The sequence below is a fragment of the Gracilinanus agilis genome, chromosome 2, assembly GCF_016433145.1.
Source record: "Gracilinanus agilis isolate LMUSP501 chromosome 2, AgileGrace, whole genome shotgun sequence".
Classification (NCBI taxonomy): Eukaryota; Metazoa; Chordata; class Mammalia; order Didelphimorphia; family Didelphidae; genus Gracilinanus; species Gracilinanus agilis.
In genome coordinates this window covers 212,062,891-212,134,979 of record NC_058131.1, presented here as the reverse complement: position 1 = coordinate 212,134,979, position 72,089 = coordinate 212,062,891, and the positions used below count along the sequence as shown (strand labels likewise).

General features: G+C 40.2%; 1 protein-coding gene and 1 pseudogene across 1 annotated transcript in view; one reads left to right on the top strand and one right to left on the bottom strand.

Annotated features, from left to right (window-relative positions):
* KLF11 (Kruppel like factor 11) overlaps window positions 1-4,511 on the bottom strand; it is a 14,800-nt gene extending 10,289 nt beyond the window's left edge. Inside the window, exons 1-2 of the mRNA XM_044660946.1 lie at window positions 4,470-4,511; window positions 400-666 (exon numbers count right to left, since the gene is read on the bottom strand). Of these exons, the coding sequence (XP_044516881.1) occupies window positions 400-666; window positions 4,470-4,511 (309 nt within the window). The remainder of the gene's footprint in view (window positions 1-399; window positions 667-4,469) is intronic.
* Window positions 4,512-35,567: 31,056 nt separating this feature from the next.
* Window positions 35,568-46,098, top strand: LOC123233480 (annotated as a pseudogene).
* The last annotated feature ends 25,991 nt before the right edge of the window (window positions 46,099-72,089 follow it).

The window sequence follows — 72,089 nt, the reverse complement described above, 5'->3', positions numbered from 1 at the left end:
AGTGGAATATTAGTTCAATGTGCCCTGTAATATTTTTTCACAGAAACCCACTGTTTCTATATGAGACAAATATTTCAATAGAAAAACCAAATTAATGGTAGCCATCACCCACTAATGTCCTATTCTAACATCTCACTGTGGTGTGGGAGAGTTCCTGGGCTCTCAAAGGCTTTGCCCCGTCATCCTATATATGTCAGTCTTTTGAAGACCAGCCTAACTAAGGTGAGAAGGAATCATCACCAAGGTACTTATATTAGTTGAAAGTACCTATCATGGGTACTGGAAGTAGTGAACTTCAACAGTAAGACCAGAGGCTGAATTATATATATATATATATATATGCAGTCATTTTAAGCACACCCCTCAACCCTGCCCCAACCTAAACCCTCCCTTTCTTACCAGGGTGGAAAGAGAATGGAAGTCCTTTGGTATCTCGGTGACGGCAGCCTCACCATGCAGGGAGGTAAAATCCCCTGAATCAGAGACTGGGGTAAGTGGTCTTAACTTTAAGAGGTCACTTTTTTGGGATCTTTGACCCCAAGAGCTCATGCAAACAAGGGCTTCAACAGCTTCCATGTCTGTCTGCTCCAAGACACTACACGTAGACCTTTCACTGTCATGTCGCTTCCTTTCCAGGATAGATTCACATATGTCCATGATGTCAGCCTGAAAGTAAACAAATCACAATCAGTTTGGGTTTTCTAAAATCTGAATAATTTTGTGAGACCTTATGGTGGAGTAGGAAAACACTGTTGTAGGTTGAAATTTGAGTTTTGCTACCTACTACTCAGTTCCCTCACTTGAAAAATGGAAGGGGCTGTAACTATCTGATCATTTTGGCCCATTACTAGTTGTAAATCTGTTATCACATGATCATGTTATTTATACACATGAATATACCCCTCAAGACATCAACATCAGAACCCTTTGTCTATTACTAATCCCATTTTCTATTAAGTTTCTTTTTTAAAGAAAAAAAAAAAATAAACATTTCCCAAGTGGAATTTCACTTTCTCTTTTAAAACCATGGCTGGAAAAAAAATGGACTTTATAGAAAGGTTATCTTCATATGAAGTGCACTGATTCCTAGAAGAGATTTTTGTTTTAATAGCATATATATCTTTCAGAGTAAATGATTAAAATTTCAACCAAAATAAAATAAAAATAGAAACCAAAGCATCAACTGGAACAACCATCCCCTATGCAGAACATTAACCTAAGTCCTGACTAATGGTGAATTCTGACAAGTCCCTTCTCTTCAGCAATGGGCAGGCAACAACCTCTTTCAAGAGAATTTAAAGAGTCCTGACCGGGAGAGTTTGCAGAACCACTTTGGAGCATTAGAAAAAAAACTGCTTTTAGCAGCATGTCTGGGGAAAAAAATCTGCACCCTAACTAGAGTTACAATATTACCATGGAGGTTTTCCCTGGTTATTGAATTATAAAGTTAAAGGCAGAGGCATGTCTTAAGATTTCCCAGATCCCTAATGAACCGGAACACACAGCACTGGATTTAATTGTTGTTCGGCCATGTCTGACTCTTCCTGAACCTGTGTTTTCTTTCCATTTCCTTCTTTAGCTGCCTTTACACATGAGGAAACAGAGGTAAAACAGGGTAAAATGACTTGCCCAGTGTCACATAGCTACTAAGGGTCTTTGGCCAGATTTTCAGTCTCTCTGACTCCAGGCCCAACACTCTAATCACTGCACCTCAGAGGTGCTCTCAGTCCAAATCCATATATTTCAGAACCACTATTCCCTTTGTGGCAGTGGAGTCAGAAAGATTCATCTTCCTGAGTTCAAATCCTGTGATCCTGGGCAAGTCATTTAATTGTTTTACCTGTTTCCTCATCTGTAAAATTAGCTGGAGAAGGAAAGGAAATGCTCATCTGTCAGTCTGTTTCTAAGGCAATTCTTTTGAAGTTTCATTGTATTGTATCCTACTCACTGTATTTGTCAGATTAGGAATAATGTGAGGGGCCATAGTTTGCCCATCACTGCCTTGGGGGATCTACTAAACAAAAAAACTAATAGGATGAAATGCCAGGTTTCTGGAACCCCACCATGTTATATAAATACCTTTCTGAATCTGGGTTTTCTTAGTATCTCTGGCCATAGTGAGTAATCCAGCTGTGTGAAGCCTGGAAGAGGTAAAGCTGGAAAGGTAGGCGGGAAACAGACTTTGGGGTTTTGAAAGCAGACTAAGGCATTTGGACATCATTGGAAGGCAACTTGGTATCCTCTATTCTATACAAAAGTATTTATCAAGCACCTGATATATCCAAGACACTGAATTAGGTTCTGGGGACTTACAAATAAAAATCAGTCCTTGACCATAGCTTAAAGTCAGAAAACATAAATTTAAGATCTCAGTCCAAAGGCATTGAGTAGACTTATATGACCTGAGATCTTTTCCCAACTCATTCTATAGCTCAAGATGGCAAAACTAAGAGAGGCAAGGGATAGAAGCTATAGAGGCAGATTTTGAACAAGAAATAACTTTTCAGCAATAAGAATTATTCAAAAGAGGAATGGATTTCTTGGGAAAGCATTGTATGGACTTGAATCAAAACCTAAATGAATGACCACTTCTCAAGGATAGATGCTGTAGACAGATGTAGAACAAAGGATAAGGGGTTCTTAATATGAGGGTCCTTGGAATTTGGAGCAGACTTCAGAAGGTAAGAAACTTAGTTGGAAAAAATAATTACATCCTAGTTTTCACTAACTTCTAACCAAAATTTAGCATTTCCCTTAATTCTTAAGTAAAACAAAACATTATTGTTCTGAGAAGGGGGCCTCGGGCTTCATTATATGGCTAAAGAGGTTCATGGCAAAAAAATAAATAAAATTAAAAAGCAAAGAACCTTTATGGTAAGATAACCATCCTGTGCTGCTTGTGCTAGATAGCTGCTGAAATAGAGGCAGTCTAATATAGTGAAAAGAAAGATGTATTCAGTTAAGACCTGGTTTCATTTCCCAGTTCTACTTATCTGTTTTCTTTAACAAGTCCTCTCTGGGCCTCTTTCCCCATCTGCAAAATACGGGGGTTGGACTAGATGACCTCTAAGATCCCTTCTAGTTCTAAATCTATGATCTCAAATTCCTTCCACCGCTAAGATTGTGTGATTCTAGGAACTGCAGTCTCAGGTTTTCCAAAAAAAATTATATGACCTTAGGCAAATGGTTGGGTCTCTCTGGGACAGTTTTCCCATTTGCAGAATTGAGGGAGGAGAAAGGGAGGTCGTTGAAGATCCTGTGGCCCAATTCTAAGGTCTACACCTTCCATCTTAACTTCTTTGTGTCATGGGCCCTTCCGTGAAATCCACTGACCCCGTTCTCAGAATGTTTTGAAAATGCATAAAATAAAAACACCTCCTGGATTACAAAGGAAGTCGATTCTACTGAAATACAGCTATCATAATATTAAAAAACAAAGAAAAGTTTAGAGACCCAGGGTAAGAAACCCTTACCTAGACTTATTTTTGGCGGGGATTTGGGTGGTGGGTGGGGAGGTGTGAGTTTTTAGCCCCTCCACACCGAAAAGAGAAATGGGGGGGGGGGGGAGTGTTTTTTTCCAAGCTCATTTTTCCCACAAGGAGAGCAGGGTGTAGGTCCTCCCTCTCCCCCTTCAGGTCTCAGCCAAGTCCCACAGTTCTTCCCAACCTTAAAACCTAACCCCCACCCCCACTTCCCCTCAAGGCCCCCAATGGAGAGGTAAGGATCAGGCTGGGAGGAGGGGCCCCTTGAGCCCCACCTCCTCTGCCCCGCCCCAGCCACCACCCACACCCTACAAGGGTACGGTGACGTCATAGGTGGGTTTAATAGGGGCCGATAGGCAGACCCCTCGACTGGAGGGAGGGGCGGGGGCTCTGGGAAAAAAAAGGAAGGGAGACTGAGTCAGATATCCAGGACCGCCCACTCGCCCCGCCAGTTTGGGCCGGAATCCTGAAGCGTGCGTTTCTCCTTCCCCCCCCCCCCCACCGCAAGACCCTGAAACCCGGTAGGGCGCGACCCCGAATGAGTTATCCACAAACATAAACCTCCTAGTTCCTCCTGAGACTAGAGGCCTCTCCGGGCAAGCCCTCGGAGGCTGCTGCGGGGCGGCCACCACGCCACACTGCCCCGCCCCGGGCACCTAACGGGACTAGGGTGGCAGCAGATCTCACCCACCTTGCACTCTCCTTCCTCGCCCCGCAAGCCAGAGTCTGCTGCCCACCCACCCACCACTCCCAGACGGAAAGTGGGTGTGAGCATCAAGAGCGAATGAAAGCGACTGCACGCGCACAACCCCCTCCTTAGGCAAAGCACCGGCCCTCCCGCCCTCCAGCTTCTGCACGCCCGAGGATGCCCCCGCCCCCCAGGGCATGAGCATCCCCCTCCGTACTCCTCCCCAAATAAAAGCAAGGAAAAAGGGGCCCAGGATCCCCACCACCCAGATAGTCGGCCAGCCCAGCTTGCAAACTCACAGCGGATGCATCTCCCAGGGCGGTCGTGCCGGGAGTGTGCATGATGAAGGAGGTCGGGAGCAGCAAAGCAGGCGCGAGCTGGGAATCTCTTGCCCAGGCGGCTGCGGCACATGTGTAAAGCAGGTAGCGGGAGTGGAGGCGGCTCTTCCGGACCTTGCACGGACTTCGGGGCAAGCAGCTGCCGTAGATCCCCAGGTAGGAATCGCGCGCCTCCGTCTGCCCGCCCGCCAGCCAGCCTGCCAGCCAGCGTGCGCTGCTCCGCCCAGGCCACGGCCCTCGACGTGCCGGGAGGGGAGGAGAAGGGGTAAGGCAGGGGAGGGGAAGGAGGAGGGCGCGAAGAGCCCCGGGAGGGAGGGCGGGGCTCAGAGACGAACCAAAATACGGCGCGCCCAGCCGCGGAGGCTATGGGAACGGCTCGGCCAATCACGGGCGACCTCGTAGCCACCGAACCAATGAGGATGGCGGGGCGACGCGTGATCAGAGCCTGGCCGAGGCGTGATCTGGAGGGCGGGGTGCGGGCACGTGTTTGTATCGAGGAGAGAGGGAAAGAGGAAGAGAAGGAGAGAGGGCGGGGCTGGGAGAGAGAGACCTGGAGGAGATATGGAGGCGGGAGAACTGAACCGAGTAGAGTAGGCGGGGCTTGGAGGGGGAAGCCTAGTGGAGTCGGGGGAGGGCGGGAGAACTGAATCGCGGGGTGGAAAGTAGGGGAAAGGTCTCGGCGGCGCCGGCCGCGGCAGCCGCAGCCTCTGCGGCGGGCGGGGACGTCCCAGCGGTGTGCGGCCGAGAGAAAGAAGGCGGGGCAGCTCCTTATTTAAAGGGACCGCCACGGCCTTCACCCTCTCCTTACTGGCGGTTCATAAACGCTGTCATTAGGTTCAATTTCGGCGGCATAGACTGCCAACTTGGCGTATTTTTGGATACACAGGATAAAAATAGATCGGTAACCTACATTCTTTGTCCTAAAGTGAAATGAATCCTGCAGATCGATGCCTCACAAAACTTTTTCGCAGATCTGTTAGTTATCAGTTGCATTCGTGGTGCAATCATCTCATAAAATATTTATTAAGCGCCCACTACGTACCCCAGGTATAGTGCTGAGCGCTGGGGACGCAAATAGGCAAGAGACAGCTCCTGCCCTCAAGGAGGTCGCCATCTAATGAGGGAAGACAACCAGCAAACAAATCTACAAAGTTATACACGAGATAAAAAGAAATTCATTAAAAGGAAAAGCCGCTAAAATTATAGCGAGCTTGGAAAAGGCAACAAATATGTACAAACAAGATACATACAGGATGGAAAGGAAATAATTAAAAGAGGGAAAGCACTAGAATTAAGAGGGGTTGGTGCAGAGGGGAAAGCCCCAGATTCGGAGGCATCTTGACTGCTCCTGGTGACCAATAATCTCGGGCCAGTCGTCTCTCCTCTCGGAGTTGCGGCTTCTCCCTTCCCTGCCTCTTTGGACTTTTATCATCCCATCTTACGGGGGAGGAAACTGATGTTCAGATAAGGGGAAGGATTTACTTTAAATGTCTAATCTGTGGCAGTTGAACTCAAGACTTGGATTTCCAATCCTAGGTTCCTTGCCTGCTCACTCTAAAACTTCCTCCTCTACCGGAAATTGGATTTAAATGCTGAGATCCAGATTGTGAGCGCCTAATGTGTTGTCTACTCTATCAAAGCAGCAGTTTCGTCTATTCTCCCTAACAATTCTTTAGCTATAGGTGCTAACAATTATAAATTATTCCTTGGGTACTCGTGGGAGTTATCGGCGGTGAGACTTCACCATCACCCAATGCTGAAGCCCCTTCATAATAAAATTTAGTCTTTCTTGCTCTCTCTCCAAGTCAAGTAGTTTCTCCTTGATTGAATTATCAGGAATAAGCGGGTTGACCCTATTGTTACAGTTAAAGAGCTCTGTATCTACCTCTATTCCGTTTCCATACCGGTTAGATCTCCCAGTAGAAGGTAAGCACCCTGAAGTCAGGGATTACTTTGGTTTTGTCTTTGTATCCAGAGCGGCGGTCACGGCTATCAGCTAGCTCTTATGAAGTGGGCAATTACTAAATGCTTCTTGAATTGAAAGGAAAAGTGATTGGATTGAGGTCATTAGGTAAATTGACGAGAACCATAACTCCTTCTACCATCCAAGCTTACATGTGGTTGACTCCCTCACTCGCCATCCTCGCGGGTTCTGAAGCTAAACTCAATTAACTCAGCAGCCTAGAGGGAAAGGGTGTGACTGTAATAAACCACTCCCGGGTCTCCCTTAACTTTCCAAACCAAAGGGCCTCTTCGGACCATCCCTCCTCCATAAGTATTTTCTCCCCCTTTTCTAATGTAAATTCTATAAAGAAAAGGACTGCCTTGATTTTTTGATTTTGTATCCCCTACTGCTTAGCGCTGTGATTTTCATTCTCCCTCCCTCTCTCCCTACTATCAATTTTTTTTTTCTCTATAGACATTTACAGTTATTCTTCAAACAATATTTCTGTTGCTGTACATAATGTCCTTTTGGTTCTACTCATTTCACTCCCCATATTCCATATAGGTCTTTCCATGCTTTCTAAAATTTACCTACTCAACATTTCTACCTCAAAGTAGTATTTCTATCACAGTCATATGTCACAACTTCGACCATTCCCCAATCGATGACATCTCAATTTCCAGATCTTTGCCACCACAAAGAGAGCTGCTATAAATATTTTAGAACCTATAGGTTCTTTCCTCCTATCTCCTCCCCCTCCCCACCCAACCACCACCTGGTGAAAGAATAGTATTTCTGGGTCTTGTAGTTCTTTGAGCATAGTTCCAGATTGTTCTCCAAAATGGTTAGATCAGTTCACAGTTCCACGAAGAGTATATTAGTACCCCCATTTTTCTACATTTCCCTCCAGCATTTGTCATTTTGCTCTTTTTATCATTTTAGCCAGTCTGATAAGTATGAGATAATATCTCAGGATTGTTTTGATTTGCATTTCTCTAATCAGTAATGGTTTAGAGAGTATTTTCATTTGGTTCTATCTAGCTTTGATTTCTTCATCCAAAAACTGTTCAATCCTTTGATCATTTGTCAACTGGGGAATGGCTTATATTCTTTATAACTGACAGAGTTCTTTTTTTGAGATTTAAGACTTCTATCTAAGAAACTGTCTATAATTCCACCCCTCCCATTTTCTGCTATCCTTCTCAACTTGGCTACATTAGTTTTATTTGTACATAATCTTTTTAATTTAGTGTAATCAACATTATCTATTTTTCATCTCACAATCTATTTTTTATCTCTGGTTTATTCATAGCTTTTTCTCCTATCCATAAATCTGATGTGTTCCCTGTTCTTCGGATTTTCTTGTGATACCTCCCTTTATATCCAAGTCCTGTATCCATTTTGACCTTATCTTGGCAAATGGTGTAAATTATTTTTCTATGCCTAATGTTTGCCAGACTGCTTTCCATTTTTCCCAACAATTTTAGCAAAAAGTGAATTCTTTATCCCAAAAGTTTGGAACTTTACATTTTTTCCAAAGCAAGGTAACTATAATCTTTTTCAACTGTCTGTATACATATTTCTGTTTTGTTCCACTGGTCTACCTTTCTATTTCTTAGCCAATATCAGATAATACAACCTTGATTTAAGGAAGGAGCTCCACACAGTTTTTCTCCTCATTTCCTCTGCTTTTGAATTTCTTTGATTATGCCCCAAGCCAAGTACCTTCCTCCCACTCACTTTTCAGCTTTCTTTTGTGAGCTACTTTCCTCTCCCTTAGTTTGTAAACTCCTTGAGGACCAGTCTTTTTTGTTGTGGTTGTTTTTGCATTCCCAGGATTTTGCACTTCCCCGCTTATTATAGGCACATTATAAATGTTTTATTAACTGAGTGAGTTTCTCTCTGCTTTAGGTTCATATTAGTAGGGAGACCTTACCATCAACCAAAACTGAGACCCCTTCACAACTAGCCCCTCTAGCTTTCTCTCTGATTCCTTTATTTGAATTGAACAGTTTCTCCTTGATTGAATTAGAATCTAATCATCTATCATCTAATTATTAGATGATACCTGCTGGTGGCCCCTCTCTCTGTAGTTAAACCAACTTCTTATCTGTCTTTATTTTCTATTGCTATATATCTTGTAACTCCTAGTAGAAAGTATCCACCCTGAAATCAGGGATTACTTTATTTTTTGTCATTGTATTCAGAGCAGCTGGTACAGCTGGCAGCTAGGTCTGATGATGGGGACAATTACTAAATGCTTCTTGCATTGAAAGGAAATTATCAAGATCATAAAGTAAATTAATTGACTAGAACCCAGGTCACACAACTTTCAGCCCAAGACTCTTCAAAATTGTGGGCTACTCTTTGAACACTTAGTGCCATTCATTTACCCAAATGCTTTCATGTCAAAGAAAAGAACACCGAATTGTGGAGTCAGGAGATTTTGAGTTCTAGTCTTGTCTTTAACACTTATTGGTTATGTTACCTTGAACCGTGCCAGGTACCCTCTTTTGGCCTCAGTTTACTCACTTAGAAGATGGTCAAGGGGACGGAAAAAGGGGATGGACTAGATTTTCCTGGCAGTTTAATGCATATTCTGCAAAGAAAAATATACTATATTGCTCAAATCATTCCTCTTTTATTTTTCCTCCTCCCCTGTTTTAAAGAGGAATTAGGAAATTATTTCTCCTACAAACACAATTATTTTCCTGTGGGAGCTAACTTTATAGGGTTGGCAGCAATAACAACTTTCTGAACACTTGGTGAGAGCTATTCAAGAAGTGCAAATAACCTCATATGCTGAAAGCAAAAAGAAGACTATTTCAATGTTCCTGACACTAGCTTTATTGCTCAGTACAAGCCTTCAGAGGTGCTGAAAAGGGAGAAATTATAGGAGTCCAGATTCAGCAACTTTGGAGTTGGAATCATTTTTCTGGACCTAATCCAGACAAAATCCACCACTGAAATTCTCTTCCCTCCTCTGGAGCAGTTTTTAAAACCTTCTGTAGAATAAGAGGTGGCAGAAGTGGTGCAGACTTGCTTTTGGTAGCTTGTTTGTTCACCCTGTTAATTGGAATGACCAGGAGATGTTAACCCCCATTAACTTAATGCCCTTCCACCCAACCTTCCCCACACTTCTTCCTTATTCCGTTATTGGGACTATTATCTGCCAAAAAAGAGAATTTGTGTGTGTATGGGTGTGTTTGTGGATGTGTACATAGGATTTCACGAAATGTATACAGACCATATCTAATCTCTTCTGAGTGGCACGGAGTCTTATGGAGGTCTTTTGGCGATCTGCCATGTGATGTATTTAGCCCTTTGTCACTGAAATGAACCTGTAGAGAACCTCACCCTATAAAAGAATTTCTTAGCCAAAGGTTGTCAAACCCCATTGGGTCCACAGACAGATTTCAGGATATATATGAACTTGCATCTTTATTTTCACTCACCTCCAATTAAAATTTAGCATTTCCTTACATTGTAATTGTTTTAAAAAGATTATTCGAAAAAAGGGATCTGTAGGTTTTACTAGATTGCCAAAAGGACACACAGAAATGAAGAAACCCTGCTCTATAGGAAATTCCAGTTTCCTGTGGACTTTTCATTGTGCCCTTCTCTTTCAGAGGTGCAAACCAGACACCTTTGGTAAGCATCTATCTTCCTGTTTTATGCCTTTATTGATATAGATAACTAAATGTGCATCTTGGGAAACTCTTTGGTACAGGGGAAGGAATCATAAATTCAGCAGAATGCATGGGTTTGAATCCGGATTCTGTTCCTATCAATGTGACTTGGGCAAGCCAGATAGGTGCCGTGGTGGGCTTCACTTTTCTGGTTTTGGGAGGTAAGGAAGTTGGACTAGACAGCCTCCTAGGTCACCTCCTGCTCTGTGGGGTCTATGATGCTGGAAGACTTTTAACATTGTTCACATGTCACCTTTGACAAATCATTCATCCTCTTTGGGTCCCAGTCTCCCTATTTGCAAAGGGAAGGTTGATTTAATAGTAATAATAGTAGCTAACATTTATATAATGCTTACTATGTGCCAGGCACTGTGCTAAACACTTTGGTCCTTGTTACAACACTGGGAGATAGATCCTAGTATTATCCCCATTTTATAGATGAGGAAATGGAAGCAAACTGAGTTTAAGTGATTTGCCCAACATGACAACTAGATGACATCTCATGCCTGTTCCAGCTCTAGATTTATCATCCTAAAAATATAACCCAGGAAAGGCATACCATATTTAAAAGAACAGAACAGATAAAAGGGTAGGGCACAAAATGCAGCATTGCATTTTTTAAACCCTTACCAAAATATATATGTGCACACAAACACATTATATGTAACATGTATACACACATGTGTATATATATATGTACATATGCATTTCTCCTTGATGGAAGGAACAATTTTACTTGTGCCTTTTAATTCCAGGCACCTTATATCGTACCTAGTGCCTCATAAATGCTTGTTAATTGATTGACCTAGTAATTTAATACAATAAACATTTTACTGGTTTATTGGTTCCAAGACAGAAGAGCAATAAGGGCTAGGCATTCGGGATTAAGGGACTGGCCCAGAGTCCCACAGCTAGGAAGTATCTGAGGTTAAATTTGAACCCAGCACATGCCATCTCTAGGCCCAGCTCTCAATCCATTGAGCCACTTAGCTGCCCTCTGCAGCACTGATAAGATACTTGTGAGAAATTTCAGAACATTTGGGTAAATATCAGCAGAGGAAGAAACAGAAGCAATGTTGTCATGGGGTAGGCTGCAGCTTACCTGGACAGAAAATAAATGAGGCATTCAAGAAATAGATCACAATTATGCAAGGATGTATAATGTGAGGGAGGCTTTTAACTATCCAGCCATCTGCTCGAGCTCTCTGTACCAAAAACAGAGCAGCTAATGGTCTAGGATTGAGTTAAGGACAGAAGGTAAAAGAACCAACAAAGGGAGCTGCTATTCTAAATTGATTCTCATCAATAACTTAAGACTATTTGCAGAAATAGAATCAAAGAGAATCTTAGAGGGAAGTGACCACTACATTTTAAAATTCACGATAGAAGAGTAAAGGTGGCACATGATTCTGGCTTATCACCTAGAACTGGGGTGAACAGATTTCAATGGGTTCCTAGGATGGTGAGGTGGTATATCATAGCCAAAAATCCAACAAGATAAAATAATGTAGGGAAGCAACATGAGAAGTTCTCAAAAATTATTATCAGAAGTCAGCTATTATTCTTTTAGGTATTAATTATGCTAATCCTTAGTAATTATTGGGTAAGGGTTTAAATATTATTATTCGAAGATGCACATAGAAGTACTTCCAATGAGTGAGAAAAGGGACTCTTGTCTTATAGACTAATGTGGATGTTGAGAGATTTCATCAATGAATTTAGATTTATTTTTATTTTGCCTCCAAAAAAAATAAAAGAATAATCAAAATAAAACAGAAAACAACCAAAAAAAAAGACCCCAAACAATCCAAACCCATCCCTTTCCTCTGTAAACTATTAAGCAAAAGACATTTTGAAAAATGATTGCAAATGATTTTACCTGCAACTCTATTATGTGGTTGTTACAGGGTTTTGTTTAGTGGCCCCTTTTTCTAATTGAATGTGTCATAGCTTCACTAGACTATTTCACTTGGTAATCACTTTAGCCACCAAGGATTCAATTATCATCTCTATTCAGATCATTCTTAGATCTCCTTATGGAGCCCTAACTTCTCTTCTAATCTCCAGATTCGTTCCACCAACTGCCTATTAGACATTTCAAATTGGCTGTCCTATTGATAACTTAAAGTCAGCATATTCAAGACTGAACTGATTATCTTCCCTCCTTTGCCCCCAACTCTCCCTTCTCCCAAGCTTCCCTATTACCAATCCCTCTTCCTGAGCTATCATCCTGCCAATCAGTCAGGCGTCATCCTAAACTACTCAGGCTCATCCCCCACATCCAATTTGCTACTAAGTCTTGTGATTTGTTTTTACTCTAGTAACATTTCAGATACACACACCTTTCTGTCCCCTAATGTTGCCAATACCCTCTAGTAAACCCTTAATCCCTTCATTCCTCTACCATTTGCAATAGACTGCCAGTAGGTCTCTCTCCCTCAAATCCTTCCCCTCTCCAATCCATCCTCCAGTCAACTGTCAAATTAATATTCCTAAAGTGCAGAACTGATCATGGCACTCCTTATCCCTCATTCAGTAAACTCCAGTAGCTTCCTACCATCGCCAGGATCTAATATAAAACCTTCTGTTTGATATTCAAAGCCCTTTACATCCTAGCTCCCTCCCCCTATCCCCCACTTCCAGTCTTCTTAAATCTTATCCTATCTCCTCACTCAGCAATTTAAAGTCTAGCCTCCTTGCAGTTCCTTCAATAAGATATTATATGACTGGGATTTTCACCTCATGCCTAGAATACTCTCACCTAATCTCTGCTTCTCATCTCATCTATTTCCTAGCTTCCCTGGCATTCTTCAAGGGACTGCCAAAATCCCCACTTCTACAAGAAAAGCCTCTCTAGATTCATCTTAATGATAGTACCTTCCCTGTGGATTAGTCTCAATTAATCCAATTTTTTATTTCTTATACTTATTTTCATGTCATCTCCTCCTATAGTCTGTGAGCTCCTTGTGAGCAAGGTCTTTTGTTTAGCACAGTGTCTGGCATGTACTAGGTGCTTAATAAATGTTTATTGAGAAAAAAAAATGCTTACTGACTTACTAAAATGGGCAGAACAAAAACAATTTATACTGAGAAGCCAAAAATAACAAAGATATATTAAAAGCTCACCTCGATATCCTTCATGAGTATAGAGCATTAGGGGAAGATGAATTACTTCCAGGGATGGATAGTTGTGATCGCTGTCACCATCATTGGTCCATGAAAGACAGAAAAAAACTGGAGAGATGATATAGGAATGGAGAAAGACAAGTGTCCCGATTTCCTTTCCTCCTTCTCCCCTACAAAACAAATAAATAAATAAAGATGATTCTAGGAAATTATTGATTGTTGACTTTGATGTTGATTCCTAGCAAAATTCTATAAAAGGATGGTCAATGAAATATTTAGCAGGGGAAACAGTGAACAAAAAGAGCCAATATGGCTTCATCAAAAACAACTTGTGACAAACTAATGTCATTTCCTTCTTTTGAAAGTGTTTCATGGTAGGTAAATCAGAGGAATGCCACAGAGGGAGTTTACTTAGATTTCAGAAAAATCTTTGACAAGATCGCTCATCCTATCTTTATAGACAAATGGAGAAACAGAGAGTGAGGTGGTAATACATCTAAACAGATTTGAAAAGGACACAACGTGCAGTTCCCAATGGATCACATGTAGAAAGATGTCAATGGTAGAGGGCTCTGGGATTAAAGTTAGAGATGACAATATGCTTTTAAACTTTTTTTTCTTCTATCAAAAAATGGGTAAAAGGGATAGATGAAGTGCTATGCAACTGGCAGATGACACAAAACCAAGAGCGATAATTAACAGTTGGATGAGAGAATTAAGATTCAAAAAGATGAAACCAGGATAGAATTATGGGCTGAAGCTAATGAGATGAAAATTTAATAGGGATAAATTTAAAGTATTACACTTGGGTTTAGAGATGAACTTCACAAGTACAATACTGGGAAAGTATGACCAGAGAATATCTGATCTAAGAAAGTTGTGATCATTTTATCAGACTATATACTTAATATGGTTTTCCACTGATAGACCTGGAAGCATCACAGTGCTCATCTCATGAATAGAATGATTAAACAGAATTCAGTAACTTAAGTTATAACTACAGTTGCCATCTTCTGGGCAGCTGGTATTTAAGATAGTTAGGTAATACAGTGGGAAGAACACAGCCTGGAATCAGGAAGACATGAGTTCAAATCTCTCTTCAAACACTTATTAGCTGTATACCCTGAGCAAGCCACTTAAACTATCAGCCTCAGTTTCCTTAACTGTAAAATAGAGATAATAATAGCACCTGCCTCCCAGGGCTGTTGTGAAGATCAAATGAGATAATATTTGTAAATTCTAAAGGAATAATAAACTGGAGGAATTCCATGTGAACTGGAAAGACCTCCAGGAATTGATGCAGAGTGAAAGGAGCAGAACCAGAAGAACATTGTACACAGAGACTGATACACTGTGGTAAAATAGAATGTAATGGACTTCTGTACTAGCAGCAATGCAATGACCCAGGACAATTCTGAGAGATTTATGGAAAAGAATGCTACCCATATTCAGAAGAAGAACTACAGGAGTGGAAACACAGAAGAAAAACAAGTGCTTGAACACATGGGTTGATGTGGACATGATTGGGAATTTAGACTCAAAACTACCACACCAATGCAACTGTCAATAATATGGAAATAAGTCTTGATTGATGACTCATGTTAAAACCAGTGGAAATGTGTGTTGTCTATGGGGAGGTCAAGGGAGGGTGAAGGGGAAAGTAAGAACATGAATCGTATAACTATGGAAAATTTTTCTAAAAAATAAAATATTAAAAACTATTTGTAAATTCTGACATTTCTTTTCTGGCATATTGTTTTGTTCAGTCATTTCAGACTTGTCCAACTCTTTGGGGTCCCATTTGGGTTTTTCTTGGCAAAGATACTGGAATGGTCCTTCTCCAGCTCATTTTACAAGTGAGGAAACTGAGGCAAATAGTGAAGTAACTTGCCAGGGGTCACACAGATAGTAAGTTCAGAAGCCAGATTTGAATCTAGGTCTTCCTGCCTCTAGACTCTGCACACTTCATCATAGCTGCTCATCCTGGCATTTAATTAGCATTTAATAAATATTTGTTCCCTTTCTGCTCCCTCCCCTTTCATCAAGACATCGCAGTGTGAAAGGCTGCTAACTAGTGTAATTTTACATTTCACTTCCTTTAGTATTTTTTATTTGCACTAGGATTAACCAATTGATGAAAAAACCAAACTGGTTAGTTCCCTTTCCAACTGACTCTTCATCAGTTCCCCTGGTATTGACTGCTGCTGCTCTGGTAAACACTGCAACTGCTGCCATGCCATTGGATAGTCACCAGCCGCTGTGTGGGCATGATTGCCATGACATTAGAGATAGAGAGCAGACCTCATCCTCCCCCTCCCGCTTTGGATTCCCCTATTGTCACATTGATAGCTAAAGCCAAGAGGCTCCAGTCAGAAGCTCTCTCCTATTTTCAAAGAATCCCTGACTCATCAGTTTTTCTGGCTCAGCAACCAATCAGATATCTCTTTGCCATCACCCAGTGTAAGCCCTTTAGTCACGTATGCTAGAAGCATGCCCCCAGAGTTCTATGTGGACTGGAATCCTGCCTTGGATACTTACTCATTTGGACCCTGATTCTTGTTATTCAGTCGTCCCTGATTCTTTGAGACCCATTTGTCATTTTTCTTAGCAAAGATACTGGAGTGATTGGTCATTTCCTTCTCCAGCTCATTTTACAGATGAGGAAACTGAGGCCAACAGGGTGAAGTGAGTTGCCTGGGGGGGGGGTGTCACACCACTATGAAGGGTCTGAGGCTAGATTTAAACAACAGAAAAATGAGTCCTCCTGACTGCAAGCCTGGCATTCTATCCACTGTGTCACCTTGGTCATCCATTCCTACTTAAAGTCCAGTGATCCTGTATATGAAGTTCAGAGACCCCTCCTTATTCATCCAACTGCTCCCAAATCCACTATAGCTTGTTCCCACTCTGATTTGATTCCCTTTGGCAAAGCATCCTGACACTAGAGTCCCAGGAAATGAGCCTGGAAGAATCCTTGAGGAGTGTAGGGGTCATTGGGAGCCAGAGAGGCATAATCCATACCACACAGGGTTGGAATCTTTGCCATCTATCTGAGGACAAGCAAGTGAAATTTGGACTACCTTCCCCAGCTTGAGCTGAGCAGTTGTATTAGCCTTCCAAGAAGGCTTCTCTGAGTAACCAAGCCTGTATTCTAGATAGACTAGCCAGCACATCTTGAAGAAACTGGTGAATTAAATACTCGAATAGACCTATGAGCCCATTGAGTGGAGAAAAAAATCACTTTGAAACCTGGTGGAACCACTAGCTAATAATAATCACCCAAACTCACCTCCACAATATGATTAGGCATCTGGAGAGAATTTTAGTGGAAGGTATGGATTCTATCCTAAATACACATCCAGGAACTTTCGTTATGAGTGATTCCTACACCCATTTCACTACTTTGGAAGGTGGAGCCAAGATGATGGCTTAGTTGCAAACTGCACTGAATAGCCTTCCAAACTGATCTTTAAAAACTGTCTCAAAAGGACAGAAGTCAAAGCAGGACAAGTGAGGGGGCTCCCACACTAAACACAATGTGAAAGGTAGGCAGAGAGAGTGGATTTCCATGATATAAGAGGGAAAAACTGCACAAGGAAAATCTCGGGCCAACCATACCACCTACCTACTGCACCAGACACAGAGCCAGGACCTGGGCAACTTCAGGATTCTAGGATGTGGACTACACCAACAAAAAGCACCACAGACCTATCCCTGGAAATCCTAGGCCCTGTAGGGGAGGTTAAAAGCTCCATAGCATTGGATTCATTGGGGCCTTTGACAGGGCAATGAAGGTCTGCAAAGGCAAAACCCTGTGAAACAGAAGCTAAGAGAGAAACAATGAGCAATTTGCAGGATTTCCAGTCTTCAAGTGGGAAAAAAACAGCAACAAAGAAAGCCCTTGACCCTGGAAAATTTCTACAGAGAAAAAGAGCAAAAAACAGAAGAAATAGGAGAGGATGTGAAACAAGCAAACACATGCAAACTCTCAAAAAAAAAAAATGGAAATTGTTCACAAGCTCTGGAGGAACTCAAAAAGGAGTTCAAGAACCAAGTAAGACAGATTAGAAAGAAAAATGGGAAGAAAAGTGGGGAAAAGAAATGAAAGTAATGTAAAAAGAAAATAACAGCTTAAAAGGCAAAATTAGCCAAATGGAAAGAGAGACATAGATATCAAATGAAGTAATAAGCAGATAAAAAAATATTTCACTACTTCAAGGACCTTTGGCTTGAAATCATCTGAATGGATGATTTCATCTCTTTATCCTATCAGACTGCAGCCCCTTCAGGCCTGGGTAGACTGCCTTTTTGAATTTCACTGACTGAAAAATTCATCACCTGTGACTCTGAACTTAGCCAGGTTCATACTGGAATGATAAATATTGTTTGCTTCTACTTGCAACCTTGACAAATTGGTAGAAAAAGACATTTGCACATTCTGTCTCCATTTTATTAGTCCCACTTACTTGTCAAACCCTGGCAATTTGACTTCAAACTCCACCATTCTATTGAAATTGCTTTCTCCATAGTTACCAATGAACTATCTATTAAGAATAGATTTTTATTAATATTTCTTGTTTTTATATCACATAGCTTTCTCCCTGTATCCTTCCCCCTCTAAGAAAGCCATCTTTAATAACAGAATTTTAAAAGAAAAAAGAAATCAGAGGGGAAAAATCAGCAAAACCAATCAATCCATCAAATAAATCTGATGTTCTATGCAATGTTCCCTTCCTATGGACCATTATCTTTGCAAAGGACCAAGGGAGGAGTTTTTTCAAATAGTACTTTTTTGAGCTCAAGCTTGAGAGCAGGAACTGGTTCTTTTAAAAAATTAATGTTATTGTTATTTGCCTGTCTTTGTATCTCCAGCACTTAGCGCTGTGCCCAGCACATACCAGGTGCTTAATAACTTCATTTTCTGAGGATTTGAATTTCCTAACATTCATCTTAGATTATTTTATTATTGTTGCCTTTCCAATTATATTTCCTGACTCTGCTTTCATCACTTTGCATCTGTTCATTTCATTCTTTCCAAACTTCTCTGTATTTATCATGTTTATTGTTTCTTATAGTATAGTAACACTCCATTACATTAACATATCCTGAGTTTTTTAGCCATTCATCAACAACAGTCATGTACCACCAGTGAGCTGTCCTTTTCTTTTTCAGCATGCCTGAGTGATTCACTTTAATTTAACATTCAAGTACACTTAGAAGAAAATTCTTTTTGGAGGCTCAGTCTGTTAGCACTAACGTCTCCCAATGAACTTTGTTTTGCTAAATCTCATAGCATTTTTATAGTCATTATTGATTTATATTGGGCTTGTAGTTCACTAAAAACTCTAGATAATTTTCCAGAATGACTACAAACTAATCATGTTTCTACCATCTTACATTTGGAAAATTGATTTTTGGGGGGAGGGTACCCAAGTGCAAGACTTTATATTTATTTCTATTGAATTTCATCATAATCATGGGCAGCTAGATGACACAGTGGATAGAGTACAGTACTTTGAGTCAGAAAGTCTTGAGTTCGAATTTCACTTCAGACACTTAGTCATTGTGGGATCCTAGGCAAATCACTTAACTTCAGTTAAGTGCCTTAATTTTCTTATCTGTAAAATAGGGATAATAGTAGTGCCTCCCTCTCAGGATGGTTGATTAACTCAAATGACTTATGTGAAGCACTTCCAAACCTTAAATACTATGTAAATGCTAACTATTATAATTATTATATTAGATTTAAACCAATACTCTGTCCTTTCAGAATTCTTTTGGGTCCTAACTCTGTCACCTAGTACATTTGTTATCCTTCTCAGGTTTGTGGTACCTGAGAGGAATGCCACCTATACTTTTATCTGAGTCATTGATAAAGATATTAACATCATAGGACTGAGCATAGATCCCTGGGATATGACACTAAAGAACTTCTGCCTTACTAATGGTGAACCATTAACTTTTTTTCTGAATCTGGCATTAAACCAATTCTTAATCCATCTAATTGTATCATTTTATAACCCAGAGATCTCCACCTTTTCCATAAGAAGAGTTTGAGATATTTTATCAAAAGCTTTGTGCAAATCTTGGCAAATCATATCTATGGCATTCTGACCTCTTAATTTAGGAATTCTGTCAAAAAGGCTATGCAAGTAGTCTAGACTGACCTGTTCTTGATGAAACTCTACTGGCTCTCATATCACCACTGCCCTTTTGAGATGATTACTAACCATCTCTTTGATGAGCTATTCTAGCATTTCCTCAAGAATTGAAGTCAAGCTCACTCACCTGTAGCTTGCAGACTCTTTTATCATTCCTTTCTTTGAAAATTGGTATAAGCATTTAGAAATATAAATTTTTTGTTAAGAGTTACTTTAGCTGTATCCCCCCCAAATTTTGGTATGCTGTCTCCTTGTTGTCATTATCTTTAATGAAACTGTTGATTGTTTCTATGATTTGTTCTTTAAAATATTATTTTGGGTTTTTTTTAAAACTGAAGCAACATGTGCCCTGTCCCAATCTTGTAACCCCTCTTTTGTTTTCCACGCTTTTTCAAAGATCATTGTCTGCAGCTCAACAATTACATCTGCCTGTTTTTGTAGTACTCAAGAATGGAATTCACTGGAACCAGGTGACTTAACTTCATCAAGGGCAGTTAACTATTCTCTTATGATCTTCCTTGTTTATTTTGGGTATCGACTTCCTGATAGACTTTTTTTCTGCTCTCATTTCCAGTGCAAAGATCATTAGGGCAGAAAAAAAAAACAGAAGCAAAAGGAGAATTAAAAAGTTTTGATTTGTGTTTTGTCAGTTAATATTACCTCATATTCTAAGCAAAAGTTCTATTCTTCCTCCCTCCCTCTCTCTCCTTCTCTCCTTTTCCCTTTCCCTCTCCCTTGCCCTTAACTTTTGTCTTGGAATTAGTACTGTGTTCCAAGGCAGAATGGTAAGGGCTAGGCTTGGCTCTCAATCCACTGAGACACCTAGCTGCCCTCTATAGTGAACTTTTGAGTTTCTCAGAAACTATTTGTTTTCTTTCTTTGTAGTCTTTCTCTAGGATAATTAACTTGGGATATATACATAGGTAGTCTTCTTCCCTTATTAATGATATATATGCATACATATATAAAATGTAGGAGTGTGTTTATATAAAGCACTTTGTAAACCTTAAAGCACTCTATCATCATCATAATCTTTCCATTTACCATGATCGCAACTTCAGAATCATCTTCAATTTTTCACTTTCTTTCATATTTATATTCAAATAGTTACCACTTATCACTTCTAGCCCTGCAGCTTCTATCCTCTACAGCTCATTCTTAGGGTTATTACCCTAGTTCAGATCTTCACCACCTTTCATATGGACTAAATAATATATGACCTTCTAATTGAATCCTTGCAAAAAATCTCTCTTCTCCCTAATCCATCCTTCATAGAATTGTCAAATTGATGTTTTAAAAACATAGATCTGAGCAGATCACTTCCCTACTCAAGAAACTTCAGTGACTCTGGTTGCCTCTAGGGGAAAATGAAAATTTCTGTATTTTACATTAAAAATCCTAACTATCTGGTCCAAGTCTGTCTTTCCAGGCTTATTGTTCATTATTTCCTCTCTCTCAATCTGCATTTCAACCAAATTGACCCGCTAGCTTTCCCTGCCATACAATCTTTCACCTCTTGCTTCTCTGCTTTTGTACATATTGTTCCCCATGCCTGGAATACTCTCTCTTCACATTTGCCTTTCCGAATTCCCTGCTCCAAGCTACTTTATCTATAAGCATTTTCCTAATCTCTCCAATTTGGGACACCCTCCTCCCCTGAATATTTTGCAGACACTTACTTGTGTCCTTGTAATTTCCCCACAATAGGAAATGAGGTCCTCTCCACTTGAAGGTTGTCTCCACATGTCTAAAGGGTTGCCCTGTGGAAGAGAGTTTAGGCTTGGTGTGCTTAACCCCAGAGAACAGAACTAGGAATTTTGATAGTCATTGCAGAGAGACAGATTTTTTGCCTCCATGTGATGAAGGATTATTTCACAATAATTCAAGCCATCTTAAGCAATTGCCCAAATAGCTTTGCTTTAGCCATGGTGATCCAGTCCCAAAGGACTTTCTGTTTAATATGTTATTCAATTTAGAGTTGTTGTTGTTGTTTTTAATGAATGGCTAACGTGCAATTAGGTTCCAGGTCTCCTGACACCGGAAGGACACAATTCTTTTTACTGTTCCTTAGTGACTTCCAGGAATCATGGAATCTCAACTGATTAAAACTTCACCTGATAACAAATTCCTTCCATACCCCCAACAAGCGGCCACCTGGACTTGACCTGAAGAGTTCTTGAGAAGAGAAAGCCCCTGCTCCCTAAAGACACCTATTTCACTTTTAAATAGCTCTCATTTTTTAGTGAGTTTTTCCATATGTGGAGCTTAAATCTGCCTCTTTGAGGCTGATACCTATTATTCCTTATTCTATCTCTAGAGTCAAGCAGAATGAATCTGGTCTGTCTTCATGTTAGCCTTTCAAATTCTTGAAGACAATTCTCATATCCACCCTAAGTCTCCTCTCCTCTAGGCCAAACATCTTCAGTTTCTTTGAATGATCTCCGTATTAAATCATCCTAAGGCCTTCCAGCATTCTGGTTGTTGTCCTCTGGACACACTCCAGTTTCTGACCATATTACCCAGAACTAAATAGGGAACAGGAGATATGGTCTGACCAGAGCAAAGTACAGTAGGACTATCACCCCAGTAATATATACAAAATAATTACAATAATGCAAAAGATCACTAAAGGAAGCCAAATACTGAGTAACTCAAAAACTAGTAATGGTCTCAAAGATAATTAAATATACTTCCCTTGGTGGGGGGATTATAGAAGGTACACTTGTCAGAATTAGTCACTGTATGATTGTTTATTTAGCTATTTCTCTTTATTACTAAAAGATTTCAATTCCAGAGCAAGGGAAAAATCAGAATGACTGTCACATAAAGAAAGGAAGGAAGGTAGAGAAAGAGAGAGAAAGAAAAAAGGAAGGACGGAAGAGAAAATTGAAGGAAGGAAGGGAGGAAAAGAAGAATTGAAGAGAGAAATAAAAAAGAAGGAAGAAAGGCAAGATGGAAGGAAAGGAAAGAGGGAGGGAAGGAAGGAACAAAGGATGGAATGAAGGAAGAGAAGAAGGAGGGAGGTCAAGCCTTGAGCTTAATTGGAGTCAGATCTGGTTCTAAGTCTTTTCTCTACCACTTACTCAGTCTTATTAGCTGAGTGATCATGTATAAGTAACTTCACTTTCACATCTATAAAAGAGAGATAATAAAACTCCCCACCTCAGACTTATGAAGATAGTACTTTGTGACTCTTGAAGTATTGGAGAATTGGAGGCTATTATTTTTCCATATGTTAGTCAGTATATTGTTTTTCTACCTGGACTGTAACCAATTCCTGTCATCAAAATGATAGGCATCAGTTCCTGAGTTTTAAACAAAAAAAAAAAAAACTGTAGCATCAGCTGGGGAGCCTGCCATTGCCAGACCACTCAGGGGTTAATCTCAAAGCAGAGAGACCCACAGCAGGAAATGCAAAGCTATTATTACTTTGGCCTTGTACCAAAGGGAATCATAGATACCACTTCCCTATTTCAGGACTTTTCAGATAAAGAAGCTCTGTCCTTTCTGAACTACAAATACCAGTGTTTCACTGCTTTCCTAGGGAGGTGGCCAGAAAGGGATGAACTGTATAGGCAGAGAGATGAAATCTGATGTTGGAGAGTTAAGCCAGGGGCTTGCCTACTGACTCTGGGCTGGTAGTCTTTCTCTAATATTAAATTCTAAAGTTTATCATCATCTGCCTTTCTGAGAAGAGCTTTTTACCCACTGGAAAAAGGAGAATTTAACTAGTGGGGCAATTGTCATTGACCCCTGGAGCAAGAGGTCACAGAGGGAAAACCTGCCCTTTTTTCCAAGAAAGAAGTGAACAGACTTCTAAACCAGTGGGCCTCTCAATGATTGACTGGTTGACTTTGTTCTTTCTGAACCTGGCTTGACTTCTAAACTCGCGGATTCTAATCTTTTTTTTACCCCTGAATGCTGTTGGACTCTGCCTAGCATTTTCTGGCCTCATCTCTGCCTCATGCACTTCAGCTTTTCCCAAGCTCATAGAAGCCAGAAGACCTAGATAAATACTGAATTTGCTGCCTAAGGAGCTAGTCAGCCCTTTTTCATTTCCCCTTTCTCTTTTCCATTTTCTCTTCTTTCCTTCCTTTCTTCCATTCCTTTGAGCTTCTTTTCCTGCTTCCTTCTTCCCTTCCTCTCACCCGTGATCACTTATTAAATATCTCTTTTGTGCAGAACACAGAACCAGAGTAGGAACGGAATAAGTCCGAGATCCATTTCTTGCCCTCAGGGTCAAGTTGGGGAAACCAGAAATTCATAAATTAATTAAAAAACAAGGAAAGCTGTCTTAAAGCCCAACTGAGTAGAAGAGATGGCAAAAGTTGTAGGAGTTAAGAAAAGGAATAGATCATTTTTAACAGATTTAAAATTAAATCATGTGAGATGGATTCATTAAAGAAGCACTTAGTGCTTCTTATTATAACTATTATTTGGAATTAATAAAATTTTGGGGAAATAAATTCTTTCCCAATAAATAAAATTATTGAGAAAGTTTTCAGTTCTAGATAGGACTTAAATGAAGCCATTAAGGATGGATAAGCTTTCAGTAGGGAATTAGGGGAAAGGGTGCTTCTGGTGGAGAAAATGGTAGAGGCAAAGACCTGGAAGTGTTATGTTGAACAAGTGAACTAATACTAGAGAATAGGATACTGCTAGGGGCATAAGGAGAAATAAGTCTGAAAAGCCATGTGTGAACAGATTATTGAGAACCTTGAAGAATGTCTAAGAATTTGGACTGTAAGCAATGGGGAGCCATTGAAAGTTTTTGATCAAGGAAGTGACCTGACCTCCCTGAATCCAAATATTTTTAAGCTGACAATGATTCTGGGTTAAGTTAGACTTACCAGGGGTATCGGCCATGGACGAGGAGATACATGTTCAGACATAAGAAGAGTTATAAAATCACATTTCATTTCCACACATGTAAATAAACAAATTCTAAAATTCCCTCTGAAATCGGGAGGTCTGTTGCTCTCAGCTTTGAACATTCTAACATATATAAGGCTAAGAGTACAAGAGCAGAGTTTTTAAAAGAATGGACCAAAAACATTTCCACAGAGCATGTAATAAGGAGAGATAAGAGCAAAATGGAAGGAAGGCAGGACCTTTATCTTGCTTTGTTAAAAAAAAAATCCAACAATTTAAAAAAAAATTTTTTTTTGAGAAAGTTGTAATAAATGCCAAGCTAAATGTTTACAAATATGATCTCAATTGATCCTCACACTAACACTATAGGGTAAGTATGATTATTATCTTACTTTTTACATTTGTAGAAACTGAGGCTGAGAGAGATTAAGTGACTTTCCTTAGGTTCACACAGCTAGTGAGTTCCTGAGGCCAGATTTAAACTCAAATCTTCCTAATTCTGGACTCCCCACGCTATCCCTTGCACCATTTAGCTACCTCTAGTTGGATTAATTGGGATTACCTGACACAAAAACACACCTAGAACATCAGAATAAAATTTAGAAGTAGAATTGTCCTGGGAACTTTTTTTTTTTTTTAATTTTTTTTTTTTTAATTTTAAACCCTTAACTTCTGTGTATTGACTTATAGGTGGAAGAGTGGTAAGGGTAGGCAATGGGGGTCAAGTAACTTGCCCAGGGTCACACAGCTGGGAAGTGTCTGAGGCTGGATTTGAACCTAGGACCTCCGGTCTCTAGGCCTGGCTCTCAATCCACCGAGCTACCCAGCTGCCCCGCTGGGAACTTTAAAAAATGTGGATGGTTTCTTGGTTGGGAGTTGATGGCCTGCTCTCCTCAAGCCTCTAAAGCCACACCACAGTCATTGGAGTCAGGGCTAACAGGGGCTTTAGAGGTCATCTAGGCCAACACTTTTTTTTTTTTTTGACCCTTACCTTCTGTCTTAGTATTCAACCCAAGACAGAAGAGCTAGGCAATGAGGGTTCAGTGGCTTGCTCAGGATCCTCTAGGGAGGAAGTGTCTGAGGCTGTATTTGAACCCAGGACCTCCCATCTCTAGGTCTCCTCTACTCACTCTAGATCAGTGATGGCAAAACAATGGCATGCAGAGTGTTTTCTCTTTGCCCACAGCTGCCCTCCCCCCACCCAGAGTTATTACTAGAAAGGCACAGGGACTTGGGCGGAGCTGTTCCTCTCCCCGTCTCCACAGTACCTGATGATTTTTTTCCCCATCCCATCCTCTCTGCCCAGCAGCCAATGGGAGCACATAGGGGGTAAGGTAGGCAGCTCACAGGAGGCAGAGCTGGAGGGGAGCAGAGCACTGGAGCCACTCCACTCCCTCTCTCTACACTAGATGAGGACATTCCTCATTTCACCCTCCCCTCTGCCCAGCAGCTCAATGGGAGTGCTTCCTTTCTTCCCTGTGTAGGGTAAAAGGTGGGGTGCAGGGGGTGCCAGACACTTGGTGGGGGGGCTGGCATGGCACTCAGTCTGGGGAGGTGGGGCGGGTTTGCCATCACTGCTCTAGATGGTCTCACTTGGTGACTTCATCAGTTCTCATGGGTTCAGTGATTTATCTGTGCACTTAGGATTCCCAACTATCTTGAACAGCCTATCAGACTTCTGCATACATTATGCAGGTCTTAAATTCAAGGCTTCTTAAGCTGAATTTCTTATCTTTTCCTCCAGACCCTCCCCACTACTTCAAACTTTCTTTTACTGTCAAAGGAGCCACTGTCTACCCAGTCCCCTAGGCTGGAAATCCTGGCATCCTTGACTCCTCACTCTCTCTCACTGCCCCCCTGCCCATCAGATGTCAAACCTTTTCAAGTTTGCCTATATTGGGGCAACGAGATGACTCAGTGGATGGAGAGCCAGGCCTACAGATTGGGTTCAAATGTGGCCTCAGACACTTCCTAGCTGGGGTGACCTTGGGCAAAACACTTAGCCCTGTTGGTCTCAGTTTCCTCTTTTGTAAAATGAGCTGGAGAAGGAAATGGCAAACCACTCCAGGATCTTCATCAAGAAAACCCTAAATGGGGTCATAAAAAGTCAGATCTGACTGAACAGATTGTATGTAATTGTTTGCATGTTGTTTCCCTCATTATTCTGTGAACTCCTTGTGAAGAAGGACTGTCTTTTATCTTTCTTTATATCCCCTGTGCTCAACAGAGTTCCTGGCATGGTAGATACTTAAATATTTATTGACCAACTTACTGACATCCAGTCACAGCAATGAAACGTAACAGAAAGAGTACTGGACTTATTTGGTCGTCACAACTATACTGCCTGTGTGACCTTTGGAAAATCATCAAACCTCTCTGAGCCTTAATTTTTTCATCACTAAAATGGGTTGGACTAAATGATCTCTAAGGTACCTTATAGCTCCCAGTCCTGACCTTTTTTTTTTTTTTTTAAACCCTTAACTTCTGTGTATTGGCTCCTAGGTGGAAGAGTGGTAAGGGTGGGCAATGGGGGTCAAGCGACTTGCCTAGGGTCACACAGCTGGGAAGTGTCTTGAGGCCATATTTGAACCTAAGACCTCCCACCTCTAGGCCGGACTCTCAATCCACTGAGCTACCCAGCTGCCCCAGAGTCCTGAGCTTTGATGATGCTTTTACATCCCCTCTTTAAAAAAAAAAAACCAAAAAAAAAACTCTTACCTTCTGTCTTTTTAAAAAAATTTTTATTATTTTTTGAAATATTTTTCCATGTTTACATAATTCATTTTCTTTCTCTCCCCTCTTCCCTTTCCCTTCCTGGGGCCGACAAGCAATCCCACTGGGTCATACAAATGTTGTCGCTTAATACCTATTCATTTTTGTAATAAAGCAGTCTTTTAAAATCAAAACCCCACATCAAGTACCCATATAAACAAGTGATAGGTCATACGTTTGTTTTTCTTCTGAGTTTCTACTCCCACGGTTCTTTCTCTGGTTGTAGACAGCATTTTTTCTCATAAGTCTCTCAGAATTGTCCTGGGACATTGCATTGCTGCTAGTAGAAAAGTCCTTTACAATGTATAGTTCCACAATGTTTCACTTTCTGTGTGCAATGTTCTCTTGGTTCTGTTCATTTCACTCAGCGTCAGTTCATTGAGGTTCTTCCTGCCTTCCATCTTAGAATCAATACTATGTATTGGTTCCAAGGCAGAAGAGTGGTAAGGACTAGGCAATGGGGGTTAAGTGACTTGCCCAGAGTCACACAGTAGTGTCTGAGGTCAGATTTGAATCCTGGACCTCCCATCTCTGAGTCTGGCTCTCTCAAGCCACTGAACCACCTACCTGCCCCCCTACATCTCTTTTTATGCATAGATTATCCTTAGCTAAATTGCAGAGACCTGCATAATCATGGAGATTGTAAGACAAATTTCAAATCTCAAACCTGAAAAAAATGACTAGAAATGAAAAAGCCCTATTAAAACCAAACCAAAACAACCATTTTCTTAAGAACAGACCAATGCAGAACAGTCAGAAATGCCTAGTAAAAAATAAATCTGAAACATCATAAATCTGAATTTAATAATGTTATTGGAAAGGATGCCTCACCGTGGCTGTCCCACACCTGGAGCTTCAGGGTTGGAATTGCAATTGGATGCCATTCAAATTCCTAAGCTTTCCTGGCTTCCCACCCCCTCACTTACTAAGTGCCTGGAATTGTATTTGCAGCAAGACAGCATTCTTCTAAACTGAGAGGGATAGACACACCCCCCAGTTGGGAGGACGTGGGCCAACTTTCAAAGAGCCTTTTGTGTTCTTGTCCCCAGTGGTTCTCCAAGGTATGTTTTCAGGGGCTGAAAATCTCCTATCTCCAATCTTTCCTTGTGGGCATGTGATGTCTTGACTGAAGAAAGAGCATTCCCTGGACCTGGAGTCAGAGGATCATAGATCTTAAAGGTAGCTTCAGAGCCCATCCAATCCCACCCACCCCCATTTTATAGAGGAGGAAACTGAGGCCTAGATACTAAATGATTCTCCTAGGGCCACACAAAGGGTGAGTATCAAAATCAAGGCTTGAACCTAGGTCCTCTGACTCCAGAATCAACATTATTTCCTGACACTGACCCTTATGAAGAGTTCTGTGCCCCCAGCCAAGCTACTTTAAATTCTTTGGGCCTTAGTTTTCTCATCTTCAAACTAGGGATAATTGTTCTATTTACATCATAAGGGTCCTCTGAGAATGAATGAACTTGAGGATGCCTTGAAGGTGGGAAAGCACTCAGAGTTATTACATACCTCAATACCCCAAGGACAATATTCATGCAGAGACACCCCTTCCAGTGATATAGATTGCAAAGCAGAGATGCCTGCTCTTCTTGTGCTAGTCTTATCTAAGATCCCCACCAGAGGTCCATCCAAAGTTATGGGGCCCTATTTCTCCACTTCCCCCACTTCAACTTCTTGCTCAGAGATCAAATCAGTGCTACCCATGTTCCTGGAAAGGACATGTCGATTGACTGCCCTATGGATTAACTCTCTGAACACTCCTTTCTTGAGTCACCATTCCCATACGGGTGCCATTTTCCTCTGCTCCATTACAGGGTAATCTCCATTAGAGCAGGGATTACCTGGATTTTATACTTGTATCCTCAGACTTCAGGATAGTTCCGTGACAGTATGTATTTGATACATTTTTTTTGTTCATTCATGCATTCTTGACCTGACAAGGATACTACCAATGGAGTACACAGGCTGTATATCCAGGGGTTATCTCTAAATCTTGCCTCATGACCAGCCCATTTTCAGTGTTCATTCATTTCTTTAATGACATCCTTTATTTTGCTTCTCCTTCATAATTTCTCCATATGAATCATTGTTATTATTATTAGGGAGGTTTATACTCAGTCATGTTGGTAGAAAGGTGACCAGGGTCCCCAAAAGGAATCTTGGGGGAGTACAAGCTCTGGGAGAGCCTACCAAGGCGAAACACAGTCACATCCACCACCAGTGATTAGCTGTGTGTGTGCTGGCCGAGGACCACGCCAGATAAGCACAGATAAGCATCAGAAACCGGCCACCAGATGGTTGGGGCTTTCGGGCCACTATGACTCAACTCACAAAGACTAAGCAACCTAATCCTACATGACGGGTAGTCTCTGGCCTCTCGCCACACTCCCTCCTTCCTGCAAAGGGCCTAGGACTGTGGTCCAGATGCACAGCCTGAGGAACATCAAGGCCCAGATTAATCGGTAAGCACATGTCTGCTGTTCAGCACTGTAGGAACTTGTTCAAAGAATTCCCCAATATATTAGAGGAGATTACAGGACCGCAAGCGGCTGTATTGGATAGAGTTCTGGGCCGATGTCGGGAAGACTCATCTTCCAGAGTTCAAATCTGGCCCCAGATACTTACTAGCTAGATAACTCTAGACGAGTCACTTAACCTTGTTTTCCTCAGTTTCTTCATCTGTGAAATAAAGTGGAGAAGGAGATGGCAAACCACTCTAGGCTCTACCAAGAAGACCCCAAATGGGGGCATGACTGAGCAACAGCAACGGCATGAGGACAGAAGAGGCTATTGCAGGGAGGCCTTAGCTGAGGCCAGTTCTTATAGAGTAGGTTAAGTTGGGAACAACATGAGATACTTGTAGTGAATCTAAAAGTTAACAGAAGGAGATTTATTTAGCCATAGCAGATGTTCAACAGTGATATATAGTGAAGGCACTGAATCTCCTGCCTCTGAGTTGCCTAGTGTAAGAGGGGAAAATGGGAATTATGGTTGGACAAGATATTTAAGGTTTGGTCGCCAGAAATCGATTAACTTGATTTCGAAATAAAAGAGACCCAGGTCAGGATGACTTTTATGGTGGTTTATTTACACTCAGGAAGGTTGAAGGTAGGAAAATTGAGAGAGAGAAACTCTGGCCCAGACCAGAGGCCTGGACCAGGAAAGAATTTAGAGGCCCAACAGAGGAGCACAGAGGTGAATTAAACAAGGCTTCTAGCCACAAGACCTCCTCTAAGAAGAGAGGCCCCCCTGAGGGTAGAGCCTCCAGAAATGCCAAGGGAAGAGAGAGAGAGTCAGCCTAACTTACCCATTTGACAATTCAAAGGGAAGCAGTCTGAGGTCTCACCAGAGATCCTTAAATGCCAAGTTCAAAGCGCCAAAAGCCCCATATAGGAAGTTGCCATCATATTTAAAAGATAGCAGCTTTCCTCACTTCCTACATCCACCTCCAAATGGCAGCCTCAGCACTGTTTGGGACTGCCCAGCGGGCAGTCACTTGTTTTTGATTTGTCACTTAGTATCACATGTGGGTCACAGACCTCCCCCTCCCCACTTAATTCTAATTTGGTTGGGGTGACATTATTCCTGATGGCTAAAGTCTAAAGAATGAATGAGGGTGAGCTAATTCCATTTACATAATCCCCCTTGATGATCCTTGGGTATCCAGTCACCCAAGTGATCACTTTATATAATCATCTTGTACTCACAAAGGTCTTCTAACTACAATAGTTATAAGAGGGGAATGGAAGAGAGAGAAAGCAAAACCAATGTTTTGCTAGGCGCACTGACAAAAAAACCAATTGGGGGCAGTCCCCTTTTGGCATAAAAATGTACATTTAAAGTAACTGTTCAACCCCTATCAGTTCAATCAATATGCCCCCAAAATTCATTCTAAATCTCTTGATGCAATGTAGATTCTTCAGGCATCTTTCTGCAAACAGTTCATTCTCTGGATTAAGGAGTTAGCAAGCTTCTTCCCAGAAATTTTTTCTCGAACAGAAAATTAATTCTTGGATTTTATAAAAATACACTAGGGTAGGCCATCAGGAAGGAGCTGGAGCTCCTCATGGATATTTGTACTTAGGAGACTCACCCTTTAATGCCCTGAGCCAACTTAGTCTTCAGGCTGGTTTTAGTACCTTTTAAGGAAAAGAAATAGCCCAGGCCATATGAAGAGAGACTAATAGAAAATTTTCCCACCACCAGGAGGATCAACATTTATCACACATTTTACAACACAAAAAAATGTTCATTCAATATCTTTAACTTTGATCTGAACTTCCACCATTTTCTTAAGATTAGATAATCAAGAAAATATCAAATTAATCTCTAAATTGCCATTCCAAGGTGTAAATGCTCACACTAAAAATTTAGAAATTAGCTTACTTGTTCAAGCTATCTCCAGCACACTTCTGCCTAGTATCTTTAGCCCTTTGAGCAGTATAGTAAAGCTAGAGGTCTGTAAATATCCCTGGAATGAAAGTATACTGACTGTAGTATTTGAGGATTGCCTATCTAATAATCTAAGGGTTACAGGTTTGGTTTTTTTTTTCCTTTTAAGAAAAGTCACTAGACACTAGCTCACTAGAGAGTAAAGACTCTCTTGGTTGTCTATAGTGTACTGTGAATCTTCTATACATTTTCTACATTTTCTATGGGGTGAGATAAAGGCTGTCCTTTATCTAGCATATGGTATTAGTTTGCATGCTTGTACAGGAACGAGGAACTCTTTTGACTGTATATGTAGAATCTGTGGCCAGAGAAACATATGAACTAGTTAGTCAATGAATAACCATTTATTACATGCCTACCTTATGCCAAGCTCTATGCTAAATGTTGGAGATACAAGAAAGAGAAAGAAAGATGATTTCTGTCCTGGAGGAGGTCACAAACTAATAAGGAAAGACAACACACAAAAGAAAGCTGAAAAGGGGGCAGGGAAGAAGGTATCCAGCACGGGGGTAATGGTGGGGTCCAGTCCAAGGAATGAAGCTGGTAAAAAATGAATAGTTGGCTGGTCTGTGAGCCTTCTTTAAGTGGAGGCTTTGGGGAAGAGTCCTTTATTCCATTCTCAAGGTCTCTTATCACAGTGGCAAAGGATACTGAGGTATGAATACCAAAGCCAATGAATATTTCAGGATGATAAATTTAATGATGAATTTTCCTAGGAACATGATGATGGTGGAGTCTAAGTCCAAGGAGTAAAGCTGGAAGAAATGAAGAACTGGCTGGTCTGTGAGCCCACTTTAACTGGAGACTTCAGTTAAGAGTTCTTTGCTCTGTCCTTTAGTCCATCATTATAAGGTTTCCAGAAGAAACTCTAGATTTGCGAAATGAGCCAAAAAGTTATGATCTTGGTGGCTTCACCCAAGGCTAGAAAATCCAGAACTTCAGGTGTGGGGCCATGGATTACAGGATCATAGGATTTAAAACTAGAAGAGGCTTAGACATAATCTAGTTCAATTTTCTTTTACATATGAGGAAACTGAAGCCTGTATGTATATATGCATGTATCCTAGGTTCTATCTCAGGTCTTCTGACTCTGAATTCAGTGCTCTTTCTTTCTACTCCACTGTTGCTATCTATCCTGCCCATGATCAAGGGAAGCTTGGAAAGCTACTACTTAAGGCTTGTGTTAAAACTACATTTTATTCTGGGTTCCCCCGACTTCTTCTCCTTCTGGCTAGTATAGCAAGTTTTAGCAGGAAATAAGATTGCAAAGGGGAACCTGGAAATCGTGTATAAACTGCCTCCAAAATCAAAGGGGTATAATTTAAAATTGTATTATATAATTAAACTAAAATTCACATCTTAATCATATGTGCTAAATCAGGGGAAACCATCTAGCCAAAACTTGTCAAGGCTTCTGGTTCCATGAGATGTAAATTCCAGACAAAATCCAGACCACTACAATTCCAGACCAGCAAAACATCAGAAAGGGCTGATAACTTTGAGATACTTAGAGAGATTTTGAGAATTTTAAAGTTTAATAACTGAGATGATTTGGATATGTTTCTGAGCTAACTGTAAGGTGACCCAGATAGGAGTTGGTTTATTTCCCCTCAAAAAACCCTATAAAAATGAGACCTCAAACTTCTTCCCACCCCCACCACCTTCCATCCCTCTTCCATCTTCATTGGGTCCATGTTGCTGAGTGCTCCCAACTCCAATCTATGGTTATGGGAGTGATACACCCTGTTTCTCTCCCTTCCAATTCCTTTCCCCATCCTGCCTTCCTTCCCCATCTCATTCCCTGGCACCATGCTGCCATTTGCCCCTGTACCCTTTTCACTGCCTTTTTTTTAATGGACTTTTTGTCTCTTGTGTTTAATTAAAGTGTGATTACTGCCCCCAAAGCCCTGCCAATCATGGTCTTTCCCAGAGATTACCCAAAGAACCAGCTGTGCCTGCCTCTATTTCATAATTTCATAATTTAATTTTCCAATGCTGCTTGAGGCTATAGCATAGTCAATAGTTGAGAAGCATTTATAAGTACCTCCTCTGTGCCAGGCACAGTGCTAAGCACTGGGGTTATAAATAAAAAAAGACATATCTTATGCTCAAGGAGTTCATAATCTGACCGGAGAGGACAGTACAAAAAAGAAAGCTGAAAAAGGAAGGGAGTGAAAAAGGAGGTAGTTGGTGGTGTGAGGCACTGACACAGGGGCAGTTGAAACCATCTGCTGATGGAAAATAAAGCTTTACCTGGAGAGTTCTGAGTCTTCTTTTTTTTTTTCCCCAGATTTAAATTAAGTTCATTTAATTAATTAATTAATTAAGGCTGTTTTTCCATGGTTCCATGATTCATGTTCTTTCCCTTCCCTCCTCTCACTCCCCTCCCATAGCCAACACACAATTCCATTGGGTTTTACATGTGTCATTGATCAAGACCTATTTCCATATTATTAATAGTTGTACTGGGGTGATCATTTAGAGTCTACATCCCCAATCATGTCCCTATTTGAGTCTTCTATAAAGGAAGACTTTATATCTTCCTCTAGTGAGGCTACTGAGGGCACTGAGAAGGTATAATGAGTATCAAAAGCTGCGTCAATCTGCTTATCTTGGTGGAGGTTCATGAAGGCCAGGCAGAGCAGCTGATGGAAAATGAAAAATAAATAGAGACGTGTTCTTAGGGACATGTGGAAGAGATCAGTGAAGGAATGAGAGCTGTGTGTCTGCAGCTTTGGGGGACCTGCGAGTCCTCACAATTGCCCACAGTTGCTGGTTTTTCCCTAGGCTTATTTAAGAAGTTCAGAAGTGGAAAAGATACTTTTGGTTGGGCCTGTGACATCTTCAGAGCAAGGAAAAAGAACTAAGCCATGGACCTAACACTGAGATTTCTAGCCTTGTAAGATGTTTTCTAATTATCTCTGGTGTCTGCTGGAATAGCTTCTTTTCTGTCTTTATTCTGCCCCTGAGTAAATAAGATCTGATTTTCAAAACACTAACCAGTTCAAAAACTAGAAACCAAGTTTCCCAGGAGACTCTAGAACAGCATTTCCCAAATTTATTTAGCAACAGGTCATTCTGGGGCCTGAAATATCTACAAATACTGATCCAAAAAGATGGGGGACATGAAATCCCTCTGGGATAAGAGGGGGTAGGGGATTAGACCTTATGATCTACCAAGAAGGCTGGGACATGGTCAGCACTGTGGTAGAGCAGATCTGGACACCCACTCTTAACAGCTGTTATAGGATCAGTCCAGAGTCATGGGGTTAGGGACTTAGCACACAGCAGGAAGAAGCTCTGGCCATATTCTCAGGGAAAATCCAGGATGTGCTGCCCAGGTTACCCAACCCAGATAACGATTTCCTCATATTCTGGCTCTGAGGTCAAAGCTTTGAACTACAAAAATCAGGAAACAAACAGGATAAAGGATCTCAGACCTGGGGTCCAACTAGAAGAAGAGTTTATAGAAGTATATCATCCTGGAACAGATGCCCATGGAGTATGAGGCCATTATGAACCCCAAGTGCAAATCCAAGATCAACTATGGGGGCAAGATTAAAAAAATTTTTGTTAATAATATTTTCTTTTTCCCCAGTTATATGCAAAAACAATTTTTAGCATTCATTTAAAAAAAATTGAGTTCCAAATTCTCTCCCTCCCTCTCCCTCTTTCTCCTTTCCCCTCCCTGAGACAGTAAACAATTCGATATAGGTTTTACATGTATGTGCAGTCATGTAAAACATTTTTCCATATTAGTCATTTTGTGGAAGAGATCTCAAATAAAAAAAGAAGAAAATGAAATCTAGCATGTTTTGGTCTGCATTCAGATTCTATAATTTCTTTCTCTGGAAGAGAATGGTATTTTTCATCCTGAGTCTTTGGACTGAGGGAACAAGATCCTTAAGAAGAACTAAAACAGCCAGGAGGACCCTTGCCATAGAGAAGATGCACTTAAAGAATCAGATCCTTAATGAGTGCTGTGTGGGTTATCCCAAGAAGATAGGTTACTAGGTTTTGATCTGGGATAATTAGCACTATGGAGCCTCAAGTATTAAATGGTCCTACAGCCAACACAACCATCTGACCATCCATCAATAGCCAAAACTTCCCTTTGCCCCATGCAAACCATGTCACCATGGACAACAGCTAGACAACCTCATTGTCAGCTACTTGCCCCAGAACATGACACAAGAGGAGTTCCAAAGCCTCTTTGGAAGCACTGGGGAGCCCGAGTCCTACAAGCTTATGTACAACAAGATCACAGGACAGAGTTTAGGGTATGGATTTGTTAACTATATTAATCCAAAAGATGCAGAGAAAGGGATTAACACTAAATGGACTCCAACTCCATCTGAAAACCATCAAAGTCTCTAAAGCTCATCCAAGCTCAGCATCTATCCAGAATGCAAACTTGTGCATCAATGACTTCCTGAAAATGGTGACCCAGAAAGAACTGGAGTAGCTATTCCCACAGTAGAGCTGCATTATCACCTTTCATGTATCCTAGTGGATGAAGTCATTGGCGTTTCTAGAGGCATGTGATGCATCTGTTTTGACAAGAAAATAGAGGCAGAAGAAGCCATCAATGGCCTGAAGGACTGACCAGAAGCCCAACACTTCTACCAAACCCATTACTGTGAAGTTTGCCAACAGCATCAGCCAGAAGATGAGCCAGGTCCAGCTCGCCCAACTCTACCATTCACCCAAGAGAAGACACAGGGCCTCTGCATCACCAGGGCCAGAGATTCAGGCTGGATGGCTTGCTTAAAATGGCTTAGAGTATAAAGAGTTCTTTTTCATCATTGTTAATAGGATGGCAAGCCTGGTTGGAATGAATATCCTAGGGTACACCGAGACCAGCTGGTGCATTTTTATCTCTACCCTGACTCAATCAAGAGTGTCCTCTGGCAGTTTTTGGTCTATGAGCAGCATCAAAGTCATCTTCAACATCAACACCAAGAAATGCAAGGAGTATTGTTTTGTCACCATGACCATTCATGAAGAGGCCACCATGGCAATCACCAGCTTTAACGGAAAACATCTGAGAGACTGAGTGCTGCAAGTTTCCTTAAAAACCAAGAAAATGCACAAATATGAATTTAATATCCTTATTATTATATTATATATTATGCTATAACATGATATATATGTATTATAAAAGTAATATATATTACTTTTTTTAATTACACATATATACATTAAAAAACATTCAGTGCATCAAGGGTTTGTTTTATTTTTGGAGTATTATACAAAACCCTTTCCTGGTACATCTCGAGATATCCAATGTTCTAATATTTAAGCAACACCGGCTTACTCAAACGGGAGGAGGAAGAGGAGAGAAAACAAAACTTTTTCAGACTTATGTTCAAACTTTGAGCTTTATATTTATAAGCCGGTGTTGCTTAAATATTAGAACATTGGATATCTCGAGATGTACCAGGAAAGGGTTTTGTATAATACTCCAAAAATAAAACAAACCCTTGATGCACTGAATGTTTTTTCATGGCTGTCATTGTTGAATAGGACCTATATCAATGATGATGTATGGGGATTTTTACCTAGCCAGCTAACATACACATACACACAGACACAGACTAACACACACACACACACACCCACACCCACACACCCCCCCACACACACACACAATTAATGAATTAGTTAACCCCATTATAGATCTTCAATTAATTAATTAAGAATATTTTGCCATGGTTACCTGATTCATGTTCTTTCCCTCCCCTTCTCCCACCCTCTCCTGTAGCCAACAAGCAATTCCACTGTGTTTTACATGTGTCATTGATCAAGACCTATTTCCATATTATTAATATTTGCATTCGGATGGATCATTTAGAGTCTACATCCCCAATCATATCCCCATAGACCCATGACAAACACAATTTATACAAAGCAATGGAATTAAAAAAAATTCTCCCTTTAAAAAAATTATTCCAATCAGATTGGTAAACCCCTCCAACTTCAAATTAAAGAGGAATAATAAAATTTGCAAAACAGGAAATAAGAAACTTGATCAATTTTTAAAGTTTTCTTTTTCCTTTTTTCTATATCCTTTGAACTCAGTAGCCGACTATTAGGGGCACGGGGCCCCGGGTGCATCTGATGATACTAACAATTTGATATTATTAATGCTGCCAAAGAGATATTCTCAATGCTGAAAATGAGTGTCAAGAAAAATCTATTTTTATAAAATGAAAAAAATTTCATCAGAGAATCTGGATTTGAGGAAAAAAATTTGACTAGATAATTTAAGGGAAATTTATAATTTTGTCACATTCACACTGCTCTAGTTTAGAAATCAAAACCAGATTCATTTTTAAACATGTTTTAAACCATATTTATAGCATGTAATAATTTTTTAAAAATACTACTATAAGAAAGGAGAGGAGAGACGGATCTACTCAGAGTACCATAGTTCCCCATGGTCAAAACCCAAAAGTAAGGAAAGAAGATGTAAGATAGTTTTTCTTAAGACATCAGTATAAGATCCCAACAGAAAAAAACAACTTAAAAGATTAATTTTTTCTTCCAGTCAAAATCTTCCCTCGTTTAAGCAGCAGGTGCTATGAAATTATTTACATGTTCTTAGTGTCATAGTTCAATGTGATGTGTTTAGTAAAAAAAAGAATTAAATCCCAAAAAACTACATTTGCTTTAAAATTTGTTAAGGAATTCTGACATTGACTTTGTTGCTTGTGCTAATAGAACTGGGCTGTCAATAAATTAGAAACACCATTTTTGGTTTTTGCTTGAATCACTTATTTTTTACTTGCCAATGTTGAGTTCTGAATTCTCTCCCTCTCTTTCTCCTCCCCCTAAGACAGTAAACAATAGAATCTAGATTTTACATGTGCAATCATATAAAACATTTTTCTATATTAGTCATTTTGTGGAAGAGTTCTCAAAAAAAAAGAAGAAAGAAAAGTGAAATATAGCATGTTTTTGGTCTGCATTCAGATGCCATTATTTTTTTTTCTTTGGAGGAGAATGTCATTTTTCATCATTATTAAAGTTTTGCTTCTTTGTTCATTTAAACTATGAAAAGAAGCATATTATTGTATCATTTTGCTTTGTGTGTATTTGTATATGTAAATATGTGTATGTGCATAATATCAGTAGTATATATGTACAATATAAATAGCTAATAAGTGTTTGAGGTCAGTTTTGAACTCAAGTCTTCCTGACTGCAACCTCAGCACTCAATCCACTGAGACATCTAAATTACCTTTTATCTATTTATTAACTATGGATGAATATGGGTAGCTTGGTGACACAGGGTATAAAGCGCTGGACATGGAGTCAGAAAGACCTGAGGTCAATCTGACCTTAGACATTTACTGTCTGTGTGACCCTGGGCAAGTCATTTTTACTCTGTTTGCCTCAGTTTCTTCATCTGTGAGAGAAGGAAATGGCTAACCACTCCAGTATCTTTGCCAAGAGAATCCCAAATGGGATCACAAAGTGTCAGACAAGACTGAAAAGACTGAATAACAACAAAGTTATGGCTTTTAGATATTAGGTGGAAGTAGCTACCACTTAATCCCAAGATGGTTGTAAGGATTAAATGAGATCCTTTGTAAAAAAGTCAATTTGTAAAAATTGTTTAGCCCAGTGCCTGGTGCTCACTAAATGGAAGTTTCCCACCTTCTTGTAGGCTGTCTCCCCTAGTTGAGTTGTAGGTTCCTTCAGAGTAGGGACTATTTCACCTTTGCTTTTGAGTCCCCAACACCTAACAGTACTAATAGAGGAATCAGCACTTAAAGATTGATTGCCTTTTACCTACTTGCCTAGTAGTGAGACATCTGAGTCAAAAGGTATGAATAGTTTATAGTGACTTTTCTCATATAATTCCAAGTTGTTTTCCAGAATGGTTGGATCATTTCACCAATCCTTTATCCTGGGCTATATTAGCATGCCTGTTTTTCTGAAGACTCCCCAACACTGAATTTTCACTCACTTGGTTTCTTCATGTGTAATACAAGGATAATACCTTTCCTGACTACCTCCCATGGCCATAGTGAGCATCAAAGACATGACTGTGTGAAATGCATTTTGATCATTAGAATCTGGAAGAATCCAACTTGAATCTAAAGAAAATTTAGTAGCAGGGAAAGAATTTTGCTGCAATGCTATGCTCTGCCTCCACGGTGGCCAGCCCTTGGTGCCTCCTAGAGACACGGAGGGGACCCTGAGTTCTCAGACACAGTGCTAGGGGATCCCAGGTTCTGGCAGGGCCTGCCACCTGGATCTCCTGGCAGGAGAAGCCTAGCATCCTCAGATTAGCTGTTGGAGACAAGCAACTCGCAGACACTCAGCTAAGGACTAGAAGAGGCGAGCATTGGAGGTGGACGCACACAGACAGAATTGAATCCCAGGGAGCATCTTGTCTCTATTCGCATATAGGGATTGTTTTACCAGGGCCTGAGCCTATTCAGCAACTGTGAGCAGGGACTGTCCATCAAGCGCTCATTTCCCGCATGCCATAACTACCTTTGAACACTAGAGGATGCTCTGGGGCAGCAATTGAGCTCTCTTTGGCTCTCAGGAAGCTGATTGTCTCTTCTCCCCTAGTCAATGTCAAAACTCCCTTCTGAGTCACCTCTTCCATTCTCTTTAGTACATCCAGTCTTGGGATGCAGAGTTGATTTTCAGAAGAGGAACCATTAAATAAACAAGCAAACAAAATAGACATTCTTACATTATAAAGAATCATTATGGATTAAAATAAACTGAAGTTAGAATGTCAGAACAGTAATTCTATGTGAATTAACACCATTTGTAGCACTAGCAATAGCCCTGGAGTTGTTAGGGGATGATCAAAGGGGAGATTAGTAAGCAAGAGTTCTTTGTTAATTGGATATTTGCAGATAAAATGGTAGATTCCATAGATTGTAGTTTTAGAGAATATGTATTTTAATTCATTATCTGTATAACTTCTCTGGGCCCAATTTTCCTTATTTGTAAAATCGGTATGCCAATAAACCTTTATGAAGCATCTGCCATGCAGCTAAGGTGGTGCAGCAGATGGAGCTTTGGGCCTGGAATTGGGAAGACCTGCTCCAGATGCTTACTGTGTGACCTTGGGCAAGTCATTTATAACCTTTGTTCATCTCAGTTCCTTCGATTGTAAAATGGAGGTAATGATATCACCTTTTCCAGGGGTGGTTGTGAGAATCAAATAAGATAATATTTGTAAAAAGTGTTTATCTCAGTACCTAACACATTGTAGTTGCTCTATACATGTTTTTTCCCCTTCCCCTACTCTGTGCTGGGGTTTGTGCTAAGTGCTGGAGATACCATCAGAGGCTTGCATTAAATGATTTCTATGGTCCCTTCTAGCTACAAATCCTATGATCTTGTGAATGGAGAGGGCTTTTTAAAATTGAGAATTTAAAATGAATACATGACATATCAGATGGAGAAGCTCTTCACAGATCATTTATTTCATTCAAATGAGTTTGGGAGATTTTCTAGAAAAGATCCATTATCAGAAAATCAGCTCTTTTTGCTGAAAAGAAGTCGCTGAGAACTGCTAAGCTAATGTCCTGCCAAACTGGAAAGGCAGAAGAGTGTTTTCTATAAAGAAATCTTTAAAAATGCCCTTTTGAGCCTAAAATAAACAATGAGATTTTACAGGCTTATAGGCAGCCTCCAAGAAAAGACAGGATCCCATAAAACCTGGAACAGACTGAGGATGGCGCAGCACCACACTTGCCTACTGGCTGGACATTCCCCTCCAACATGGTCTTCTTTCTGCTTGGTGCTGGAAGGACCTCAATTAGGATTATCACAGGATCATTGATTGAGAGCTGGAAGGGATCACAGAATCAATTCCACATGTCTATCCCCCTCATTTTGGAGCCCCCTAGAGCTCACACAGATAGTAAATGGCAGAGTTGGGATCTCGGACTCCATGCTCAGACTCCAAATTTACTTGTACCATGCTGACTTGCTCCAATGAAAGGTGGCTCCCTCCCAGCATTTGACATTAAAATCAAGAGGACACTGTCTAGAGTCATGATTCCCAAAGTGGACACCACTGCCCCCTGGTGGGTACTGCAGCGATTCAGGAAAGTGGTGATGGCCACAGGTGCATTTATCTTTCCTATTAATTGCTATTAAATTAAAAAAAAATTAATTTCCAGGGCACTAATTAATATTTTTTTCTGGAAAGGGGGTGGTAGGCCAAAAAAGTTTGGGATCCACTGGTCTAGAGGGAGATAAATCCCTTCTGCCTCTCCTGCCTGGGTGGAATACATGATGAGATTCTTTCCCCCTAAGAGTCTGCAGGGTAGAGGTCAGAACTGGTGATGGATAAGAACAGCCAAGGGTAAAAAATGAGACAAAAACCTGTTGGAGACTAGGAGCCCTGGTGTGGCAGAGAGGAGGTAAAGAGAGGCTGCCTCGCTGTCCTTGGGGACTCTAAGCCCCCTGGCCCAGATGAACTATAGTCTAGGGCCCTGGGTACTTCAAGAACCAGGAGATTTGCAAATGAGGGATATGGAGTGTTCTAGGAGGGCTAGCTCCTCTGGTGTGGAGTTTGTGAGAGCTTTTCAAGCTGCTCATCCACCTTTGGTGTCCACCCAGTATTCATTTCTCACCTGAGTCCAAGAGGTCTTACAGATGGACTAAACCAAGTTGAGAGTAGTCAACAGACCCTAAACCCTTAGTTGAGAGGGTGCCTACCTCGGAAAGATTTCCCCTAGCAGAATGGGTGGAAGCAAACAGTTTGTTCCAGTGGCCATAAAGATAGCTGATGCAGGAGCTGTGTGTGGAACACTTGGAACTTGTCAGACACTGAAGTGCCTCTGGAACCATTGCCACTCATTTTGAGTTTTTGTCTTGCTGCCGGACTTTGATGACTGGAAGAGAGAGTAAGGCAGATGACTTTGTGTGACTCTGCCACTTTAAATCTTTTTTCTTTTCTTTTTTTATACTCTTACCTTTTGTCTTACAATCAATACTAAGTACTGGTTCCAAGGCAGAAGAATGGTAAGGGTCAGCCAAAGTGGGAGTTAATTGACTTGCCCAGGGTCATAGAGCTAGGAAGCGTCTGGGGCCAGATTTTTTGCCTCCCTCACTTGAATATAATGCATGCACAAGTCAGGATATCACCCCACGATGTCATTGGTCCTAGTCTAAAACAAAGGATGAACAACAAATTTGCACATGGTGGATTGGCCAGATCTAAGAAGTTTGAAACTTCAAAAAAAGTCTCCCATGGAGTGTCTTAGGCTTCCGTTTGTAAGATGGGGCTATTTTGTTCTCTGAGGCCAAGCAGAACCATTCCAACTCCCATTTCCTTTGAAAACTTGGAAGACAGTTTTTCCTCCCTCCAAAATTCTCTCATCCCTAGTTCCTCCAGCTAATCTTCATATGGCATCTTCAGATGTGGCTTCAACTAGATGAACTTCCTTCTAACCTTGAGGTTCTGTGATTCTGCGCTCAATAGCCTATAACTTGGGCTAAGCCAGCTAATCAGCCTAAGCCTATTTTTCCTCTTTGGTAAAATAAATATAATAACACTTATGTAACTTCTCTGGAAGGGTGATTGTTAGGAAACTTATTCCAACAAGAAAAAGAGAATGGGCTTGGAATCAGAAGAAAGACCCAGGTTCAAATTGAAGCTCTTCTAGTTTCTAGCCATGTGACTTCTCTGGCCTTGACTAGAAGAAGCTTCTGAGCTCCTTTTCAGCTGGAAGACTACATTCTTATGATTTCCAAGATCAATTAGTCATCTGTGTGGGAGCTTGCTCCATTGACAGTAGTCAAAATCCTTTTATGCCTTAGTAAGCTTTGTTAGGATTGTCTGTAAAATAAAGGAATTAGATTAATAATCTCTAAAATCCCTTCCCATTCTGAGATTCCATAGTTCTAAAATGCAATGATTCCATGAATCCAGGATTCCAAAATTATGGAATTGTGGTGGTTGTCGTTGAGTTGTTTTTTTTAATTTGGTTTGGTTTTTTGGTCAGAACTCCTTTTATTCCTTGGCTGAGGTTTTCTTCTTTTTTTCTGTTTTCTATTTTGGTTATTTGTTTAGTCTTAACTCTGCTACTAGGCTGCAATGAAATCTCCCGTTTTGTAAGATTTAGAATCCTGGAGGACAAGGACAGACCTATCTTCTTTATCTTTCTTTCTCCCCAAACCACATAGAATTGGGTCTGGTTTGAAATTCCTGCTCTGATGCTAACTAACCAAATGACCTTGAGCCAGGAACTTGTTTCTCTCCAGGCTTTAATCCTTTCACCTGTCCTTTGTGGGGACCAACACCAGCACAACACATGTCTCTTAAGGTTGTTGTAAAGATGGAATGAGATCAAGTATGTGGAGTGCTGTGCATGTGGGGAGAAATTAGAGTTTCATCCAAAGAATTTGACAGCTCAGGCTGATTCCATGGTGAGGAAGCGCACTCGAGAATAATAGAGTGGCTCTAGGTAGTTAGCTAGTTGGGATAGTGAGATAGCTAGTATAGCTAGTAAGGTATAAGGAAGTACCTCAGGGGTTTTCAACAGTGCTTTTTATCTTGATTAGTTACCAAGGAAGGAGTCATTTGTTTGAGAAGTTGTTGCCCTGTTATTCCTAATGAACTGATGCCACTTTACCAGTGAGTGGTTCAGTTGGTTCTGTGTGGCTTTACCCAAGATTCACTCTTTTTTGCCCACTGGGGGTGGGGGTGGGGGTGAAAAACCACAATGTGAAGGGAATGCTGATGATATGTTAAACACCCCTGGGCAAGTTCCGGGTCCAATTTTGCTCTTTCTGTGCTGGCTCTAAGGAAGGCAGTCATGGAAATTGAGCATTGTTGGAACCTAGTCCTGCGTGTGCCTGGGAAACTGAGCCCCCTCACCCAAGAATTTGGGTTATGGGATGTCAGGAGTTTTCTCATGTAATTATAAACTAAGCAACCCATATGCCTTATCTGAGTGTGGCCCCATATTAATCAACTAGTTACTGTTTCCTTGCTCTTTTGATGTTTACAGCTCTTTGGCGGGGTTAGTGGGGCACCTCTTTTCATGGCAGCCCACATCACTATGTAGCCATCACGTCCTACACACGTGAGCTTTCTCCTTGTCCTCTCATGTCAGAGCTCTCCTATCCCCCATACAGAGGATTCACGTACGTTTGGGAGACTGAATTTTCTTTCTCCTCTCCGCTTTTGGTTTCCTTGGATAAATTCCCATTTGGATAAATGGGGGAATTTGGGTCTCTGAAATGACCAGTAGTCACCTACTCCATTTTTAAGCACATAAGGTTCATGCGGCACAAAAGAATAAAGACAGAGTAAATAGTGTCATGTCAGAAGCTCTCGAAAAATATCACTGCCAACTGAGATAATCCATTAAGTATATATTAAGTGCCTATTCTGTGCAAGGCTCTATGATTGGCACTGGGAATGAAAAGACAAAGTGAAAAATAGTTTTTGCCTTCCAGGAGCTTTTATTCTGTGGGGTGATATAGCACATAAAAGGATAAGTATATCATGACATTTTTTTTAAACCCTTACCTTCCATCTTAGAATCAATACTGTGTATTGGTTCCAAGGCAGAGAGCAGTAAGGGCTCAGCAATGGAAGTTAAGTGACTTGCCCAGGGTCACACAGCTCGGAAGTGTCTGGGGTCAGATTTGAACCTAGGATTTCCCATCTCTAGGTCTGGCTCTCAATCCACTGAGCTACCCAGTTGCCCCTTATCATGACTATTTGAAGAGGAGCGAGAGCGCTAACCATCTCTGGGGATCCTAAAAGGCTTCTTGTAGGAAAGAGCTTATGAGCTAAGCCTTGGAGGAAGCCAAGGATTCCAAGGAACAAAAGTAAGGAGGGAGTGAACTCAGATGGAAGGGATAGCCTGTGTAAAGTCACAAAAGTAGAAGGTGGAGTAGTAAGTTTGAGGAACATCCAATAGCTCCATTTGGCAACTACCCCATCTCGAGGATCCAGTATGGTCTCAGGCACTTATGGCCCACAGTGGGCTCCTATCAGGGATACTGTAGGCTTTCTTCTGGCTGTGGCCACACTATGTTACTCAACCTAGAGTTCTCTTCAGTTCCCAGCAGAGAGTGCCCACAGCCTTGTCATATTTACTAATACAGGGGCGTGATCCCAGCATCTTCCAGCTGTTAGTGTCTCCCCTCTTTAACCTCCAACTTCCCCTAATTTCCTTATGTTTATTTTAAACATTTTTTACATACATATATGTTGTTTTCCTTAATAGAATATGTGTACTCTGAGGGCAGAGAATTTCATTTTTGTCTTGTATCACTAGGTCCCGACACAGCACCTCGCACAGAGTGGGTACCTAATAAATGCTAACTGATCAGTTGGCTTCCATCATCTTTTATCACTCTCTGCAGGCAGCGTCCCAGCTCAGTCATCTCTCTGATGGGGTGACAGATCCTCTAAGGCACCGACAATTCAACACTACAGCATTGGTGCCTCCGGGTTGTAGCCCCCGACAGGCTCTTGTTTCTAAAGGTCTGTGGCCAAGCTCAACATCAAGGCCCAGGCAAACTTCTGTAGTCTGGAACTAGAGGCTCCATTGCACTAGAAAGGGGTGGAAGTCTTGTAGGAATGGGTTTTGATGTAAGCTTGTGTTGTGTCCTTGGTTCTGTTAGTACAGCTTTGTTGCCATGAGGATGGCAGATGGGGAAGGGAGGCTAAGTGAGCTCAATCAGGGACCATCAGTTCCTGGCTTTTTGAGAGTTTTTTTAGTCTTCTTTTGAATTCTGAGTGCCCTAGAGACCGGGGAATCAGCTGAAATGACTTTATCTTTGGAGTATAATTTCTGTTTTGGAGAGGTTTGAGTTATCATTGGGATTGGAGAAAATGTCTAACCCACCATTGTGGCTCTCATGTGACTCAGGAACTCTAGTCTGGGCATCTCTGCCTTTAATTTCTTTAATTTCTTCTACTTCCAAATATTGTCTCATACGCCACCCATCTTCAGAATACAGGTTTGTTGCCTGGCTCCTGTGGCCACCAGTAAACAAGGAGTTTGGGACCATCCAGTGTACGTAGGTGCATGAGGGCTACGAGTAAGCTCCACTCTCCTAGGGCCTCCAATCATGCGGTAACCAGCAGAAAGGCAGCTACTGCCAGAAGTAGTATCACCCTCCCCTACACAGGAAGGGCGACCCTCTGGGCTAAAACAGCTCTCGTGCCCTTTTGAATTCTTTAACAGCGTTTCCTATTTACTAGGATTAAGGCCTAGATAATTAATTAATAGGTCTGTATTTTGGAGCAGCTCGATGGAATAGTACATATACAGCACCAGGCCCAATGTCATGAAGAAACTAACTAGCTATATGACCCTGGGAAAGTCACTTAACCTCTGTTTGCCTCAGTTTCCTCAAGTGTAAAATGAACTAGAGAAGGAAATGGCAAATAGCTCCATTATCTTTGCCAAGAAAACCCAAAAGGGATCACAAAGAGTCAGACATGGCTGAAAAGTGACTGAACAATGCACATCTTGGGCCCAGCTACAAGTGGTAGATGGAGCCCCTATTTAATCTAATTCCTTATTACTCTTAAATTATTGCTTTTTTTGCGTAGGGTTTTTTTTATTTCTTCTACAGAATAATAATAATAATAATAACTAGTATTTATGCAGCACTTTAAGGTTTTCAATGCACTTAATGGGTTATTTCATTGGATTCTAACAACTCTGAGAGATAGCTACCATTATTATCCCCATTTTACAGATGAAGTAACAGGTTGAGGTGACTATACAGCAATTAATGTCTGTGGTAGTATTTGTGTCTACTACTATATGTAGTTGTAATGAATCGTGTGGGGGAGAGGTTCTAGCTTCTCTTGGACCTCTTTTGAGGGTTCATGGACTACCTAATCTCATGTTTCTACCCATTCTTTTGTGTTTTCAGAGAAACCAAAATTTTGTAGCTATTCTTTAAATCCTTTTTGGATAGATATAGTGAAGCTGAACATTGTGTTACTAATCATTTCTCTTCAAATTCTTCTCTGCTAAGGCCACAGCTAAGTGTTCTCAACTGATTCATCAACGAACCAAATAACAAGCCAAGTGTGTTGTTGCATTGTTAGTGGAATTGTGAACTGATCCAACCATTCTAGAGAGCAATTTGGAATTATGCCCAAAGGGCCACAAAAATGCACAGACTCTGATCCAGTAATAACACTACTAGGTCTATATCCCAAAGTGATCATGAAAAATGGGAAAGGACCTATTTGTACAAAAATATTTATAGCAGCTCTTGTTGTAGTGGCAAAGAATTGGAAATTGGGAATTGGAAATCTCTCAACTGGGAAATGTCTGAACAAATTGTGGTACATGTTGGTGATGGAATACTATTGTGGTATAAGAAATGGTAAGCAAGTTGATTTCAGAAAAAGCTGGAAAGATCTGCAGGAACTGATGCAGAGTGAAATAAGCAGAATCAGGAGAATATTGTACACAATAATTGCAATATTGGACTATGATTATCTGTGAAAACTTGGCTACTCTCAGCAATGCACTGATCTGGGACAATCCTGAAAGACTCATGATAGGGAATACTATCCACCCCCAGAGAAGGAACTATTGGAATCATCTTTCACATCAGTTTATTTACGACTTTATTTGGGGGTTTTGGTTATATATGAGTGTGCTCTTATAACAATGTCCAATATGGAAGTGTTTTTGCATGACAATAAAAAATAAAATAAAATTTAAAAAAGATCCTATTATGTGCCAGGCACTGGGCATGGACAGAAGAAAATGAAAAGATTTTCTTAAGGAGACTGTTGTTTGTCCTTTGAAGAGGACCCCTAACATCATGCTGGGATGTCTTGATTTGTGCTTGAACTGGATTTGAGGAAGTTACACAAAGTCATCAGCCTCACTCTCTTTTCCAATCATCAAAGTCCAAAGCAAGGTAAATGTCAAGTGGATGATGGGGACGCTGAGGATGACCGCAATGTCTTCAGTCCCTGGCCAAGCTCCAGGTGCGCCATAGCTCCTGCTTCAGCCACCTGGATGACTGTTAGAAAGACTGTCCCCATCTGCCCATTCCGCTGGCGGGATGTGAAGCGGCAGGGACCTTCACAAGCTTGGAGTGGACATTCCCACTCAGGCAGGTCTGAGGCCCATCGGTAACCCTCGTCCCGGTTATCCCATCTGCCAACATGGCTTTCCCTCATGTGGCCACCAATGAGCGTTGGGTGAAAGGTGGACACTAAAGGCAGGGCTCGAGGCAAGCTCTCGCAGAATACTCCATACATCCCTTAAGGAGCTTACTGCCTGGTCAACAGAAACAACACACTCACACCGACATAAATTCAAAATATCCATAAAAATCTACGTGAGATCATATGGGGAGAGACGTCTTCTAAAGGGCAGCGGAGAAGCTGGAGAACATTCCAGGCTGGAGGGGAAAGCCTGTGCAAAGGGGCAGACACTGGAGCAGGGGATGTCGCAGAGGTCTCTTAGTCCGCCTCTCAGTGGTGTTTCAGAATGCTGGCTGATGGGGAGCCAGGCTCCCACTTAACTAAACACCGTGGTAAAGTAAACGCTAGAAAAGCATATTCTGACGCCGTGGGGAAGACCCTGTCCGGGCAGGCTGGCAGGATCGGCCCCAGATCTCCCCGGCACATCCGCGTCTAGTCCCTGCCCAATGGGACAGGGATAACCACAGCTAGTACTTATATAGCGTCTAGGATGCACTTTGCTGTGTATTTCATTTGATTCTAACCAGTCTGGGGGATAGCCGCGGTTCCTGGGAAGTACCTGCTGTCCATTCTAAGGAGTAACGGCGCCAACAACAATAACTTACATTAATAATAGAGTATTTTAAGGTTTGAAAGGGGAAAAGCCCTCAGCCCGTCCGTTTTCCAGAAACTTCCCAGAGTGGCAGAGACCACGGAGGAGCAGGAAGCAAGTGGGGGGGAAACAAGCACCTTGAGGACTTTGGAGCTAGCCCCAAGGAGTTAGCACACGGGCCAGGAAGGCTCGCTCTTCCTCATCTGAAAAAGTCTGGTGCTGGAATGGTAAGGGGCCAGAGGGGATGGCAGCAGCGCACAAAGCCGCAGTTTTGCCAAAGGCCCTTCCGTCCCAGCAGGACTTGGCTGGAAAACGGAGCCCGGTAAATTTGCACTAAGGATTGAACCTGGGCACCAGGACTCGAGAATGTGAAGAGAGCTACGTGTCGATCCTAGCCAAGAAAAACATGGAAATTGAAAAGAAAAAGAAAAAGCCTTTCCAGTTAATTACAATGCTATTATTATTACCAGTGAAAACAGCTCCCAGCGTAGTGCTTTCTTTTATGGTTTCCTTCTCCTAGATTTGGCTATCTGTAACAATAGCTCCCAGTTCTATTGCACTTACAAATTTACCAATTATTTCCCTCACCACAGTCCTATATAATGATCCAAGTATTGTTATCCTTTAAAAAAAGAAAAGAAAAGAAAAGAAAAGAAAAAACACCTTCCGGTATCCCTCGGCTCATAGAGTGGTCCCCCAGATGAGGCTGCCCCAGATTCCAGATACCCTGAGGTTCCATGGACGGGTGAAAGCTTAGCTCAAAGCCCCCACTAATGCGTTTATCTTTAATAGCCAGCAGACACAATCTGTTCAAAGAAAAGGCACTTCATTAAATAGATGGTAATAAAAATAGCAATTAAATATTTCCTCCATGCATGAGACACACTTTTCTGCAAATATATCCACCGTCCATGAAAAGAGAAGGCACATAGAAGGCATAAATGTAGGAAATATCTATGGCCCGGGCACAAGGGGCAATGCAAGTCTCCAGTGCTGCAGGGCCACAGTATTCTCTGCTTATTTATCACTCTGCTGGCCACTTAGTGACCACCAGATAGTTTTCTGCCGGTCAGAGATGATGTTCCAGTAGGCAGGTTGTCTCTGCAGATAGTCTCTGGACAAATAATCTTAATAATGAGCATTTATATTGTGCTTTAAAGTTTGCAGAGATAAATTAAAATTAAAAAAAATTAAAGTTTGCAGAGAGCTTTACAAGTATTATCTCATTTGATCCTCATAACGCTGCTTTGAGTTAGATGCTATTATCCCCATTTTAGAGATGAGGAAACTGAGGCAGAAAGCCCTTAAATCTTATGCCCAAAATAGTTAATAAGTGTCTGTGGTCTGATTTGTACAGACTGCCTCAGGCTTTGGGGGCCACATGGTGATGGAGCTTCTCTTTTTGGTTAGCTTCAGGTTTCAGCTAGATTCCTTGCCTATGGGATTAGTTTTTCTTAGTAAGAAGTGAGAACACTGCCATTCCTTTTTTTATTTGTTTAACTCTTATCTTCTGTCTTAGAATAAATACTAAATATCTACTCCAAGGCTGAAGAGTGATAAGGGCTAGACAGTGGGGGTTAAGTGACTTGGCCAGGGTCACACAGCTAGGAAGTGTCTGAGGCCAGATTTGGACCCAGGACCTCTCTCTCTAGGCCTGGCTCTCTACCTACCCAGCCAACTAACTGCCCTCTGCCATTCCTTTTTCATTGAAAGCTCTGGAGCTTTTCTACATCTCTTTCAGAGCCATATACCTTAACATTACCATCATCTAAATCTGGAAAGGGAAAAAAATATTAACCTTCCTGGATTTTTTTCCCCTTCAAAAGCTGCCTACCTATCTTTTCTTTTTGAATCTCCTAAATTTCATCTACATTCACTGTTCTCATTCATTCTTTGGGTGTCGGGAGAATGAGATAGCTTGAACTGGAAGAATAAAGTTATATGAATGGGTAAATGAGAGTCAATGCTAATTCTTGTTGTTCTAAATAACATACTTTATTTTTCATCTAATATTTTGTGCATAGAATTATAAACCTAAAGCTGGATCTCAGGGACCTTCTAGTCCAACCCCTTCATTTTACATATGAGGAAACTGAGACCAAGGAAGATTAACTAATTAATTCTCCCAAAGTCATTCAGAAAGTAAGGATGAAAACAGTATTTTAATCCCAGTCTTTGGACCTCAGAGCCAGTGTTCTTTCTTTTCAGGATTTTTACATTTTTCTCCAATTACATGCAAAAAGAATTTTTAACATTAAAAATTTTTTTGAATTCCAAATTTTCTCATTCCCTCCTTTCCTTTCTCCCACTTGAGAAAGCAAGCAATTAGATATAGATTATACATATACAATCATGCAAAACATGCAAAACAAATTTCCATTATTAGCCATGTTGCAAAACAAAATAAAGCAAAACCCTAAGAAAAACAGAAAAAGCTAAAAAATAAAACCTATGCTTAGACCTGTATTTGGACTCCATTGGTTCTTTCTCTGGAAGTGGATAGCATTTTTTATCATAAGTCCTTCAGAATTGTATTGGATCATTGTTTTGCTGAAAATAGCAAAGTCTTTCACAGTTGATCATTTCACAGTATTGCTGCTATTGGAACAATGGTCTCCTGATTCTGCTCTCTTCGCTTTGCATTAGTTCAAATAGGTCTTACCAAGTTTTTTCCAAAAGCAACCTGCTGGGCAGCTGGGTAGCTCAGTGGATTGAGAGCCAGGCCTAGAGACGGGAGGTCCTAGGTTCAAATCCGGCCTCAGACACTTCCCAGCTGTGTGACCCTGGGCAAGTCACTTGACCCCCATTGCCTACCCTTACCACTCTTCCACCTATAAGTCAATACACAGAAGTTAAGGGTTTAAAAAATTAAACAAAACAAAACAAAACAAAAGCAACCTGCTTATCATTTCTTATAGCACAATAGTATTCCTTTACAATCATATGCCATAACTTGATCAACCATTCCCCAATTGATGGGCATCCCCTCAATTTCCAATTCTTTGTTACTACATAAAGAGCTGTTATAAATATTTTTGTACATTTAGATACTTTTCCTTTTCCTTTGATTTCTTTGGAATATAGATCTATTAGAAGTATTACTGAGTCAAAGGGTATGCATGGTTTCATAGCCTTTCAGTATAGTTCCAGATTGCTTTCCAGAATGGTTGGATCAGTTCACAACTCCACCAACAATGCATTAATGCCTCAACTTTTCTACATCCCCCTCCCCCTCCAACATTTGTCATTTTCCTTTTCTATTAGTCAGTTCTGACAGGTATAAGGTAGTGCCTCAGAGGTGTGTGGTTTTTTTTTTTTAACTCTACCTTCCATCTACGATTCAACATTATATATTGGTTCAAAGGCAGAAGAGCAGCAAGAGTTAGGCAGTGGGGGTTAAATGACTTGTCCAGGGGCACATAGCTAGGACGTGTCTGAGGCCAGATTTGAACCTCAGACTTCCTATCTCTGGACCTGGTTCTCTATCCATTGAGGTACCTTGCTGCCCCCCTCAGAGTTGTTTTAATTTGCCTTTCTCTCATCAGTAGTGATTTCGAGCATTTTTTCATGTGACTAGAGATACCTTTGATTTCTTGATCTGAAAACTGTCTATTCATATACTTTGACCATTTATCAATTGGACAATGATCCATATTCTTATAAAGTTTGGCTCAGTTCCTTATATATTTGAGAAAACAGGCCTTTACTGAGAAACTTGCTGTGAAAAAAAAATCTTCCTCCATTTTGTTTTATTTTTAATCTTGGTTTCATTGGCTTTGTGCAAAACGTTTTAAATTTCATGCAATCAATATTATCCATTTTACCTTCTGTACTTCTCTCTACCTCTTCTTTAGTCATATAATTCTCGCCTTATCCATATAACCAACACTTAAAATGTTCTCTTCTCCCCAATAAAGGTATCACCCTTTAGTATGAGATGCTCTCCAGTTTCCCCAGCATTTTTTAAAAATCTAATTGTGAGTTCTTGTCCTAAAAGCTTGGATCTTTCCAACTGTGAAACACTGAATTACTATAGTCATTTACTATTATGTTTTGTGTGCCTAATCTATTCCACTTATGCACAACTCTATTTTTTAGCCATACCAGATTGATTTGATGATTACAACTTTAAAAGAGAGTTTGAGATCTTGTGCTACTACTTCCTTTATATTTTTTTTTTCATTGATTCCCCTGATATTCTTGATCTTTTGTTCTTCCAGGTAAATTTTCTTATTTTTTTAGCTCTATAAAATAATTTTTTGGTAGCTTGATTAGTATGGCACTGTTTAAGTAAATTAATTTAGATAGAATTGCCATTTTTATTATATTGGCTTTACCTATTCCCTAGCAATTATTTTCCAGTTGTTTGGATCTGATTTTATTCATGTGAAAAGTGTTTATAATTGTGTTCATGTAGTGCCTGGCTTTCTCTTGGCAGGTAAACTCTGCAACATGGAAAATGGAACTTGCAACTCCCAAGTATTTCATATTGTCTATAGTTATGTAAAGTGGAATTTTTTTCTATCTCGCTGCTGGACTTTGTTAGTGATATATAGAAATGCTGATGATGTTTTTTTTTATCCTGTAACTTTGCAGAAGTTGTTAATTATTTCAACTAGTTTTAAATTTTTCCCCCTAGAATTCTTTAAGTATTCCATCATATCACCTGCAAAGAAAGATAGTTTAGTTTCCTGATTGCCCATTCTAATTCTTTCAATTTCTTTTTCTTCTCTTATTGCTATCACTAGCATTTCTAGTATAATGTTGAATAATAGTGGTGGTAATGGGTACCTTTGATTCACTCCTGATTTTTATTAGGAAGGCTTATGTCCATTACATATAATGTTTGCTGATGGTTTTAAGAAATTTCTACTTATTATTTTAAGAAACGCTCCATTTACTCCTGTGCTCTAGTGTTTTTAGTAGGAATGAATATTGTATTTTGTCAAAAGCTTTTTCTGCATCTATTGAGATAATTATTTATTTGTTGGCTTTGTAACTGATAAGGTCATTTATGTTGATAGTTTTCTTAATATTGAACAAACTCTGCATTCCTGGTATAAATCCTATTTGGGCAGAGTGTATGATATCTTTGCGAATTATTATATCATTTGTAATTTCCTTCCTAGTATTTTATTTAAACTTTTTGCACCCATATTTATTAGGGAAATTGGTTGATAGTTTTCTTTCTCTGTTTTTGCTCTTCCTGGTCAGCACCATATTTGTGTTGCAAAAGGAATTTGGTAGGTTTCCTTCTTTGCCCACTTTCCCAAATAGTTTAGATAGAATTTTTTTTTAAATGAGTTTATCTGATAGTTTGTCTGTTTTATTGTTTTTCTCCATAAAACCAGCTCCTTGTCAATTAATTCGATGTATTAATTTAAAGTAATTCTTACTTTAAATTTTATTCATCTCCTCTGATTTTCAGGATTTCCAACTTGATATTTAATTGGGGATTTTTAAATTTATTCTTTTTCTAGTTTTTTTAGTTGCCCAATTAATTGATCTGTTCCTTTATTTTATTGATTAAACATTTAGTGCTACAAATTTCCCCCTACATATGCTTTTTTTGTATCCCATAAATTTTGGTATGTTTTTCTCATTGTTTTCATTGTCTTTAATGAAATTATTTAGTATTTCTATGGTTTGTTCTTTGACTCATTCATTCTTTGGAATTATTTAGTTTCCAATTCACTTTTAATCTATGTTTCCATGGCCCTTTATTGAATGTAATTTTTATTGCATTATGATCTGAAAAGGATTATTTAATATTCCTCCTTTTCTGCATTTGCTTGTGAGGTTTTTATGTCCTAATACATGGTCAATTTTTGTGTATTTGCCATGTTCCACTGAGAAAAAGGTTTATTCCTTTCTGTTCCCATTCAGTTTCTCTAGAGGTCTAATTGTATCTAACTTTTCTAAAATTCTATTTAATTTTTTTCTTGTTTTTTTTTTTTTTTTGTTAAATTTATCTAGTTCAGAAAAGGGGAAATTGAAGTCCCCCACTAGTATAGTTTCACTGCTATTTCCTCCTATAACTCATAAAACTTTTCCTTTAAGAATTTGGATATTATACCATTTGGCACATATATATTTAATATTGATATTGCTTCATTATCTAAGGTATCTTTTAATAAATGTAATTTCCTTGCTTATTAGATCTATTTTTGCTTGTGCTTTGTCTGAGATGATGATTGCTATTCCTGCTTTTTCTATTTCAGCTGAAGCATAATAGGTTCTGCTCCAGTCCTTTATCCTTACTCTGTGTAGCTCTCTCTTCAAGTCTCTGCTTCAAGTGTGTTTCTTGTAAAAAACATAGTATCAGATTTTGGGTTTTCATTCACTCTCCTATATACTTCATTTTATATTGAGTTCGTCCCATTCACAATTATGGTTAGTTAATGTATATTTCTCTGCATACTATTTTTCTACTTTTTCTCTTTCTCTCTCTCTGTCAGTCTTCAAAAGTGCTTTCCTTCTGACCAGTGTCTTCCCCAATCCATCCTCGCTTCTATTAATCCCTCCCCTTCTTTTATTCCCTCTCTCCTCCAACTTTCCTGCATAGTAAGATAGATTTCTTTTCCCAACTGAGTGTGTATGTTATTCCCCATTTGAGCCAATTCCAATAAGAGTTTGGCTCAAGCATTAACCATATCCCCTCATCTTTCCCTCCACTATAAAAGCTCTTCCTTTTAAGTCTCTTTTATATGAAATAATTTCCCCCATTTTGCCTCTCTCTTCTTCTCCCAGTGCACGCCTCTTTCTCACTCCTTCATTTTTTTGAGATTATCTCAACATATTAGACTCACATTCTTGGCCTTTATCTTTGTAGACTACTTTTAACTGATGATGATAAGTTTTTAGGAATTACATGTATCATCTTCACATATAGAAATATAAACTATTTAGCATTGTTGAATTCTTTATGAATTTTCTTTCATGTTTAACTTTTTATGCTTCCCTTGAGTCTTGTTTTCAATGTCAAATTTATTAGCTCTGGTCTTTTTATCAGAATGCTTGAAATTCTCTATTTTATTAAATTTCCATACTTCCCTCTGAAGGATTATACTCCGTTTTACTGCATAAATTATTCTAGGTTGTAATCCTATTTCTTTTGCTCTCTAGAATATCAGATTTTGGGCCCTCCCCTCCATTTAGGTGGAAGCTGCTAAATTTTGCATGATCCTGACTATGGCTCTATAATATTTAAAGTGTTTCTTTCCAGGTGCTTTCAATATTTTCTCTCTGACCTGGGAGTTCTGGATTTTGCTATAACATTCCTAGGGGTTTTATTTTGGGATCTCTTCCAATTTCTATTTTACCAATTAGATTTAAGATATCAGGAAAATTTTCCTTTATAATTTCTTTTTTTTTATTTTTATTTTTTTAATTTTTTAAACCCTTAACTTCTGTGTATTGACTTATAGGTGGAAGAGTGGTAAGAGTAGGCAATGGGGGTCAAGTGACTTGCCCAGAGTCACACAGCTGGGAAGTGTCTGAGGCCGGATTTGAACCTAGGACCTCCCGTCTCTAGGCCTGGCTCTCAATCCACTGAGCTACCCAGCTGCCCCTATACTTTCTTGAAATATGATGTCTAGGACTTTTTTTTTTTTTTGATGATGGCTTTTAAGTGGGTTCAATAATTCTTAAATTATCTCTTTTTAATCTATTTTTCAGGTCAGTTGTTTTTCTGATGAGATATTTCACTTTTTTAAAATTCTTTTGACTATTTTATTGTTTCCTGATATCTCATGGAATCATTAGTTTACAGTTGTCCAAATCTAGTCTATAAAGAATTATTTTCTTCAATGAGCTTTTGTATCTCTTTGTTCATTTGGTCAATTCTGCTTTTTTTTTTTTTTTTTTTGAGGAGCTTTTCATTCAGTATTTTTTAATGCCCCTTTTACCAAGCTGTTAATTCTCTTTTCATAATTTTCTTGCATCACTCTCATTTCTTTTCCCAACGTTCCCTCTAACAATCTTATCTCTTTAATTTTTTCAGGAATTCTTGTTAGGCTTATGTCCAAATAACATTTTTTTCTTTGAGGTTTTGATTAATATTGTTTTCACATTACTGTTTTTCTGTATGTGTCTTGGTCTTCCCTGCCATCATAATAACTTTTTATGGTCAAGCTCTTTTTGTTGTTGTTTGTTCACTCTTCTAGCTTATTTACTGACTTTGAACTTTTGTTGAACTTGGGCTCTGCTCATTTAGGGGTGGGGAGGCATTATCCTAAGCTTCAGGCTTTTTCATGGTACTGATTTCAGAGCTAATTCTGGGGATCTGCAGGTTTTCAGGGCTTCCAAGGTGATGCAGTCCAAAGAGAATTGTGACCACTGCTTTCATGGTGGGTACTTCTGGAACTGTGACTCAGGACCCTGCATGAGCAATGGAATTGCCAATCAGCACCATCTACACCCAGTGCCAGCAGAGGATCCTCTGTAATCTCTTTCTGACTTAGTTCTCTGATCCTCTTCCTGTCTCTGGAATAAGAAGTCCCAAAGCTTCTCCTGTTGCTGCTGTTGTCACAACCACTTCTAAGGTCTACCACTGGTGCTGCTGCCATATGTGCTTCAGGCTGACCCCAACTCTATGTCATAGATCTCTCCTGCTGACCTCCTGAGTTGTCTTAAGCTGGAAAAATATCTTGCCCTGACCTTTTGTGGCTCTCCTGCTCCAAAATTGATTTGAGACATTATTTTAAAGTTTTTTGGAGGGGAATTCTGGGAGAGTTTGGCTGGGTGGCTGCCTCTAATGTGCCATTTTGGCTGCCAGGCTCCAGATGAGATATTATTAGTAAAGCTTTTAACACAGTGTCCGGCACAGAATAGATACTGAACAAATGCTTCTCCCTTCCTTCCTGTAACCTTCTCTATGCAGAAAAAAGACCACATGTTCTCCATGATAGAAGGGATTGACCTTAATTTAGCCTTCCAGGCAGTGAGGGATTTAAGTATTTGAATGTCAAAAGATTTATAGCATACAAAATTCAATAGAAGATAACATTAATGTAGATGAAGTCTTGTTCTTTGCCTTCAGAGTAATGGCTACTTCAGCCAAAAGAAAAAAATCGAATGGTTGAAGGGAGTCACCACTTTTATTCTGAGATATCCAAAATAGCTTGAGATTATGCTGGGAGCTGAGACTCAGGCAGCCCTTCTCTTGTTCTCATGTATAATAGTAATACTAACAGTCAGAATGTTTTTTTCATGCATTTCCCTAAGTATTTTGTATTGTTGAGCCTCACAACATTCCTGTTATCTAGATAACACAAACCTTTATTTTTATCTTATAACTGAGAAAATTGAGGTTTAGAGCAGTTAAACGAGATCCAGGGGGCAGCTGGGTAGCACAATAGGTTCAAACCTGACCTCAGACACTTCCTAGCAGTGTGACCCTGGGCAAGTCACTTAACCCCCATTGCCTAGCCCTTACCACTCTTCTGCCTTGGAACCAATTCATAATTCTAAGGAAGATGATAAGAGTTTTTGGTTTTTTTTTTAAATGACAACTGTTATGAGTAAGATTAGATTAGCTAGTTATTAGGTATTGATTATATACTGATTAGGAAGTACCTAGCAGGAAGGAGCTGGAGCTGGGAATTCCAGGTTGGAATGAAGGAGGAGGAAGTCTATGTGTGTTCTGTGTGTGGACTCCATGAGGGGTAGGCAAAAACTGTTGCCAGCCTGGGAGACCTCAGAGCAAAGGACACTTTGCATCCTGTTTTCCCCTGGGATCCTGTGTGATGTGACATTTAAAGAAAGAATAAGAGAAGAGGACAGTGCTTCAAGCAAACCCCTTACTGCTTGGTTCCTGAGACAACTGTAGCTCCTGGCATCCAGACATCATCAGTGGATTGCAGTGAGAAATCCCAAAGCCATAAAAGCCCCAGCTGTACTCAAGCCTGGCAGGTTCCAGGTTTGAGGCAGAAACCCAGAGACTCCAGTATAGCTCCTTGGGCCCTGTTAGTTAGATAGCTTAAATTAGTGTAGTTGAATAAGTCCTTCCCTGTCCCTTTGGGTTTTGTTATTAGGTGTTAAGATTTTAGAGTAGTCATTCCTATCCCTCCTTTTAGTTGTTTCTAATTAAAACCCAATTTCACCTTGTTACCTTGTCAGTTAATTCAAGGCCTCTGGCCAGAGTGACAGTTGGCTGTTATTTTTCCAGTTGGGAGTGGTGTAGCTGTACAAGACTTCAGTGTTCAGTTAAAGTCTCTCTTACATCCCAGAGAGTGTTCCCACAAACCCCATAGTTGATTTTAATATCCCTGGTGACCCCATTACTTATATTTTCCTACACATCCAATATCACACAACTAGGAAAGGATAGAGCTGGGCTCCAAACCAAATGCTCTTTCTCCTACAGGAATTTCCAAATTGGAATACATATTTGCTCAGGAGATACATAAAGCTTGTCAAAGGGGTTCAGAAATGTCTAGTAAACTATTATGTTATTCTATTGAAACACATCCAAAGTAATAATGCTAGTGGGAAAAATCTGTTAATTATAGAGAGAACAGTGAGGAGATGAATGAAATGGAAAAGGAAAGAGTATTATAGTACATTTGAATAATTTGTAAGAGCCATTTGAGAATAAAACTATTGGTTGACAAGAAACAGAATCAAGGATTTCACTAATTTATTTGCCTAACTAAAAATAACTAAAAATGCAGTGGATCAAATGAAGTTTTCTTTATAAAATCTAGTCTATCTGCGTATGAATGGTTAACTCAGAACTTATTTCCTTTCCTATTGAACAAGGGTATGGGAAGGTTTACCTAAAGTCAAAGGATTAGGGGCATGAAAAAGGTTATGTAAGACTCTTAAAGTGAAAAAGTCAATATATCCTTCATACGTGAGCAGCTAGAAGTACTAGGAAATGTTTCTTTTAGTTAACTTTGGCAGCTAAAAGATGCCAAATTCAGGATTAGCTTCCGAGGTCACCTGCACTACAAATTCTACATATTCTTCATGAAACATATATTTATATCAATCAAGTCTTTTACAAGTCTCACAATCTAAATGAATAATTATGCATTCACAAATGCAAAGCTTTAACAAAGTAAACAGAACTGTACTACAAAGAAATGTTGTCCTATCAGTGTTGTTTCATTAATAATGTAATAATACAGTATCACTGAACTCTTAAGGCCACAAAGTCCTCACTTGGCTGATAAACCATTTTTAATAGTATTTCTATGCACTACATATCCCATGTAATATTGTTTCCCTAATGTGGCATTTTTCTAGAACTCTCTAACAATGCTATGAAGTGTATACATATATTTAAACTCTTCTACCCTTCAATAACTATGAAAAGCAGCATATGCAGAACAATCATTTGATGAACAAATGAGGACCAATAAGATAATAACTCATATACTTGTAGTATTTTTTCCTAGAATTATTTACCAATGCTATGAGGTTTCCCTTTCTATTTGAGCTATTTTACCTTGCAATAACTATGAAAAGTAGTATCTACAGTACAGATAATCATTCATTTAATAACTGAGGACTGATAAAATAACCCAGATAAGTGTAGCTCTTTAAAGTTAAAAAAAACATTTTTGACTATTTATGTACATTTGTAGAGCTGCTTTGCAAATTAATTTGATTCCAAATGCCCAGCTAGAAAGAAATTAGGAATAACCTAAAAGAAATAAGGCCAAGTACAGGGAAGTAAGCATTTTAACAAAAATAGCTCAACCAATAGTATGGAAAAGGTATATTTGGTAGTCATTTCCTTCAGATCTGACTTACATGGTTCTGGAAGGGAAGTTACAGTCTCGCTTTTTTAATTTGAGGGATGGATTGAATGACTTAATGGATATCCTTCCATAGGGAACCCATAAGCATAATCATCACAACCCTATTTTCCTAGATGACAAAGAAGCCCAAATCTTCAAAGGAAATCAGGTAAATTGCAAATTCTCCAATCAGCTATTTAGAAAACAGTATTACAATATCATTAAGTATTTAGAACAAAATATGGCTTTGAACTGCATTTTTTTTCTTTCTTTCTTTTTTTTTTTTTATTTTAAACCCTTAACTTCTGTGTATTGACTTATAGGTGGAAGAGTGGTAAGGGTAGGCAATGGGGGTCAAGTGACTTGCCCAGGGTCACACAGCTGGGAAGTGTCTGAGGCCAGATCTGAACCTAGGACCTCCCGTCTCTAGGCCTGGCTCTCAATCCACTGAGCTACCCAGCTGCCCCCTGAACTGCATTTTTAAAGGGATGCATATAATGGGAGAGACCTTGAACATTAAACATAAATGTTAGAACTGCAGACAACCTTAAAAGAGAGGAGGTAGAGCACTAGAGTTGGAAAAGATCTTAAAGACCATTTAATTCAACCATTTCATTTTATAGATGAGGAAACTGAGAGAGAGAGAGAGAGAGAGAGAGAGAGAGAGAGAGAGACAGAGAGAGAGACAGAGAGAGAGACAGAGAGAGAGCGAGAGAGAGACAGAGAGAGAGCGAGAGAGAGAGAGACAGAGAGAGAGAGAAAGACAGAGAGAGAGAGAGAAAGAAAATTACCCAAGGTGTAGAGAAGGAGTGGCAAAATCAGGATTCAAATCCAAGTCCCATGGCATGGCTAGAGCCCCGTCTGGCTAACTGAACTACCTAACGAGTAATCGCCCTGGACAGAATTTACTGCCAACATTGGGATCTGGTGAATTGCTCTCACAGCCCCAGTATACATTCTCCAGATTTTTCCTCTTACAAAAAGCCTTCTTACTGAAGATGCTTCTGCCATGCAGGCTGCTCTTCTGATTGGTGAGTCCTTGGCCTGGGGCACCATTTCATGAGATGCTCTGGCCATTCTTGAAACACTCCAGGTCTTTAATTCACTCTTTGCAGCTCCTCCACAGCCCCCACCCCCTTTTCCTTTACCATTTCTATCTCTTACCCTAGGGTAGGGATTATTTTGAATTATCATAATTTTATCTTAAGCTCATAGTAAGTGCTTAATAAATGATCTATCTATCAATCTATCTATCTATCTTTCTATCCATATGTCTACCTACCTATTTATTTATCATCCACCTATCCATCCATCTATTGTACCTGGGAAGTGATGGATGCCACCTTGAATGACAGGGAAGACAGTTGGAAGAGATGGAATGTTCCCAGGTGCTGTGAGCCAGGGGCAAAAGTCGGTTGACCTTACTGTATAAATACCCCTGATAGCCACTTGGAGGGGGTCTTTTAGGTCTTTAGGTCCCTTGGTCTTTCTAGGTCTCTTTAGGTCTCTAGGTCTCTGGGTGGTAAAGGGAGGCAGAGAGGTCTATGAATAAGAGGGTAGGAAGAATCTGAATATTTCCTGAAGACTGTGAGAGCTAGTGCATCACCAAACACTGGTAGTGAGAAAGCTGAGAGAATAAGATCACCAACACAGCTCAATCAATAGCAGTCCCTATTCTCTGGCTTGGCTGTGGCCAGGCTGGGCCAGAGGTGTAGTGGAGAATAAAGCTCCAGCTTCTACTAGATCAATAGCCTCCAGTCCTTATTGTCAACTAGTTATAGATATTAGGTTGATAGGGTCTCCAATCCCCATTCCTTGTCCTGTTTACCCTTTCCCTGATTATAGATAAAGAGTTTAACACTTAGTACCTTCCTGAGTGGTCTTTATATCACGACCCTTGGGGAGGGAGTCAATGCAGTCAGATACCAAACGTGATCCAAAGCAAATCAAAGCCCTATATTAATTTATCCAACCCCAGGTTGGACCTGGGAAGATTACACATCTATCTAACCTCTCAGGATCTTCCCTGGACAGCTGTTAGATAAAAGGGGAAATTATAACAACTACCAAGGGTGATTGGGGTTGGTGTTCCTCTATCATCTGCAGCTAGGGAGAATACAGATAGATACATTCACATCACTGTATATCTGTATCTCCTTAGGCCCCTTTTTGTTTATAACACTATCCATCCATCATCCATCCATCCATCTATCCATCCATCTATCCATCCATCATCCATCCATCTATCTACCTATGCATCTATCTATCTACTTATCTATCTGTCATCTACCTATCTCTACCTAGCTATCATCTATCCTAATAACTAGTCCTGTGCTATAATCATTGCACCTCTCTATTTCCATTATATTCTAGAGACCTGAGACCAGAAGAGGTCAGAAATTGCTGACTAATTTATTTTAAGCAAATTTAACTAAAAAAAGAAATACCTTCTGTGTGTAAGGTATTAAGATAAAAACTAAGTTTATATAAGGTAGTCTCTACTCTTGTGGAGTTTGTAGTCATATGGGAGATATACTGGCTGTATCAGCTCACCTTGGGCAAGTCACTTAAATTATTTAGTGGCCAAGATGACTAAATTTCAGAACAGCTGCTGATCTATGTTGAGAGAGGGAGCTTCCCCCCCCCACCCCCACCCCCCACTCCAAGGCTCTCTACACCAATGAAGTCATAGATCCAAAACAGCAACATAGATAACTATAATGTACAGCATTATATTTATATGCACCTTAAAGAAGTGGATAGTGGTGCAAGGGGATTTTGGATTTTTTTAGGTATAGCGGCCTCCTTTAGTAGGGGTGAATGGGTAATGTGGGCACCAAAAAAGACCCGCAAGTGATTTGGGTTTTAAAGGATGGTTAAGAATTCAAAGGGCAAAGCTGGGTAGGGAGGACCTTCTAGGAAAAGGAAAAGAGATGACAGGGTAAAAGGGGCAGAGTTCGGAACATTCAGGACATATTCTGAAGATAGAGATGTTTAATTCAACTGACCCTCACCAGGGAAGGAAGTATATTTTCCTGTAAGATTATACCAAAAATAGTGATGAAATGTGCAGGATTCTGTGGCAAACAGGGGCCCAGGATCTGTTTAACCCTTCTTTACTCCATAGAAAAACTTCTGATGGAAGGAATTTCAGGCACTATGGCAGGGGAAAATGTTTGGGGTCTGAAAAGTGGGAAGAGGGTTGGCTTTCCAGTCCCCTCAAGTCACAGGCAGCTATCCATGTCATTTCCTACCAGAGACAGGACCCCTGCTCCAAAGACTTGGTCTCTAAAGGCTCAGAGCAGCTCAGCTCTGTCAAGGCAGCTCTGCCTTCTATCTATCTGAGAGCTCACCAAAAACGAAGCATAAAAAATGTGGGATGCCCAGGATGGAAATCTCAAAGAAAAGGGATGAAAAGCCAACCCACCAGAGACATGTGATTCTTGTAAACTTCAGTGGCAATAAATCAGGCTGGCCTGGAGTTGGAAACTAGGGAAAAGGTCAATGGAAACAGCTACATAACAGCAGCTCCCAATGCTGAATGGGAACCAGGCGAGAAGCGTGGCTTGAGGTGGGCACTACCCAGCTTTCCTCTACCATATTCAGAGAAAGCCACATCCTGGGGGGCCTGGGGAGGCACCAGCTGCTCAGAAACGTGCTTGTCCAGGGTCTACGTTCCTGCAAACATGGGACCAGAGACTTTCTGACCCAGAGAAATCAGTGGGGTAGAGGGAGGGGGCATCTGGTGGATGTTTTGCTGCCAGAGGTGCTGAGCTGGCTTGGGAAACCCAAACTGTTGACAGCCTTCTTTTTGACTTTTTTTTTCCCCTTCCAAGACCAGTTCTGAACACAAGTTTTTCATTTCGTGTGTGTGAGTGAGTGCTGACAAGGCTCCCCCAAGGAGTTGTAGGCAATTGGTCCTGGCATCGCTGAGGCACCCAACCCCTGGGAGGGAAAGAGCTGAGCCAGTGTCACCAACATGCAACAGGAGGGAGCTGTGCCCACTCCATCTTGGGAGATGCATCCCTTTGTCTCACTCTTCTGGAAGCTCACAGGTCCCAGAGAGCATCCTTCAAGGATGTAGTGAGAGACACCTTCGGCAAGGACACTTTGGTCGTATCCATTGTGAAGAGGAGTGAGGGTGGCAGGATCCCAGCTTCCAAACTGTATTCCACTCAATTCAGTTCAGTGGGCCTCAGTGCCCCCACTAATGCCCTCCTGCCTTATGCCTCTTTTTGATGTGAAAGTGATTCTCGTTCATCAGAGGCTCTGCCAGGACAGCACAAGCTCTGATAAATGCTGTGCCAACCTAGAAGGGTTTGAGTACCAGCCAAGGGATAGACCGTGGCTCTTGTTGGAAGTTGTCTGGAAAAGCTTATCACCAGCAGGTTGTCTATTTGTTGGGGATGGGGTATGTAATAGGTATAGGCTTTAAAAGTATAAAGGCAGATTTTTGCAAGTAGATTAGGAAAATCCTTGGCTGGAAGTCATGGACATTCTGAATAGAATGCAGGGGGCAGGAAGGAAAGAGCTAAGCAACAGACATTGCTGTTTTGTGAGGGGTTCAGAGCAGAAGTGCAATCAGCAGTCCCTATTTGACCTGGGATCTTGGAGATTGGTGAAGTTATAATGGCTGAAGACATCAACCTGCAAGTCAACTCTGTGTAGGGAAGTGGCCTGCGTTCTGGTGGACAGGTTGCAGACTTCTCTCCCTACCTGGTTACTCTTGGATCATCGGCTGGGGAGAAGTTGGTTCCTGGTATCCTGAAGACATCTCTGGATCAGTTGTGAGAACCCAAACCCAAGCCCTCTTCCTCAGGTCCTTAGCCAAGCTGTCAAACCTGGCAGAGGCTAGTTTGGCTGAGGAACTTACCTTTTGACTCCAGTCCTAGGCAGTTAGACATAGTTTCACCTCACCCCCTCTCCTATCCTCTCAAAAAATAAACTGTTTCCCTGTGTGTTTTCTTCATACCTTAAAGTTTCCATAGTTTGTATTTTTATACTCTGAGTTTATCCCTTGTCTAGATGGAGGAGGGTAACAGTTAGGCCTGTCACTTCTGTCATCAGTCATTTCTCTTAATAGCTAAACTCAGTTTCCCTAACTTGTTTGGTCCCACCTATTGTCCATTCCTGTCTCCTACTCACCCTTCTGAATCCACATATAATATTTAAGTTAACTCCCCTGGTTTTCCCCATAAGAGATAAGAGGAGGAGAAAGGGAAAGTGAAGTGAGTTTTTTTCAGACAATCATGATAATTCCCCAAATTGTACACCAGGCATACCAACAATTGTCACAATCATTTTTAAAATGGTTTTTTAAATAGTGTATAATAATGTTACCATAATTTCTCCCATAAAATTCTTTACCTACAAATATGTATAAGCAAATATTATATTGTTACTTTAAAATAAAATGTTCTTTCTACTATTTCTAGTATGTGAACATGCAAAGCAGCTTCATTCTTTGAGGGATTCTTGAATTCTGGTCCCTGAGTTATACAGGTTTGAATTGGCATCGATAGAGGGAGTATCCCCAAAATGAGTAATATGGAAATGTGTTTTGCTTGATAATACATGTATAACCCAGACTGAATTGCTTGTCAACTCCAGGAAGGGGAAGGGAAGAAGGGAGGGAGACAACATGAATCACATAACTTTGGGAAATTTATGTGGAAATTTGTCATTAAAATAAAAGAAAGAAAAAATAGAGGGAGTATCCATGCTAATTAACAAATTATTGGGGGGAGCTGTGTGATTCAGTGGATTCAGAGCCAGACCAAGAGATGGGATGTCCTGGGTTCAAATTTGACCTCAGACACTTCCTAGCTGTGTGACCCTGGGCAAGTCACTTAACCCCCATTGCCTAGCCCCTCACTGCTCTTCTGCCTTGGAACCAAGACACAGTATTGATTCTAAGACAGCAGATAAGAGTTTTTAAAAATCAAAAATTCTTGGAGAAATAACATAAAAGTATCCAAAGCACCATGCTCAGTACTAGAGGGATATGTTTAGTGTATATCATACATGCCTCCAATGTTGTAAGAACTGCAGTGTAGTAACCTCGAACAGAGGGTTTGTTCTCCCCTTCTAAACACCAGGGAAAATGATGATGGTGTTTGGGAAACCAAGTCTGGTCACTAGTTCCCTGCCCTTCCAGAACCTTTCCTCTTTCTCATAGGGACCCGAGCAGCTGGTGACGAGGCTGCTTTGCTCCAGGTTTCCCAGCAACCAGAGGAAAGCCAACTTGACACGAGTGGGAGGCAGGTGCTCTGCTGAAAATGTTTTATTTTATTTTATTTTTTTTTGAGGCATATGTACATTCATCCTCCAGGCAGCTCAGTAAAGTCCATGAAAGCTGAAGCATATCACTGATAATAATAGCTAGCATTTATAAAAAGGATAACAAAGCATTTCTCTAGGAAAGTGTGTGGAGCTGGAGGAAGGACTCTGATCCCCTAGATTCAAACCCTGTCTCTTCCCTCCACCCCACCCTATTCAATCAATTGCCAAATCTGGCAAATGTTCTTCTAAAACAGCTTTTTTATCCCTCCCCTTCTCACCATTGTCCCTGCCACTTACCCTAGTGCAGGCTCTCATCAGTTTCTGCTCCCATTACTATAATGTCCTCCCTACTCCTCCAGGTCATCCACCACTCCGCTACTGAAAGAATCTTCTCACTGATCCAACCATTTTGCAGAGCAACCTGGAATGATGCCCAGAGAATTATGAAACAATGTAGACCTCTTGATCTAGAATACCACTATTAGGTTTCTTTCCTAAGGTGATCAAAGAAAACAAGAGAATCTGTAAGTTCTAAAATATTTGTAGCAGCTCTCTTATGGTAGCAAAGAACTAGAAGCTGAGAGGATGCCCGACTCAGGGAATGGCTAAACAAGTTGTGGCATATGATTGTGATAGACCCATAAAAATGATCAACAGGCCAATCTTTTAAAAAGAACATGGAAAGACCTACATGAAATTATGAAGAATGAAATGAGCAGAACCAAAAGAACATCATGTACAGTAACAGAAATATTTTTCGAGGAATGACATGTATGTTCCCCTTCAGAGAAAGAAGTGATGTTCATATATAAATATATCTATATATGTGTATATACACACACATACATACAAATTTTGTCTAATGATGCCTTCTCTAGTGTGGAGAGGGGAGTGAGGGAATCACTTGGGAATTTTTATGTAACAAACGAATTAGTTCATTAATATATTTAAAAGAACTTCCAAAGAGATAGATCTGAGTATTTTACTCCCCTGATCAAAAACCTTCTGTGACATTTAAAATCCTTGGACTAAGTACTCAGAACCTTCCACAGCTGGGCTACAGTCTCCCTTTCCAGACTTATTTCAAATTCCATACTCTGGCCAAATTGAATGACTAGCTCTACCTGACTTGATCATGTCATCTTTCATTAAATTGCATTTCCATAAGTCATCCCTCCTACATAGACTTCTCCCCATCTAACTCTCAGAATCCTTATTTTTCCTCATGATTTAGGCTCAAGTTCCAATTTCCGCATAAAACTTTCCATTATCTTGCTGTCCCCATCCTCAACAAATACCCAGTTAGTAGTGTTCTGTCCCTCATAAAATTATTGCATTATTCTTATTCGTGTACATGGCATATTGCCCTAAATTAGAGATTCTCAACCCTGGATCTTTTTGGCAATCTGGTGAAGCCTCTGGAATCCTTCTTAGAATATATATTTTTAATATTTATAACATAATATTTATGAGTACAAAGGAAACCAATTCAATTGAAACATGGCTCATTAGAATATTTTTATAATCAAGTTCATGGATCCCAAGTTAAGAATACCTGCCCTAAAAGAATGGAAACCCCTTAAGGGTAGAAACTGTTCTGTATAGCATAGAGCATTGCACATAGTAGGTGTCTGATTCATTAAATCTACAATATAAAGACACCGAGGGTTTAGTACTCTGAGAGGATTGGACTTTGCAACAGAAGACCAGGATTTAAATTCTGGTTGTGCTTACTACTAGTTGGCCCAGTGGATAGAGCTAACTAACAATCCTGGAAAAGTTATTTAATTTCTCTGTGCCTTAGTTTCCTTATCTGTAAAACCAGGTGCAATAACCTCTTAGGGCTGTCATGAGTATAAAATGCTATCAATTTTGTGATGTGCTTTGCAAACCTTAGAGGACTATATAGGTGCCAGCTATAATTATAATGATGATTTGGCTGTGTGATGGTCAGCAGGGCACTTAACCTTGATGAGCCTCGGTTTCCGAAACTGTAAAAATTATTGTTCTTCTTTACCTCACAGGGTCATAGTAAGGGAAATACTTTGTAAATTGTCTTATAAAAATTTATCACCATCATCATCAGTCATATAACGATAGGTGGTGGAAAGTTGTTTCATAAACTATGGAAATGTGAGTCATTAGGTTTTGGGTGATTTGATCCAGATCTCTAATTTCCTCAGCATAAGGAATATCTAGTGTATAAACTCCTTCCAGGTCCCCTCAACTTATCTGTAGTACATCTACACACACGCCTCTTTTTCTATATGTATATATATTCACATACAAACATGTATGAATAGCTATACTGTGTATAGGTTATATACTTATCTATAATCTATTATATTAGTAAATATGTGAGTATTATATATCTATGCATACTTGTATATTTTTATATTTGTATGTATATGTATGTGTACACATACTTTTATATGTATGTATATATGTGTGTGTATATATATATATATATACATTCTTTACTAGTTCTATTGAAAAAGAAATGGTTCTTCAGAAGGAGATATGTATATAGAGAAGGACCAAGATGGATTGGTGGTAAAAAATCCACTTAAGGCTCTTCCCAGGGCCAGTGAAGCACCAAACCCTTTGTGACTATATTGAAAAACATAAGAGTTAAGTTTATTTTGCAACTTAAGGTTAGGGAACTGATAGTCAAGATCCAAAATGTCTGTAATTCTACAGAGTTATATCTCAAACCACCGTCTATGCCTCTCTCACGAGAGAGCTCTTCTGATCTTCCAAAACCTTCCTGCCAGCTCCCTGTTCTTATCTAAACCCAAAAAACATCTGACTAAGTACCCAGACTAAGTATCTCAGATTGTTAATCAGCTAATCTTAAACTGTCTCTTAAAAGGCTATTAAGAATAGACTCACAGGTGGACTGAGTCCTTCCCCAAGCCTGGGGTTGGCTTCTAAGGTAAAAACCCCAAAGTCTCAGATGTTAAAATCTTTGGATTACCTCAGCCAAAATGACACAACACTGCAGAGAAAACCAGATCACCTCCTAGATATCTTCCAAGGCATAGGAACCTCCCAGTTTCTCCACAAACTGGTCAGGTCACATTAGCTGATAGAGCTGCTATTCTCCCTTCCAGCTCAGGGACAGAAAAAACAGTAAAGTGACAGTTAACTCCCCAAACTCTCCTCTGCAGTGCCTTTTCATTCCAGAATCTTTTCCCAGAGTTCATGGCTAAAATTTCCTCTCTCCCTTTTAGAGACAATTTTGCATTTTCCCTTATCCCTTATCTCTCTATTCCTACACTATCCAGAAGGTGACGTAATTTCTCTCACCTCTTCCTTTCCCGTCTTGGCAATAATGGTGTAGATCTTAGGATTATGGGAGGAACATAAGAAGAAGCAAGAAAAACCCTGTGTAGGAATTCTTAGCCCAGTCACCAATGTTTTCAGCACAGGAAGCTTCCTCAGAGGAAGGAAGATGAATTGTTAGTATGTCATTTTTCTTTAGGTAAAAGGACTTTAGACGATACTTCTGGTGCTACTTTCCATCATATTTAGCCTTCTCAGGGACTAGGAAAGCTTTGAGAGTGAGGATCTCTTACTCAAAGGGAATGGCAAAGGGAGAGACCAATGAGTGAAGACTGGAATCCAGCCCTGTTATTTACTGTTTGACTTTGGTTAAATCACTTACTCTCTCGGGGCTTCAGTTTCCTCATCTGTAAAATGAGCAAGTTAGACTAGAGGATGTATAAGATCTCTTTCAGTTCTGACATTCTGTCATTCTATGCTTCTTCTCTAGCCCAAGTTTTCCTTCTGGCTGCTGGTACATGGCTCCTTCTCTACATTCCACAGGGTTGTATGTCACCGAGAATGAATACTTCATGAGAAACAGAAATGAGAAAACATTGGCAGACTCCAGAATGGAGGGGAAAATCTTTAGCTAAAACCATTACATTGAAAGTGAATAAGACAAAAATCTCAACTAATCCATGAGCCACAATATAATAAGACTCTGGGCTTTTAGGGGTTCTACACCCCACTGAACAATCATCATCATAGGTCACAATTGTATTGCTCTTCAAGGTTTACAAATATTACTTTACTTATAACTTTATCTTTACTTATAACAAATCTGTTTGGCAGGTAGTATAAGTATTATTATATCCTTTTAGCAGGCAAGGAAACTGAAACTCATTAAAGACACACAGCTAATAGATATTAGTACCATATCTTGAAACCTGATCTCCTAACTTTAAATCCAATGGTATTTTATATTTCTGGTCATCACATGAGAAAAAAGACTCTACATACATAGAGGAAGGAGAGGAGAAAGCAGGTGCCACAAGAGCCTCATTTTCATCTGAACTAGACAGATGAAATACACGTTTATACATGCACAGTTTGTTTTAGAAAAAAAAACATTAAAATCAACATGGAAATAGGAAATAACAAGGAGTTTGGAAGGTAGTTAAAAGAGAAAAGGAAGATTAAGTGAGGAATTCATCATAAGCAAAACTAATTTTAGCTTTGGATGATGGATTGTGAAGTGGAAATAAAAAAAAAGAAAAAAGAATGAAATCATGTGATTGGGGTCTAGGTAAGGAGAAGAGAAGAGAAAGAGTGGGATGGAAACAGATTGTTTCCTAGTGTTGAATACTTTCTTACTACCTTTTTCTTTTTTTAAGAGCTCACAAGGCTAGGGTTAGATATCACATTGCTATTGAATGGGACTAGAAAGGAATGTATATATTTCTAAGTTAT